The 60,948-nt window shown below is 45.0% G+C and overlaps 4 protein-coding genes across 8 annotated transcripts in view; 3 read left to right on the top strand and 1 right to left on the bottom strand.

The window, feature by feature from the left end:
• The first annotated feature begins 326 nt into the window (after positions 1-326).
• Positions 327-15,554, top strand: NLRX1 (NLR family member X1). 4 transcript variants are annotated; one of them, XM_080930754.1, is made up of 10 exons: positions 327-414; positions 2,336-2,457; positions 2,917-2,986; positions 3,352-3,440; positions 3,868-4,487; positions 5,174-5,995; positions 11,184-11,779; positions 12,552-12,638; positions 13,791-14,042; positions 14,502-15,553. In XM_080930754.1, the coding sequence occupies exons 2-10, from the start codon at positions 2,388-2,390 to the stop codon at positions 14,821-14,823; spliced, it is 2,928 nt and encodes a 975-aa protein (XP_080786880.1). In that variant the 5' UTR covers positions 327-414; positions 2,336-2,387; the 3' UTR covers positions 14,824-15,553. The 4 variants fall into 4 exon arrangements, with proteins under 4 accessions (XP_080786880.1, XP_080786883.1, XP_080786882.1 ...); XM_080930756.1 differs by having other exon boundaries at positions 339-414; positions 2,344-2,457; positions 14,502-15,554; XM_080930755.1 differs by lacking the exon at positions 327-414 and adding an exon at positions 1,733-1,839.
• Positions 15,555-16,515: 961 nt separating this feature from the next.
• On the top strand, positions 16,516-19,953 carry NHERF4 (NHERF family PDZ scaffold protein 4; the record flags this gene model as incomplete). Its single annotated transcript, XM_080930581.1, is given in 14 exon segments — positions 16,516-16,531; positions 16,903-16,930; positions 17,058-17,131; positions 17,464-17,516; positions 17,518-17,611; positions 17,614-17,642; positions 17,644-17,703; positions 17,935-18,124; positions 18,220-18,356; positions 18,511-18,715; positions 18,907-19,103; positions 19,190-19,396; positions 19,525-19,725; positions 19,924-19,953. Coding segments are annotated over 14 exon segments (1,521 nt in total).
• Positions 19,954-21,150: 1,197 nt separating this feature from the next.
• On the bottom strand, positions 21,151-26,822 carry DRC12 (dynein regulatory complex subunit 12 homolog; the record flags this gene model as incomplete). Of its 2 annotated transcripts, none has more annotated exons than XM_080930415.1 (6): positions 26,747-26,822; positions 25,985-26,050; positions 24,973-25,092; positions 24,445-24,537; positions 22,182-22,312; positions 21,151-21,300 (listed from the first exon to the last, which is right to left on the bottom strand). In XM_080930415.1, the coding sequence occupies exons 1-6, from the start codon at positions 26,814-26,816 to the stop codon at positions 21,151-21,153; spliced, it is 630 nt and encodes a 209-aa protein (XP_080786541.1). In that variant the 5' UTR covers positions 26,817-26,822. The 2 variants fall into 2 exon arrangements, with proteins under 2 accessions (XP_080786541.1, XP_080786542.1); XM_080930416.1 differs by having other exon boundaries at positions 21,151-21,279.
• A 7,021-nt stretch (positions 26,823-33,843) lies between these two features.
• CBL (Cbl proto-oncogene) overlaps positions 33,844-60,948 on the top strand; it is a gene marked incomplete at its 5' end in the record, with an annotated part of 71,541 nt that continues 44,436 nt past the window's right edge. Inside the window, 2 exons of the mRNA XM_080930746.1 lie at positions 33,844-34,038; positions 58,414-58,661. Coding sequence (XP_080786872.1) covers positions 33,844-34,038; positions 58,414-58,661 — 443 coding nt within the window. The remainder of the gene's footprint in view (positions 34,039-58,413; positions 58,662-60,948) is intronic.

Genomic DNA, 60,948 nt, shown 5'->3' with positions numbered 1-60,948 from the left:
CAGGGACGACCTGCGCGAGTCATTTACTCTTCCGCGCATCCGTGTCTTCGTCTGTAAAATGGGCTTTATCAACAAGTCCAGACTTGGAGGTGCATGAGGTCATCGGCTGGTCCTGACGCTTGGGAACCTGCAGGGGGCAGTACGGGAACTTGGGTCCTGGGAAGACCGGGTGGGGCCGGAATCCCCGCCCCGCGCCGGCTTCCTTGATCCCCCTACTGCAGGTCTCCGCTCAGTGCGCTCGGGTGTCCAGGCCGGGCGGGGTTCCAGAGTGGGCCGGACTGAGCGCTGGCTGGAGGGCGGAGACGGGCTAGACGCGCGGTGCCGAACGAGCCGGGGAAGCTGGGAGCCAGCGGGAGACGCCGGCCTCCTTCTCTCTGGGCCGCGGCGACGGGCACCAGGGCCTAGGCAACCTGGGTAAAGGCCTAACTGGGTCGATCGCCCCTCCGGCCCCTGGCTGGACGGCTGCGCTGGGCCCCGGAAGCAAGAGCCGGGCAGCTGGGTCGCGGGAGCGGGCAAGTGGCACTTGGAGTTTTGCTGGAGCTTGGGCGCTGAATACGGGCCTACTGGCAGCTTCACTTTGCTCCCCGAAGCCAAGTGGGAGTGGGAAAGCTGTTTGGGACCCAGTCTGGTGGGGGAGCTCCTCACCTTGTTGCACACTTCTTTGGATTAGTGCCATGACAACTGCTTGGTTAGAGAATTATCCTAGACCTTGCGGGTCTTATCTTGACTCAGTGAACCTGGAGCTGATTTATGTCAATCCTGGGATTTGCCAGGTGTCTAGGACCTTTCTCCAGCCCCCGAGACTCCTGTTTCTAGCCCACTCAACACCTCAGCCAGCTCCTGCCCTGGCTAGCTGTGGTAAAGCAGGTTGTTCAATGCAGGCTCTTCCCAAGTTTGCCCTCCCTTCAGCCCCAGCGTCAGTGAGGGAGGTCACGCCAGCATAGGGGCACATGCATGTCAGGGAACTCAGGGCGGGCAGAAGAGACTCCTTGGGAAAGAGTACCAAGAGCAGTACCTTCGAAGAGTATTAGTGTCTGAGATTCTGATAAAGGAGATGCTAACCAAAGTATAGGGACTAAGTTAGCAAGGTGGGAGTAAGAATCCAATAGTAGTCCTGGGGGACACGGCATGGGCGGGCGGGGGGGGGGCAAACCTGGAAAAATAGCTTGTGTAGGCCTGGGTTTCATAGCTGTCAAGTAGGAGTTGAGGTAGCTGGTTTCTGCAGGGCATGAGGGAGTGGAATAGGCCAACAGTGGAGGCACAGAGGAAATGAGGTTTTGTAAGGTTTGGAAGGATCTGTTAGATCTGAGATGATGGAATAAAGACACTGGCAAACCGCAGTAGGGAGAGATCTGTGGGACCACCACTGCTAGCTGTAGGGGAAGGATTTGAATAGAGAGCCAGGGCTTGGGGGAGCTCTGTGGCAAAATAACCAGAGGCGGGGAGCTGACAGGCCCGGTTGCCCCCCCTGATGTGAGGCAGAGGCAGCACATCCTTGTATCAAACAGGAAGCTCACTCACACCTTCATTTATTATTTATCCCAGCCTTGCATAAAAGTCAGAGGGACAATAAAGTGGTACGGTCATTAAAACTCAGCTAAGAGGATCTGATGGCTGTGTCGAAAAAGGGAGAAGGAAATGAGTAAGGATGAGTGTGGGGGGGGAACCCAGGCTCAGAAGAGGCCTGCCAGTGAGCACAGGGTTCCTCTCTGAGCTCGCTAGCAGCCAAGCAAAAAGAAAACCTAAAAGCAGACGACTGGGCTGGAACTCTGGGAAGAGGCAGCTGTGAAACTTCAGTGCCAGGCAGGAGCTGGTAGAAGATAAAACAGAATCACTCAGGTTAGGATTATCCTTGCTGAGGAGAGCTAGAAGCCAGGCCAGGGCTTCAAAGGCTTCTTTTATACAAAGGAGGAAGGGCCTCCCTTGGGAGATGGTCCGTTCTTAGATACGAGGGGTAACGGTTGGAGGAGGGGGAGGTATGTGTGAGTGCCTGCCATGTGTATGTGTGTGTCTGTATGTATGTGTGTGTGCACATGTGTGTATGTGTGTGTATGCACATGTGTGTGTGTATGTGTGTGTGATGTGGGAGGTTCGATGGCCATACATTCACAACACTTTTTTTTTAATTTACCTTATTTTTTAAAAATTTACCTTATTGGTGTTTTGTTTGTTCTTAAGTTTTTCTTTTATACATTTATGTATTTGTTTATGGTGGGTGTGGGAGCAGTTCTGTCCTGTAGGTTCCTGGAGTGGAAGTCAGGTCCTCAGGCTTGTTAGCTGGAGTTCTTGCCCCTTGAACCATTTGCCAGGCCCATTCACACTTCTCTTTTTGCAGGGCAACAGGAAAGAAAGTGGTTCTAAGTGTTCCAGGCTCCAGTTTTCCTAGGATGAGGTGGGGCTGCCATTTGCCCAGGACCTCTTGGGGCTCTGGCCTGGGAAGAACACCCCAGCTATCAGGTAAGCAGGAAGCTGAGGTTTCTGTTTTGACACACCAGGTTCACCAGTTCCAACTGTGTGGCACCGTAGCTGGTGTCCTTCTACATGTCCCTCACCTCCCAGAGTCTCTTTTTCCCATCTTAGACAAGCCAAGCTGGGCCCTTTCTAGCTGTTTCAATCTAATTTTTCATCCAAGACATTAGCTTCATGTTGGCTCTGTACCAGACTGTGGGTTAGGTTTTTGATATATAATTGTGAACAAAACCAGATGTGAGCCCTGCTCTCATGAAGGGGGAAATGGATGATAATCAAATAATCATATGGCTAAATAGAAGATTATATAATAATTGATATTTAGGAATAGCACATGCTACTACAAGAGCAAATAGGAGGGGGAGTTGATGTCAGTGTTGGGATGTGCACCAGAGGCGGGGAGATGTGGCTGGGTCTGCAGATGCTGCCTCTTCCTTCTCTCTGCAGATGAGCGTATCTCCTTTCTGATCCAATCGAGCTGGCCCTTTAAAGGAGTACATCCCGTTAGGCCTCCTAGGTGAGACCTGGGAGTGTGCCTCAGAACACAGCTAGACATAGCTCGGGAGATGGGAATGGTCAGGATCTCCTAGGAGAGAGGGTTGGGTTTCTTTGGGTGGGAAGGGTACAGGACAACTTTCAAGGATCTGGAAGAAGTTAGCTTAGAGCATGTAGGTACATAATAATGGGGAATGGGATAAATCTGGCAGAGGCCAGTCTGAGTCTCAAGCAGGCACAGTTAGGGGTGGAAGGGCCAGGTCTCAGTCCTTGGGAAGGGCAAGAGTCTGGGCCTCATCTTAGAAAATACAGACTGGACTGGACTGAGCCCATGCCAGGGTTCACGGCAGTTCCAAACCTCAGACCATCCCTTGTCTTTGCTCTCAGGGCCTTTATCCGTCACCATGGAAACTCAGCAGACAGTGCTCCCCAACCAGGGAGGCATGGGCAGCTGTTCAGGAGCGTCTCTGCTGCTGGTAAAGGATGGGTGTGGAGGGAAGAGGGGCCTAGGAAGATGAGGACAGGCACAGAGGATTCATCGCTGTCAGCGACTGGTGGCCTCTCACTCCTGTCCCCCAACCCTCTTGTCATCTGAGCATCCCTTATGCTGTGCACAGGGACCACATACAAAGCACCGTCAGAGACATTCTCTCCCTTCCTTGAGACAACTTTGGGTCCAGTAGCCAGGTGTCAGGAAGCCAGTCAGCCCAGGCTCAGCATAATTTGTTCAAAGAATCCATATTTTCTGTCATAGGGCTCTAAACCTTCTGAGCAATCTATTGGATGAAGGAGTTAGTTCTATGTGCTCATACCATAATGGGTTCCTGCAACTCTTAAGTTCTCTGTGTTGTCTCCCTACGCTGACCTTGCCTTGACCAAATGTCCTTCGATTTCTCATCCCAGAAGCTATCCAACGGCATCGCCGGAACCTCACTGAGTGGTTTAGCCGGCTGCCCAGAGAGGAGCGCCAGTTTGGACCAACCTTTGCTCTAGACACAGTTCACGTTGACCCTGTGATCCGAGAGAGCACCCCAGATGACCTGCTTCGTCCATCCACGGAGCTGGCCACGGGGCATCAGCGAACCCAGGCAGAGCTCCCTCCACTGGCCCTGTCTCAGCTCTTTGACCCAGATGCCTGTGGGCGCCGTGTGCAGACAGTGGTACTGTATGGGACTGTGGGTACTGGCAAGAGCACATTGGTACGCAAGATGGTTTTAGACTGGTGTTATGGGAGACTGCCTGCCTTTGAGCTGCTCATCCCCTTCTCCTGTGAGGACCTGTCATCCCTGGGCCCCACCCCAGCTTCCTTGTGCCAACTTGTGGCCCAGCGCTACACACCCCTGAAGGAGGTGTTGCCCCTGATGACTGCTGCCGGGTCCCGCCTGCTCTTTGTACTCCATGGCTTAGAGCGCCTCAACCTTGACTTCCGGCTAGCAGGCACAGGGCTTTGCAGTGACCCCGAGGAACCGGGGGCACCAGCTGCCATCATGGTCAACCTGCTGCGCAAATACATGCTTCCTGAGGTGGGTTGCCCCCTGCCACGCCCTGTCACTGCTGTCCCTTAACCTGCCCCGTAGGGAATTTTACATTCTTCTTTAAAATTTTTATTTTTTTAATGTATATGAGTCCACTGTAGCTGTCTTCAGACACACCAGAAGAGGACATCAGATTCCATTACAGATGGTTGTGAGCCGCCATGTGGTTGCTGGGATTTGAACTCAGGACCTCTGGAAGAGCAGTCAGTGCTCTTAACCACTGAACCATCTCTCCAGTCCGGAGTTTTCCCTTCTTAGCCTACATGGTTGCTCTGTAAGACAACACCGCCTGGGTTAGTTCACCTTGGTCCTTCCTAAATGCGAGACCCTGAGCAAGTCACTCTCCCACCCAAACTTGTGTGTTCTTCTATCCTCGTTCTATACAGGTTAAGTGAGATACCACATATCAAGTGCCCTGGGCCATAGTAGATAATCAGTAGTTGATATTGTTAAGTCCTTTGCACAGGTTCTCACTGTGTAACTCTGGCAGGCCTGGAGCTCACAGAGATCTACCTGTCTCTGCCTCTCAAGTACTGGGACTAAAGGCATGTGCCACTGTGCCCAGCACTGTTTGTCAAAATGTCAATAACTATGTTCCTCTTCATGCTTGGAGACAATCAGGTTTCTTGAGACACAGATGTTTCTTTCTTAACCTTTAATCATATCCTTCCCAGGCCAGCATTCTGGTAACCACCCGGCCCTCCGCCATTGGCCGTATCCCTAGCAAGTACGTGGGCCGCTATGGTGAAATCTGCGGCTTCTCTGATACCAACCTGCAGAAGCTCTACTTCCAGCTCCGCCTTAACCAGCCTGATTGTGGGTATGGTGCTGGGGGTGCAGGTGTCTCAGTCACACCAGCACAGCGGGACAATCTGATTCAAATGCTGTCCCGAAACCTGGAGGGACACCACCAGATTGCCGCTGCCTGCTTTCTACCCTCCTATTGCTGGCTTGTCTGTGCTACCTTGCACTTCCTGCATGCTCCCACACCTGCTGGTCAGACTCTCACAAGCATCTACACCAGCTTTCTACGTCTGAACTTCAATGGGGAAACACTGGACAGCACCCACCCCTCCAATTTATCCCTGATGTCCTATGCAGCCCGGACTATGGGCAAGTTGGCTTATGAGGGGGTATCATCCCGAAAGACCTACTTCTCCGAAGAGGATGTTCGTGGCTGCCTGGAAGCTGGCATCAAGACAGAGGAGGAGTTTCAACTGCTCCAGATCTTCCGCCGAGATGCCCTGAGGTTTTTCCTGGCCCCGTGTGTGGAACCAGGGCACCTGGGTACCTTCGTATTCACTGTGCCTGCCATGCAGGAATATCTGGCTGCCCTCTACATCGTGCTTGGCTTGCGCAAGACAGCTCTGCAGCGGGTGGGCAAAGACGTGTTTGAATTTGTGGGCCGTGTTGGGGAAGATGTCAGCCTGGTATTGAGCATTGTGGCTAAGCTGTTGCCCCTGCGGATTCTGCCTGTGCTATTCAACTTACTCAAGGTAATGATTCCTGCCATTGATACACACATAGGCTCACACACATGCACACACACACACACACACACACACCACATCAGCAGGCACATACATCTCCCAGATACACACACACCTAATACTACCCAACACTATCCAAGAAACACACACACACACACCCCTTGCTAGTCATCCTAAGATCTGATGATCCTGTATATATCCTTGCTCTTCTCCCAGTGGGTCAAGGCTATCTCTTGCATATATGGAAATCTGGGAATTTGGCTTTTAGTGGGATTGAGGCCTAAGGAATGGGAGAAAAGAAGCCACAGGAAGGCTTGGGGACTAAGAAGGGAATTGAGGTTACGAGGACTTTTGAAACAATTTCACAAAAATTCCTAACAAGGATTTTTTTTTTTAAATTTTCCCAACTTTTGCTATTGGTAGGCACAGGAATTCAGTACAGTCTCATTTGCAAGCCCAGAAACTCCCACGCACCCCTCTGCCCCTTTTGGTAGTGTTGAAGATTGAGCCCAGGGCCTTACACATCATAGGCAACTGTTCTAACCACTGAGCTACATGCCCAGTAACCCCATGCTCAGAAACTCACTTGTGCCTGCTCCTTCAGAAGCGAGCAGGGCTGAGGAGCAATGACTCATCCTAACTCAATAGCCGGAGACAGGGTTATAAAGCAGATATCATTTATTCATCTGTTCTGGGAGGATGAATGACATAGGTAATTGGTTTAGGATGGTCCATCCTGGGTGAAGGTCTACTCTAGAAACCAGCCAGCAGGACTGAGGGCGATGCTGTGAGCAGGGCGGATATGGGATGTTCCTGAGGGATGTGGGGGCTGCCAGGCTCCGCTGATGTCTACCAGATGCCTGAGATGCTTTGTCCTCTGTTTGCGAGTCAATTCTGGCAATCTGGAGATCCCTTTTATAACTTGAAGAAATGGGGTTGGAGAGATGGTGCCATTGCTAAAATCCTTGCATCACAAGTCTGAGTATTTCGGTGTGGATCTCCAGAACCCAGAGAAACTCACAGCTCCCCTAGAACAAGCCAGATAGCAAGCTCTTGTTCTGATTCAGGGACCCTGCCCCAAAGAATACAGTGAAAGAATGATTGAGGATGATTCCTGGGATCAATTTTGGGCACATGAGTTCACACGCACCCTCACACATATCCCCACACACCTGGGAACATGCATCTACACACACGGGAAAAAATAATGAGTTGAGAAAATTTAGGTACATGAACTTGTCTAATATGCCCATAGCAAGAAGAACAGCTGGGATTTGAACTCAGGGTTTGTGACTCTTCCCCAGTTAATCTTGGTATCAGGTCTTGAGAAGGCAGAACACTGGTTAGTGCTACAGAACTGACCTTTACCTTTTTTTGAGGCAACAAAGTATGAAGATTAAGAACAGAAATGCAGTGACCAAGAGATCTGAGTTCAAGTCCCAAGCTCTGCCACCTACTAGCTGTGTAACCTTGATTAAGTTACTTAAGCTCTGCCCTAGATGTCTATTAAATGGGGCAATAACAGAATTTATTCATTGACATCATTTAAAGCTCAAATGAATCCTTGGGGGGTCTGGCACGTAGTAAGTGCCATTTCATTGTTTGTAAAATGTAAAATAGGGACTAGCAAAATGTCTCAGTGAGTAAAGAGGCTTGCCTTTCAATCCTAGTGGCCTGGCTTTGACCCTCAGAATTCACGTAAAAGTAGAAGGAGGGGACCAAGTATAATGGCTCATACCTTTAATCCAGACCCTCAAGAGGCAGAGGCAGGCTGATCTCTGTGAATCTCAGACTAGTCTGGTCTATTTTACATAGTGAATTATAGGCCAGCCAGGGCTACATAGTGGGACTTTTCTCCCTAAAGTAAATTATTTTTGTTTTTCAATAAGAAACCAACTAACTTCTCAGAGTTGTCCTCTGACACACACACACACACACACACATATATATGTATGTGTGTATTCATGTACGTGTGTATGTGCACACACATGCACACACAGAGAGTAATAATCATAAAAAATAAAAGCAAACTTATGTGGCCTGACCCTCTCATGCCATCACCTCAGACAGAAAGGTCATGGCCACTGCTGAGGCCTGGAAACCTTTGAGAATGGAATCAGTGAAGACTCTGGTACCCTGTAGGATTGAGGGCCCTTTGTTATCCTGAAATCATGCCTCAAACCTTCGTAGGAGATAATCCTTGTAGAGTGTTAGGTTCATGAACCTAACTTTTCCTTCCTATTGGGCACCCTACATAAGCCAGGCCAATGCTTAACCACTGAGCAACACCCTCAGCCCTCTCCATGATGGTCCTAGTAACTCATTTTCACAAGGTGACAGTTTCTGGGCTTGTCCCTGAATCAGTGTTGAGTACTATGACTTCCAAGGCAAGAGCCTCACATTTGAAAACTGAACAATAACAGAGGTCAGAGGAGGTACCATCAAACACTGTTGTTTCTTTGTGAGGATGAGAGGGGACATAGCAAACCTCTGCAGTTGTAATTCATTTCTTTGTCAAATATCTCAGTCCCTGCTGTGTGTTGGGTGATGTGTTAGGTTTGTGGGGAAATCAAGTGATGTTTCTGAAGGTTCCTGACTTTTCTAACATGTGCATTCTTTTCTTTTTTAAAGATTTATTTATTTAGTTATTTTATGTGAGTACAATGTGGCTGTTTTCAGACAGACCAGAAGAGGGCTTCAGATCCCATTACAGATGGTTGTGAGCCACCATGTGGTTGCTGGGAATTGAACTCAAGACCTTGGAAAAAGCAGCTAGTGCTCTTAACCGATGAGCCATCTCTCCAGCTCCCAGTTCTTGACTTTTCTGATTTCACAGACCAAACACAAAAGTCAACGTGCCTATGCAATGAAAAATGATGAGTGCCTGTCAGAGAAGTTCTGTTGTTCTAAGAGAAATAGATAACTCTGGTTTGAGTGGTCAGGAAAGCCTTGTGGAAGAGCATTTAAACTTATTTTTTATAGGATTACCCAAGAGGAAAATTGGTGTGGCAGGCACTCTAGCAAGCAGCTCCTGAAGGCTCTGAAAGAGGGGGAAACCCCAGCACTGTGAGGAGGGCAAGGAAAATTGGGAGGAAGGGAACACAGGGAGCAGGGTGGAGCCTTAGCTGAGGACCATGAAGTGGCAGGAGCCACATCATCACGGTCACTTTGATGATCAGGATGTTGGAAGGGTTGATACATTTATAACATGGGGTCTGGTCTCCAACTGAGTGCCCAAGCCTTACATCTGTTGTTCTATCTCTGTGCATCTGTCACATGGCTGATTGCAAATATGTGAGCCGGATGTGGCAGTGTGGGTTTGCAATCCTAGCACTTGGGAGGCAGAGGCAGGAGGATGAGGAACTCAGTCATCTTCAGGTACAAAATGATCCTGGGTTATGCCTGGGACACAAGACCTCATCTTAAGAGAGGACAATAGGAGAAGGAGGAAGAGGAGGAGGAAGAAGAGAAGAACAGGAACAAGAAAATATTTGACTGTCAGGGCCTAGTGGTAACTGCCTGCAATACTAGTACTCTGGAGGTTAAACCAGGGGGACCTTGAGGTCAAGGCTAATGTGGACTCCAACAGTAGGAACCTGTCTTTTTTTTTTTTTTTAAGTTCTTTTTTTTTAGTTCTGACTGTTCTGGAACTTTCTCTGTAGTAGATCAGGTTGACCTTGATCTCAAAGATCTGCCTGAGATTAAAGGCATCCTTCTCCATCTTCTGACAAGAGCTGTTTTAATAATAATAAAAAAACAAAAACAAAAAACAAAACAAAACCAAAATCTCAATAGAGGAAAAGATTTGAAAGAAGATTTTTTTGGGAGCTAGAGAGATGGCTGAGGAGTTAAGAGTTCCCAGCACCAGTGTTAAGCGGCTCACAACCACCTGTAACTCCAGCCTTGGTGAGTCCTTTGGCCATCTCAGGTACCTGCACTCATGTGCAAATACCTACATACATACATTTAATTAAAATTTAAAAAATCTTTAAAAGATATGCAAGGAGCCAGGGAGATGGATGGCTCAGTGGTTAAGAGCACATACTCTTTCAGAGGACCTGGGCTCTATTCCCAGTACCCATGTGGTGGCTCACGACCATTTATAATTCTAGTCCCAGAGGATCCAATGTACCCTTCTGACCTCCACAGGCACCAGACACAGGTATAGTGCACATACATACATACCTACAGGCAAAACACTCATGCACATATTAAAAATAAAAATGAAATCATCAAAACAAAAGTGAATGTAAAGTGAGTGGGGTGTGGTTCTATGATTGAGCGTGTGCTTAACATTCGTGAAGCCTTGGGCTCAATCCTCAACACTCCCTCCGTCAAAAAGTACCTGTATTAAACAGGTATACACAGGTCCTCTTCAACACGATATGGTGCTGTTTATCCAGCATAAATAGCTACCACATAGCCATTCTACACTTAGCATTTACATTGTATTAAGCATTTCAAGTAGTCCAGAGATTATTTAATATATAGTAGGGTGTGCATAAACTATATGCACAAATACTGACTCGATTACATAAGGGACTTGGGCACCCAGACATATGTGATATCATTTTTAAAAATGATTTAGTTAGTTAGTTAGTTGATGTATATGGGTACACTGTAGCTGTCTTCAGTCACACCAGAAGAGGGCATGCATCAGATCCCATTACAGATGGTTATGAGCCACCATGTGTATGCTGGGAATTGAACTCACGACCTCTGGAGGAGAAACAATCAGTGCTCTTAACCACTAAGCCATCTCTCCAGTCCCACATATGTGATATTTATGAAGGATCCAGAACCAATTCTCTGTGGAAGGACAACTGTATTCATTCTTCCTCTCCACCTCCAGGACTGGGAAATGAACTGGTGCTTGGGCAAAAGGAAGAGATCCCTAACATCTGGAATGCATGAGACAAGTGTTTGAGAGATGACCCTAGAAAAGTCAGTTTTGGGCTAGATTATGAAATGTTTCATATTCCAGGCTAAATGTTTGGACTTTGCCTCACAGGTTGTAGGAAGCCATGGAGGGTGTCCCAGTGAGGGGACGTAGCCCAATCTGCAAGTGGTGTTGTGAGTTCAAGGGGAGACGCCAAGGTTAGAACAGTCGGAGGTTGTGTCAATCTTGAACTGAACCTTGGAGGCTTGATTGGATGTTTGGAAGGCCACACCCTCTCCCATGCTTCTTTTCCAGGTGGTTCCTCGAGTGTTCGGTCGCATGGTGAGTAAGAGTCGGGAGGCAGTGGCTCAGGCCATGGTGCTGGAGATGTTCCGAGAGGAAGACTACTACAATGATGATGTTCTGGATCAGATGGGTGCCAGCATCCTGGGTGTGGAGGGCCCCCGGCGCCACCCAGATGAACCCCCTGAGGATGAAGTCTTTGAGCTCTTCCCTATGTTCATGGGTGGACTTCTCTCTGCCCACAACCGGGCGGTGCTGGCTCAGCTTGGTTGTCCCATCAAGAACCTCGATGCCCTGGAGAATGCCCAGGCGATCAAGAAAAAACTGGGAAAGATGGGTCGGCAGGTGCTGCCCCCCTCGGAGCTTCTTGACCATCTCTTCTTTCACTATGAGTTCCAGAACCAGCGCTTCTCGGCTGAGGTGCTGGGCTCTCTACGCCAGCTCAATTTAGCAGGTGTGCGCATGACACCTCTCAAGTGCACCGTGGTAGCCTCTGTACTGGGAAGTGGAAGGCACCCCCTGGATGAGGTGAACTTGGCCTCCTGCCAGCTGGACCCCGCTGGGCTACACACTCTCATGCCTGTCCTCCTGCGTGCCCGGAAACTGGGGTGAGGACTAATCCTTATGCACAGGCAAGAGGGGAGGAAAGGGTTGGAGGGGCAGCAGGAGAGAGACGGTACTAGGGAGACCACAGGAATGAAGAAGAACCAGGGGGGGACACAGGTGAGATGGCTTTCTGTTGCTATAGCAACACCTAAGGCTAGCTATTTTCTAAAGAAAAGAGGTCTGTCAGGCAGAAGCAGTGCTGTGCGTTTGAGTCCAGCATGAGCTACACAGTGAATTCCGGGCCAGCCTGGGCTATATAAGGCCTTAACTCGAGAAAAAGAAAAGGAGAGAGGAGTTTACCATTTTGGAAGCTAAAAGGCTATGCATGGATTTGTCTTCTAGTAAAGCTCTCTCAGGCTGCATTGCAACACGGCAGAGGAGCAGAGAAGGACCCGGCTGTGTACAAAGAAGGCTCTGAAGGCACATAGAGAGGCTTTGCTTTAGACTGCCCACTGTGTTGGGCACCAAATCCCTCCAAGTCTAGTGAATGCTAAGTGCAGATTTCTACCCTGCCTGATCCTCAAACCAGGCTCCATCTCTCAAAGGCTCTCCCTTCCTGCAGTACAGCTACAAACCTCCAATCCATGTCCCTTGATATAAGCGACCACAGCAGGGCGGGATGGAGAAGACATGGGCAGAGGAGACTTTAGTAACAGGGGACACAGGATGTGTGGATGGCAGGAAGCAGGCTGGTGAGGAGGCATACTCCATGGAAAGGCCCCATGCTCACCCGATTTCTTGGTTTCTTGCCTCCCATCTCTGGCCACCTTCTAGGTTACAACTCAACAGTCTGGGCCCCGAGGCCTGTAGGGACCTCCGAGACCTGCTGTTACATGACCAATGCCAGATTACCACTCTCCGGTGAGTGTTCTATAGCAGAGGCCTGGTGGGAGACTCTGGCTCTTCCCATGGCCTCAGATATGGTGTGCATTGCAGCTGCCTTGGCATTAGGAAAGAGGTTATCTGGGCCCTGGCTGGCTCCCTGCCCAGGTCCACCACAAGCATCTGAAAGGAGCAAGGGGATGGCTCACAACCTTAACCCCAGCACTAGGGAGGCACAGAGATCTCTGAGTTCAAAGTCGGCCTGGTCTATAGAGCAACATTCAGTATAGCCAGGACTACACAAGAAACTCTGTCTCAAGCTAACAAACAAATAAATACAAAGGAACAAGAAAGATACCCATAGTGGGTGCTAAGAAAGCCTTTCTCCTGGCTAACAGCAGCCTGGGGGACAGGAAGGCTGCAGTAATTCCTGGGCTAGTTGCCTGGCAACAGAACCCCTGGTCGCTGCAGACTCACCATAATGCTGGGTACTCTCTAGTTGCTCCCAAGGTCTAGTTGGCTGATTTCCTAGGAACCAAGAAGCCTGGGAGCCCCAGTTTTTATGAGGACCCGGAGAGGTGAATGAAGAAGAAGAAAGGGGTTGAAGGGAGCCTCTGGTGAGATGGTTCAGGAGGTGAAAGTGTCTGGTGCCAAGCCTGAAAAAATTGAATTTAATCCCCAGAGCTCACATATTGGTTGGAAGGAAGAAAAGAACCAGTTCCCACAAGTGTCCTCTGACCTCTGCAGCCCCTCCCTTCCCCCACTTCACTCCCACAGGCACACATGCATAGAATAAGTAAATGTTTTGTTTTGTTTTGTTTTGTTTTTTTTAATGAAAAGGGGGTGGGGAGTGAGATGGTAGAAAGACCAGATAGGAGGGAGGAACAAAGGTTGGGGAGGCTGTCAGGGAAGGTATAATCGGACTAATAGAACCAAAGAGTGAGCTAGGTAGGAAGGAAGGTCAGGAGGCTGGAGAAATAGAGAGGGCAGGGGGAGGCTATTTGCTTTCCTTCACGCTTCCTCCTGGGCAGGAGCCACTCCTCATTTCACTGTCCCTTTGTCTGGGCTCCATTTCTGTGTTCAGACTGTTCTCCAACCCAGATGTGCCCCCTTTGGCTAAGGTCTTAACACCCAGTTTGGGTATCTACAATGCCCCATCCCCCCCAACCTTGCTTTGCCTGTGGCCTTTAGGCTGTCCAACAACCCACTGACAGCAGCAGGGGTGCGCTTGCTGATGGACGGTCTGGCAGGAAACACTTCAGTGACACACCTGTCCCTACTGCATACTGACCTTGGAGATGAGGGACTGGAGCTGCTGGCTGCTCAGCTGGACCGCAACAAACAACTACAGGAACTGAACGTGGCCTACAATGGTGCTGGTGACACAGTGGCTCTGGCCTTGGCTAAGGCTGCTCGGGAACACCCTTCCCTGGAGCTGCTGCAGTAAGTCCTGCTCATGTCCCCAGGCCTCAACCCTGCTTATGACCTTTCCTTATTATGTTCTTCCTACTTCAGGGGTTGCTGTGGACCTGAAACTATTCTCTTTATTCCCTTTGTGATCCTGGTTTGCTGAGTGCTGAGCTAACCCAAGTCCTCTGTGACTGTTCCTTACCCTACCGCCATTTCTCCCAGGGTCTCTGGTCACACTGAATGTTTCCATTGGCTTCTACCTCTGCCTCTGGCTTATTACAGATTCTTTTCGTGATGCTAGGGAGTGAACCCAGGGTTCTGTGCATGCTAAGCACTCTACCACACGAGCCTTATCTTCAGATTATTACACTTGTCCCCTCCCATTCAGCAGCCTGAAGGGAGTTATAAGGCTTCCTGCTTTCTGTCTCTCCACCTTGGGCCTTTCTTCTCAAAACCCTGATGAATGAATCTTCCCATCTCTTTCTCCTCCAGCCTGTACTTCAATGATCTGAGTTCAGAGGGCCGCCAGGTTCTTCGGGATTTGGGTGGCTCTGGCGAAGGTGGTGCCCGGGTTGTAGCCTCCCTGACAGAGGGGACAGCGGTGTCTGAGTACTGGTCAGTGATCCTTAGTGAAATCCAGCGCAACCTCAACAGCTGGGACCCGTTCCGGGTCCAGAGCCATCTCAAGCTGCTGCTCCGTGATCTGGAAGATAGCCGAAGTGCCACCCTTAATCCTTGGCGCAAAGCTCAGCTTCTTCGAGTGGAGAGCGAGGTCAAGACTCTTCTGGAGAAGCTGGGAAGCTCTGGACACTGAGACAGTGACAGCTGTGACAGCTATGGGACCACTGGCTCCCTCTGTGGCTTCCTAGCTTATACAGTTCCTTCCAGAAAGACCCCTTCAGTTCTGCAGCCCAAGCAATGGGTAAAACTGTGCTGCCCTCAGGCCCAACTAGTCCAGCCTAGAATTCTCAAGGTCAAATATGATGAATGGATGTTGGACTTGGATATGGAACATGTCACCTCTCCCTTTGCCTAGAAGGATGAAGGCTATGGCATGTCAGTGGCCAAATTGCCCTGTGACGCCACCACTAGTCTTTTCTCTTCCTCCTCTGATTGTTTGCCATGCTGGGGGTTCAACCATCCGGCAGATGTACTGGGTGGCTCCCCATCCTGCCTTACTCTCACCTCTGGCCACAAAATGTTCTCACACTGGTGCTTTTCCCAGCCTCATGTCTCTGAAATGCACAGGTATCAACGGCTCCAAGGCTACGAAGGACAAGTGTGCCCACCTTGCTGCTATTAAAAAGCTGCGTGTCTTCCACTCTCCGTGGTCTCCACTTCCTTGTCTGGTGCTTCCAAGAAAGGGTTAGTTTGGTTTACCTTCTACTGCAGTTGGCCCCTGGCCACCAGACTCAGAGGCAGAAGTGTGCCCGCATAGTGTTGCTGGAGTTCTTAGTGTCAATCAAGCTAAGCTCTGCCACTCATCCTGCTTAAGCCATTTAAAAAGAGGATAGTGAACAAGCAGAGAAGGGCTGGAGAGATGGCTCAGCAGGTTCAGATACTCCCCGATCTTCCAGAGGACAGTGACTGAATTCCCAGCAACCACATGACAGCGGGACGGGGTGGAGGGGGTGAGGGAAGCCAACAGCCACTCCAGCTCTGGGTGGGGGTGGGGGAGATCCAACACCCTCCTGGCTTCTATGAAACAACTGTACCTTCTGCATCTCTCTTTTTCTTCTCTTCTCATTCACATATGCGCACGCAAACACACACACACACACACAAATAAAAAAACAAAATTAAAGCTTATGAAAGCAGGAAGATTTGTTTGAGGTGGCCACCCTGGGAAGAGAAACAAATAAGTAGGTCTGGTGACCCCAAAGCTCATCTTCAGGGTCCACCCCTGGGATTTAGTGTACTGAGCAGTCCCGTCAGGACTCGGTGACTGTTCTACTTCATCCATCTTGGTGGTCTGACAAATCGAACTTCTTCATGAAACCTCCTTTTTGGGAGTCAGGTTCTGGCTGACGTCAGGGCTTCATCTTTTCTCTTCCTCGGTTTAAGATTCCCGGAGAAACTCCAATTCTTTGAGATCCATTGTTCGGAATAGTCTGATAGGCAGAGGGAGAGGCTCAAATATCTTTAGATAACTTTGTTGCTGGAAGGCCTGTGTGTGAGATCCTGACGTGAGGTTGTTCATGCTGGGCCTTTGAATTCCTATAACTCTTCTCATACTTACTGCCCCAGCTTGAGATGACAGTGATCTGCTTTGTGTTGTGCATAAGATCAACTGGGTCTTAAGAGAAAGAAAGGGCACAAGACTGGAGGCAGAAGGAACCCATACTTGTACTTTCCAGAGAATAAGTCCCATAGCTGTTAACCATTACCCCAATGCTTCCTTGCAGCGTCTTCAAGAAGGCGTGACTCGGGAGGGGGCAGGTGGGAGGGTCAGCTGGTTATAATGAACCTTGTCCCTACTCTTAAGTCCTGGGTCACTGATCCAACTATGGAGGCAACTGCAGGTAGGAAGTGGGGAGATGTCCTCGAAGGAGGACTTTGGGGTGGTGGCAGAGGGGGGCAGATTTGGAATCTCTGGGTCTAGAACATACTTGTTATCGGGGCTTGTAGCCCCGAGACAAATAGGAATGAGGTGGGCTTATAGATTTATCTTCCTGGTCCACACCCTCTGCTGATAGGCTCAGACTTATGTGCCACAGAACTGGGGGAGGAAAGTAAAGGGGAGTCAGCACCCCTGTGTGTGTGTGTGTGTATGAAGAAAGTGAAGCAGAATGGGAGGGGGTGGGGCTTCTCCTAAGCCCTTTTGGTTTTTTATCATGAAAGTCCTGTCTCTGTGGGGAGTGTGTCTCTTCTCTCACCCTCCTCTGTCTGGCAGATCTTCCGGACACGGCCTTGTTGACTCTGTAAGTAGTCTTCGGGTTGGAGAAGAAGAACTGAAGGTGGGGACTCTGGCATCAGCACCTAAAGTAGAACCTGGGACCCAAGTCCAGCTATGAGCGTCTCATGTTTGCCTCTCCTGCCTCCTTACAGGAAGTTTAAGTTTAATCCAAGGCTGGGCATTGACAATCCTGTCCTCTCCCTGGCTGAAGACCAGGACCAATCTGGTAACTCCTCACCCCTGGCAACTGTTGCCTTTCCCTAGAGACACTACAGAGCCACACAGCCTCCTATCTCCTTGGTAACTGCTAACTGCCCTGCCTCCCTCTGGTATCAGTAACTAAGCAGAAGTAGAGGGGGCAACCTTCCCTTTGCTTTAGCAGCCCAGCCCACACATTTATTCAGCTATAAAGCCCACCCTCTCACTGGTTGGAAGCTGACCAGTGCTCTGACAGGAAGCCAGGACAACCAGTCAGTCATTTGATGCTCCTGTGCCTGGGCTGTGTCCCCCCTCCTTTTTTTTTTTTTTTTTTTTTTTGCTACCTACCTCCTCCTCTAGATCCCTGGAACCTGCACCGCCCACGCTTCTGTCTGTTGAGCAAGGAGGAGGAGAAAGAGTTTTGGGTTCCATCTGCAGCAGCAGCTCGGCAAGGCTGACCATGTGGTGTGCAGGGTGGATCCAGGCACCTCTGCCCAGCGCCAGGGTCTCAGGAAGGAGATCGGATCCTAGCGGTGAACACATAAAATTGTGGCACATGAGGACTATGCCTGTGGTGAGGCTGGGCTGGGACTCCTTGTGGTACAAAAGAACATTCCATAGCCACCTCAGGGAGGAAACACAGCCTGATGATTACCTGGGCACTACATGGGCCTAGCCTCATCCTCTTCAGACCCCATCATTTGGAGGTACCAAGGTAGAAGGATTGGGTGAAGGCATCTACAGTCATGATTTTTACAGTGAAAACACATGTTCTAGGGGACCCTGGGATTTCAGAGGGCCAACCTTTCACACCTGTGTGTCCTTTTGTAGGTAGTACGCTACATCCGGGCCAGCGGTCCCCGGGTATTGCTGACAGTCTTGGCACAACATGTGTATGATGTGGCATGTGCTCAGCAGGAGAGTGATGCTTTCCTCTGTCCTACCCTAGCCTCGGGGGTCAGGCCCCGGCTGTGCCATGTAGTAAAAGACGAAGGTGGCTTTGGCTTCAGTGTCACCCATGGTGAGCTTAGGGCCTGATATGGGTAGACAGGGTTGGGAAGCTCAGCTTCTGTTCAGGCAGTGAGCTCGGACTTACTTTACTTTTTCTGTCTTTAGGAGCCCGAGGTCCTTTCTGGTTGGTGCTCAGTACAGGAGGGGCTGCTGAGAGGGCAGGAGTGCCCCCTGGGGCCAGGCTGCTAGAAGTGAATGGGGTCAGTGTGGAGAAGTTCACTTACAACCTGCTCAATAGGAAGGTAGGGCTTCCTGCAGTGACTTCCTACAAGAACTTCCCCTCCTGACCTGAGGGGTCAGTATGTGTCACCCACTCTGGGCCCAGGAGGAGAGGCTGACCTGCCTTTCTGTCACACACAGATGGCCCATGCTTACATTCTTGCTCTGTCCTCACAGCTTTGGCAGAGTGGAGATCAGGTGACTCTGCTGGTGGCAGGGCCAGAGGTAGAGGAACAGTGTCACCAACTGGGAATGCCTCTTGCTGCACCCCTGGCAGAGGGCTGGGCATTGCCTGCAAAGCCCCGGTGTCTAAACATAGAGAAAGGGCCTCAAGGCTTTGGGTTCCTGCTCCGGGAGGAGAAGGGCCCGGAGGGTCGACTTGGTGAGTGGCAGCTGGAGGTGGGCAGGAAACTGGATGTTAGGCTGGTGGTATACATTCAATTGTATGCTTCCCAGTGTTCATCAGAGATGCCCCACAGCCCCCAGGGGCATCCTCCCATGTACTACGCGGTTAGTTCCTGGGAGACCATATGTGTGAGTCCGGGGAGGGCAGTGAAGATGTCTATGTCCCAGGGCAGTTCTTGTGGGAGGTGGATCCAGGACTGCCGGCCGACAAGGCTGGGATGAAGGCTGGAGACCGCCTGGTGGCTGTGGCTGGGGAAAGTGTGGACGGAATGGGTCATGAGGAAACAGTGTCTAGGATCCGAGCACAGGGCTCTTGTGTCTCCCTCGTTGTTGTCGATCCTGAGGCCGACCGCTTCTTCAGCATGGTATGTGACTGGGTTGGGGAGAGGGCGGCTGGAATGGAGCATGGCTCAGGTGCCACAGTTTCTCTCCCCCTCCCCTCAACTCTCAGGTACGCCTGTCTCCCCTCCTCTTCTTGGAGAACACTGAGATTGCTACCCCTCCTCTGGCAGAAACCAAGGATCTTCCAGTTGAAGACACGGTTGAGCCTTCTGGCCTTGCTGGCTCTCGCCAATGCTTCTTGTATCCTGGGCCTGGGGGTGGCTATGGATTCAGACTCTGCTGTATGTCCAGCGGGCCTGGTCTTTTCATCTCCCAGGTGACTGGTGCACCATGTACCTTGGAATCTACCCATCACTCACCACCTACCTTCCTCTGCCCCCCAACCTGCCCAGCCTTAGAGCACCTGACCAACACTTTTTTTTGTGTATCCCCCTACATTGCTAGGTCACCCCAGGAGGATCAGCTGCACGGGCAGGGCTACAAATGGGAGATGCAGTTTTGGAGGTGAATGGACATCCTGTGGGTGGAGACAGTGACCTGGACAAGCTTCAGCAGCTGGCTGAGGCTGAGCCACCCCTCTGCCTGAAGCTGGCCGCTAGGAATCCGCAGGGCTTAGACGCCTGGATTTTCCCCGAGTCTGGAGAGGTGAAGTCGAAGAGACAAATGGCATTATGAGAAGGGCAGAGAGGAGGGCTAATGGGTAGAGCTGTGTGGGATGTGCAGGAGGGAACCGTTGGTCATAGGGGGATCTGTGGACATAGTCCTATTCCTCAGCAGAGCATGTTGGGGCTGGAAAGTAAACTCTTCTGGTCCCAGACTGACTCCCCTTCTCTGTGTGTGTAGGACTGGACTTTGGCTTCAGAGTTGCTATAGGACATCTCTGCTTGGCATCGACTTGCCTAGTGGTTCTCCTGACCATGCTCTGCATACCGAGGTGCAGGGAGCCAGCAATGGTCTCTCTAAGCTGGAAGCGGGAACCAGATTCGGACACTACTCATCACAGGACTGCCAGGGACCTTCTACTTTCTTGTGCGCCTACCTCCAGCAGAGAGGTGTGGACAGAGACCTCAGGCAAGCTCCCCGGGGGAGCCTGAGATTCCACAGGATGTTATGTGGAAGTTTTGGGAAGCTGTGCCCCAAAGATGAAGATCTGCTCAAGAAGGTGATGCTGTGGAGCCCTGTAGAACTGAAGCCATTGAGAACACAGGTTACATGTGACTGCTGTCATGTGGCAGAAGGACTGGAGCCGTATTTTCCTTCTACTGGATACCTTGAATCTTGGGAGCTGGTTCTTGGCTATTGTAATGTCCTGTTACAGCCTTTCCCAGTTGGCCAGTGAGATAGCTCAGTAGATAAAGGTGTTGGTTTCTAAGTTTCTGACAACCCAACTCCACTCACCAGAACCACACAGTAGGAGAGAACCAGCTCCTGAAGTTTGTCCTCTGACATCTATATGAGCACTTTAGTATAAGTACACTACTGTCCAAATAAATAAGTAAGTAAATGTATGTATATGTATACACACACACACACAAATCTGGATTTGTGTTTTATTGGTAAGGATAAACCAAGATAGTTTCATTTTTGTTTTCTTTTTTTAAGACAGGGGTTCTCTCTCTCTCTCTCTCTCTCTCTCTCTCTCTCTCTCTCTCTCTCTCCTGGAGCTGAGGACTGAACTCAGGGCCTTGTGCTTGCTAGGTGAGCACTCTAACACTGAGCCAAAATCCCCAACTGCTAACACAGGGTTTCTTTGTAAGATCTGGCTGTCCTGCAACTCAAAGTCAGAGATCCGCCTGCCTCTGTCTCCCAAGTGTGGGGATTAAAGTCATGCTCCACCAAGCCCATTTAAGCCAAGGTAGTTTAAAGGGACCAAACGTGCTCCAGGCTTAAGGGAATGGGATCTAGTTTCTGTAGAAAGGTGTTTAAAACATTGTCTATTTCTTACCTCTCAGGGTTTAGGATAATGGGACAATGTGTTAACCCAGAACATAGATGTCCTCCCTGCCAAAGGCCACAATCCAAGTTCTACTGAATTCTACATCAAGTTGCTTTATTGATAGGCCTTAAAGATTAGAGGTCCAGGGGGTTGAGACCAAATTGCCGTAGCTGTTCCTTGTGTCTGCTGTGGAGTCTCAGTACAGCTGCATCCCACTGTGGTTTGACAGCTCTCAGTTTGGCTAACAGACAATTCAGGTTGTCCTGTAAACACCAAGCTTTTAGGGAGGGAGGAAGGACGAACATCGCCTCAGGTTGCCTGGCTTGATTAGTAAGAGCTCTTCACTAATAGCTTCCCTGTCCTTCCTCCCTTCCTAGGTTCCTTTTCTTCCTTTCTTCCTTCCTTCCCTCCTTTTTGCTTTGTAGTCCAGGCTAGCTTTGAACTCAGAAATCTCCTGCCTCAGCTTCCCAAGTGCTAGATTTCAAAAGTGAACCATCATGCCTGGCTGCTGCCTGTTGTCCCTCACTCCCCAACACTCAGGATTGAACCTAAAGCTTCACACATGATAGACACATGTCCCTGAGCTGTGTATCTAGTTCTCTTTTTAATTTTTATTTTGAGATACAGTCACTTACTATACTGCCTATGATAGCCTTGAACTTTGTACCTAGGTTGGCCTTGAACCTAAGATTTGTCTGCCTCATTCTTCTGAGTAGCTGGGTTACAAGCCTGTGCCACTTCTTTTTTTCCTGCTCCTTCTTCCCACTCCTCTTCCTATCCCCCAGCCCACCTCTGTGCCTGGAATTGAACCCATGGCCTAGCATACAAGGCTAGAGCACTACCATTGCCCTATATCCTTATTTTGGTATATAGTGTCACTGTCCTGACACTATATAACAAAGTAATCCCCTGGTTATTTTGAGTCTAGATCTCACTGTGTAACAGGTGGGTAAAACATTGTAGCTCATCTTGGTCTTGAACTCAAATCTTCCTGCCTTAGCTACCCAAGTACTGGGATTACAAATCACTGGCTCTGTCAATGATTTTATCTTCGGTTAACACTCAGGACAAAGCATGGGTCACTTAGGTTATCACATTAGCTGGGGGCATAGGGATGGAAGGTTATGAGATAATTAGAAGATGGCCAACAGGTAGTGATGCTTACATGCAAGATTTCCTCATATTTGGCCTCCATGTCTGCCACGTGGGCACGAAGTTGAGCCAGGGTTCCATCTTGTTCTCTGAGGGCTTGCTCAGCCTCTTCCCTTGCTGTCTTAGCCTCCCTTTGGCATGTTTCTAGGGAACAGGGCAGAAAGATAAAGACAGGACAATGACACTATATACCAAGAACAGCAACCAAAGGTACCTAAAGTGGCAGCTTCACAGAGGCCATTACAGACTTCCAGGGTCTCTGTAGACTCACTGAGGTATGGCAGGGTGCAAGAAGGGCTTGAGACAGGAGATTCGTCCAGAGTCTGCTGCTTAGACAGTGTAGGACAAGTCTCTCTGAACCAGAGAAGGGGGTGGGGGAGAGCGAGAGGAAGAAGACATTTTAAATGTTTGGCTTGGTTTTATTTGTTTTAAGACAGGATCTTATGTAGCTTAGGCTGGCCTTAAAATCTCCATGTAGCCAAGGATAACCTTGAACTCCGCATTGTTTTGCCTCTCCTCCCTCTCAGGGTTGGTATTACAGACTTATACCACCTAGCATGGTTCAGTGTTCAGTTTATCTTTAAAAATTTACTTATTCTTAATTTTATAATCTCAGTTTTTAAAACGTCTTCCTCTCTCTCTCTCTCTCTCTCTCTCTCTCTCTCTCTCTAGGTGTGTGTGTGTGTGTGTGTGTGTGTGTCTGTGTGTCTGTGTGTCTGTGTGTCTGTGTGTCTGTGTGTCTGTGGAGTCCAGAAGAGAGCATTGAAATGGATCCCCTGAAACTAGAATTATAATGTTTTTGAGAGACCATGTGGGTCCTGGGATCAACACCAGGCCCTCAGGAAGAGCAGCAACATTCTTAATCATTGAGCCCTTTCTCCAGCCCCTTCTTTATCTTTAGAGGGAAAGTAACAGATGCTCTTTGTGTTTGCTGTGATGTTAAATGAGAAAATGGAAGACAAAAATACCATGTACAAAAGGGGCTCAGTAAATGTTGACTTTTAATTTGAAAGAAGGCCAAGGTTAGAGATGGTGTCTCTCGTCTGTATGAAGCTGACCATGAATATTTATATCTGAACCAAAGATATTTTAGGATAAGAAAACTTTGAATTATGATGTGATAGCTCACACCTAAAACCTGCAATTTAAGAGTTTGAGACTGGAGGATCACTGAGAGTTCAAGGCCACCTTCGGCTTTTGATGGATAAAAAAGACTCAAGAGGGGCCTGGAGCAATGGTTCAGCAGTTAAGAGCACTGGCTGCCTCTCTTGCTGAGGATCCAGGTTTGTTTTACACCACCCACGTGGTGGCTCCATGGGATCCGATGCTATGTTCTTATTAATTTATTTCTTTTAAAATTTTCTGTCATTATTATAGAAAGGGATATCTGGTTTATTTATTTTATGTATATAAGCATACTGTAGCTGTCTTCAGACACACCAGAAGAGGGCATTGGATCCCATTACAGAGGGTTGTGAGCCACCGTGTGGTTGCTGGGAATTGAACTCAGGACCTCTGGAAGAACAGTCAGTGCTCTAAACCTCTGAGCCATCTCTCCAGTCTATGATGCCATCTTCTGACCTCTGTTTTCTTATCTGACTGATTTATTCATTGATTTAATAAGTAGAAATTTAAGGCTTTCTACCAGGTGCTTTGCTTTGAGGATCCCGAAGTAAATTAAGTCTAAAATATTTTGCAGTTTGGCTGTAAAAGCTGGCTAAACTAATAAGGAATATGTTTTGCTTAGGACAGATAAAGCAGTGAAGGGGTTAACTGCTGGACTTGGGGAGATTAAACAAAGGGAGAAATGGGGTGACACCTTCTCTTTACCTCTGTCTCAGAGGCTTTTTAAAACATTTTTTTTAAAGATTTATTTATTATGTTATTTTGTGTGCATGAGTGTTTTGCTCATACGCATGTATGTGCACCATGTGCCTGTGGAGGTCAGAAGAGGACCTTAGATCCCCTCCGGCTGGAGTTACAAGATGGTTGTGAACCACCATGTGGATGCTGGGAATTGATTTCGGGTTCTCTGTAAGAACAAGTGCTATTAACCATTAAGTGCTGAGCCAGTTTTCAGAGAGGCCATCTCCAGCCCTAACAAAGAGGTTTGTGGCACTGAACGTTTTGTTCAGAGGAGAGCTAGGGTGATGGTGACTCTAGTTAAAACTCAGCTAACAGACTGTAGACATCTAGAGGAGAGCCTTCGAAGTCCACTCGTCCATGCTGGCCCTTGTTACAGAGCCTGGGAAAGAAAGGGTGAGGATGGGGGCTACCTAGCTGCTCCCGTAGACCTCTCACTTCCTCCTCCAGCTTCTTGCTTCGGGTCCCCAACTCCTCTTGTAGGGCTCGACGCTGGCGGTTCATCTCTGAGGTAGGAGCCATAGGCAGCAGGAACCAGGGTGGGGAATAAAATTCCATGTAAGGGAAAGTCTCAGCAGAGGAGCCGAAATGAGAAACTTGGGAGACCTTGAAAATTTGGGGGATAGGAAACAAGACCCTCTCCCCCATATCTGTTTAGGGGGGATCTGGCCTTTCCTCCAACTTACTCCCAAAGATGAAAAAGGGCTGTGCCTACATTTTGTATCATGCAAACACCAAGCATGGAGCATTAGACACTCTAGAATGTGGTAATCCACAGCCTACCAGGGATCTAACTTTGGTTCACAGGACCCTGCCTATGCAAAGAAGTTGGAGACTAGGTATAGCAGTTGGAATTCCTCTTCATTTTCCTTCCTTGAATTCCTTGACCCTCTTGGTTGTCTTCCTCCAGGCCCATCTCCTCCCTACTTGATCAAACATACCTGCATATACGGCCTTCCCTTCACTTTGGGTTCTTTCCAGTTCAGCTTCCACCCCTTGTAACCTCTGCTTCAGCCTGTCTTCGGAAGCCTTGGCTCGGCAAGCCTCTTCCCTCTGTAGAGCTGTGAATAGTCTCAGAGCCATGCTCAGGTCTGGCTGAAGATCCCATAGAATCAGTCACCGTAGCCTTGAACTATGCTTTCTCTGGAAACTTGGCAGGTGTCAACCTCGTATTCAGTGCCTCTCTCCCTCCACCCTCTTGAAACCCATAGAGTTTTCATTCCTACAGAGTCAGTAGTCTCTGCATGATCTGGTTACTGAAAAACAAGGGCTTCCACGAGCTTCAGGTTAGCTTCATGGTAGACTACTTACCTATCATGAATGGGGTTGTGATTACATTCCCAGAGTCAGGGGGGAAGAAACAGCTTCTTCATCAGTCTTCACTGCCTAGCTTTTCCTCACAATCTTTGTCAACAGAGAACAGCTAGCTTGGTTTAGCCCTGGACATAGTTCAAACTTCCAGTTCCCCAAGAACCCAGAAATGCCCCATATGCCATGGGCTGCGTGGGTAGTTCTATGTCAACTCAACACAAGCTAGAGTCATTAGAGAGGTAAGAGCCTCAACTGAGAATATGTCTCCATAAGATCTGGCTATAGGCAAGCCTGTAGGGCATTTTTAAAATTGGTAATTGATAGGGAGGGCCCAGCCCATTATGGATGGTGCTGCCCCTTGGCTGGTGGTCCTGGTTCTATAAGAGAGCAGGCTGAGCAAGCCATGAGGAGCAAGTCAATTAGCATCACCTCTCCATGGCCTCTGCATCAGCTCCTGTCTCCAGGCTCCTGCACTGAGCTCCTGTCCTGACTTCCTTCAATGATAAACAGTGCTTTGGAAGCACAAGGCAGATAAGCCATCTTCTCCCCAAGTTGCTTTGGTCCTGGTGTTTCTTCACAGCAGCAACGACCCTGACTAGGACATGCCATCGATGCTGTCTCTGGAGGCCCCACTCTTCTTACCTAAGCGGTCCCGAAGTAGCTCTGTCTCTAGCAGCAGCAGTCTGTGCTTGGCCTCAGCCTCCACACCTGTCATGGCAAGACCACAGAGTCTTAGTCTACCCTGATCTCTCACCTATCCCGTCTTCCTCCCACACTCCTTGTAGGATGGAGGAAGATCACTGAGTGAAGGATACCCAATGGCAAAATCTGACAAATCCACAGCCTCACTGCCTTGTACTTGGTGGGTGCTCAAAAGAAGGGTGAAAAATATGATGAAGGCAAATAGCTTGATGGGGCTTTGGGGGGAGAGAGGCATTTTCCGCTTCCCCAGCCTGGTGGAATCTGGACTCAAGGCTCTGAAGAGGAGGGCAAGAATTCAGGCTGGAGAGATGACTCAGTGGGTAAGAGCACTGACTGTTCTTCCAGAGGTCCTGAGTTCAAATCCCAGCTACCACATGGTAGCTTGCAACCATCTGTAATGGGATCTGAGGTCTTCTTCTGGTGTGTCTGAAGACAGATGCAGTGTACTCATACATTAAATTGTAAATAATCCTTTAAAAAGAAAGTGCCAGACATTGCAAGCACCAGGCAAGCCCAGCACTAGGAAGGTTCAGAGGCTAAGTTTGAGGCTTGCCTGGGTTTCATAGTGACCCTGTGTCAAAAGACAAAACCAAAACAAGCCCACTCCATCTTGTTGCCCAGGGGCTGGGTTCCCTCTGAGACCCTCGGTGTGGATAAGGACACACAGAGGCACTGCACTGCCTATCACCTCCTGTGACTCACCAGGATTCAAATTCTTTTTCTTCTTTCGTGCACCAGCTTTTCTCCCTTTTCCTTTGGTTTTAGGTGGCATCCCGCTATCCTGACGAAGGAAAAGACCGTCTGTAGGTCAGCATACAGAAATGCTTTCCTGACTCTTAGACTGAGTTGGGAGTCTCTGGAGTCTCCCCGTGTAGCTTACACTTTCTAGACGTTTTGCTTTTTGGTCTCCGGAGACCCTTAGGGAGGTCTGGGATCAGTGAAGGAGAATAATTCTATGTGCAGCAGTCAGTCTGGACCTGGTCCTGGTCCCTTTCCTCTCTCCAGCCTGTGAACTCTCCCCTTCCTTCCTACCGGCAAGGTTCTCTGTTGTGTGTGTGGTCTCTGTCTCCCTGGAGAATAGCAGGCAATGGGGAGAGTAAAGAGAGACTGGGCCTAGGGAGGAGCCTGGGTCCTGGGAGCCAATCCAGGGTGTAAAACTTCCTCAAGAGGCGGGACCAAGAACTGGGATGTTGGGTTTCTGGACACTGCATGTTGTCCAGGCAACTGGGGCATGCTCATACAAAGGGAAACAGCTTTTTCTTCTTTTTAAAGATTTATTTATTTTATGTTTATGAGTACACTGTAGCTGTCTTCAGACACACCAGAAGAGGGCACTGGATTTCATTACAGATGGTTGTGAGCCACCATGTGGTTGCTGGGAATTGAATTCGGGACCTCCGGAAGAAAAATCAGTGCTCTTAACCATTCAGCCACTCCAGCTTGGGGAAGATTTTTTTTTTTTTTAAACCATAATATTCTAGCCCTAAAGAGGAGGCTCTGGAGCTGAATCCCTATTATTCATGTCTCCACAGTCACTGCCTGTGGTCTGGAGCCTCTCCAGATTAGGAATCTAAAAATTTACATTCTGAGAGAACAGTGTTTTACAGACATAGAGGAAAGGCAGGGACAGTAGTCACCACAGCTACTTTATATTCTGAGGTCTCTCAAACACAATGACATTATCTACTTTACAAACTGAAGTTTGTTTCAAAAAGGCTACTGTGGTGTGTGAGGGAAACAGGTTCTGGCACAGAGTTGAACGTTTGGGAAACAGGTTCTGGCACGGAGAGTTGAACGTTTGCCACGGAAGAGGAGCGGTAGAGCCATGGACTTCAGGATGCTGAGCGAGAGAGAAGAGCTCGAGTTAGGCAGGAGTCATGAGTTCAGCTACTTAACTTTGCACAGCTTGAATTTCTTGGTGTATAAGTTTTGTAGCTTCTGAAATCCCATACTTCAGTGGTGAGTTTACAGGACCTTTTTTCTCTTCCAATCTTGCTTCTTCCCCCTATTTCTTTATGAGGTTTAATCTGTAGTCAGGTGTTAGCAGCAGCCCCGAGGCACCCTGCTGCATAAAGTTGGTTAGGGCTCCCTCTAGTGGACTTGCTTGTCCTCCTGCATCTCGTAAATTTTGCAGTTAGTAATTTCTTGGGCAATGTTGGGGGAGATCTCTTTTGGGAGGGGGGTGCTTTTTAGTATCTTATATATAATTAAAAATTGATTGTGGGCAGATCATATGCTGGGTAGCTTGCTACTGCCCTCCCTCTAGCTAGGAGAGCTCCATCTGGGACTGTGTTGTTGCTGGGCTCAATGTCATCATACTTAGAATTTAAACAAGCCTTCCTCCCTGTGGATTATGGAACCTATAGATCCTTTTTAGGCATGTCTGTCTAGTCTAGTCCCTGGAATTTTTGGTCAATTGTATATTACCAGAAGCAAATCTGCATAAACAGACACAAGACATGGGACTATAAAATCTCTTACCTGTACTGAGCAAGCAGGTTAATGCCTGTTTAATTAATCCTTTAGATATTGTAGAAAGATTTTAATTTTAATTATGGTATATATGTGTGGGTTTGTGAGTGCAGTGCAGAAACAGAGGGGGCTACAAGTAAGCATGGGGGCCCCTTGGAGTTGGAGTTATAGGTAGTTGTGAGCTGCCCATCACTGTGGCTCTGGGAATCAAACTCGAGTCCTCTGCATGAACAGCACTCACTTTTAGCTGCTGAGCCATGTCTCCAGCCCTCACTCTGCACATTTTATAGGACAGAGTCCTACTTGTCTTTGTGATGCTTACAGACCCTGTGACATAGGGCTGGTGACCCTGTGCACACTTCCCGGATGTGGAGAAATCTCATTGTTTTCACCATATTTCACTTTCTCTCCCTTTAGAATCTCCCTTCCCTTCCTTAGAATACTGTGGGAGTTCCTGCCCTTTCTTTCCCAGGGACTTCTTTCCCTGAATCGCTGTCACATCAATGCTTGGAAGGACACACGGTGACAGAACACAAGCTGTACCTCATGCTTTAGGAGACCGTGTATTTCACAAATGTGTTCAGTCAACTGACTCTCAGGTGCAGGATCAGGATGTGGTTTGAGATCAAGGTGAAGTGGAGTAAAAAAAAGAGGGGGGGGGGGTAGTGTCATGTGTCACGTGATGAACTGGTCCTAACGGAATCCAGAACTGGGATGGCATTTTGTTCAGCAATTCAGCCCCATCTTTAGAAAAGGAACCAAATAAAAACTGCGAGAAAAAGGTCAACCCTCCCTTCTCTTTTCATTGACTTCAGTTTAGAAGCGATGATAGGAAAGATCATTTCAGCAGACAGAGCTTTCTCTATTAAATTTTTTGGGGGCTAGCCTGAGAGATGGGTCAGTAGTTAAAGGCACATGCTGCTCTTCCAGAGGACCCATTCAAGTGTACACACACATTCAGATTGTAGAAATCATAAAATTTGTGTTATATTTAGTGTGTGTGCTCACAGGCGTGTGTGCATAGGCACAATCATAGAGCACGTCACAGGCCAGAGGACAACTTATGGGAGTCTGTTCTCTCCTTCTTCCATGTGGATCTCAGATTGAACCCATGTCATCAAGTTTGGTAGCGTGCACCTTTACCCACTAAGCCATCCATCTTGCTGTCTCCATCTTCCTTTGAATAAGATCTATCCAGGAGGATATCTGTTTGCTTGTCTTTTGAGAAAGGGTCTTACTGTGTAGCTCTCACTGACCTTGAACTCATAGATGGGGTCTCTAACTACCTCTGTTTCTTCAGGGCTGGAATTAAAAACCGTGCACCACATCCTGATCTAGGTAAGAGTATTGAAGAGATATATAGGAGGGACAATCAGTCACTTTTATTCAAAGATGAGATTGGCTATTTATATGTTAAAAGAGATGTGGCTGGATCACAGATAAAATGGCCTTGGCCTTCAGCACTGATTCTCAACCTTCCTAAAGCTGTGACTCAAACAGTTCCTTGTGACCCCCAACTGTAAAAATTATTTTAATGGTTGCTTTATAACTGTAATTTCGCTACTGTTATGAATTGTAATGTAAACATCTGAGTTTTCCAAAGGTCTTAGGTGCCCCTGTGGATACCTTAGGTGACCACTGGCCTACAGGAAATGTGAGCTGAGCACAGTGACATACTTGTATAGTCCCAGTTACTTGGGCTCTGGCAGGAGGACGCTTTGAGTCAGATATTTAAGATCGGCATGGGAAACACATTGAGACCTGTCTCCAGAAGCAAACAAGGGGTGATGATGAGGAAAGAAAGAGGAACACAACAGTTGCTTAGGATGATGAACATTTTTTTCTGGCTTTAGGTGCCTCTGACTGCACAGAAAGAATTATCATTAACTTACATGGGAGAAAGTCTGTTTCAATATGGCTCATGAGTCTTGTTTTGGCTTTTTATGATTAGTGTGGGTCCAGCAAATAAGTGTGAGATGCCAAGTCCTGGCCCTGACTCGAGGCTTTTTTATCAGTGTGTCCAGAAAGGGTCAAGTCTTCTAGGAGAAAATAGGTGGGCAAGAAAGGCTACTACAATTCAGGGCCAGGGAGCAACCACCAGGAAGTGGAGAGCCTGCCTGTTGCTGATGCCTGGAATGTTCAAGAAGGGTAAATGCTAAGCTTGAAGAGCTTGCTGGAAGGGAGGGAGTGGTCTGGTAAGGTTAGAGGAAGCAGGTAGGTGTGTGAGTGTGTGACCTTCAGGGCAGGAAACACAGCTTTGCAAAAGCCTAGAGGTGTGTGCATGGCTCAGATTTCTGGAATTAGAACTTTGCTCATTTTCTCTGGGCTGGATTCTGAGCTATTAAAAAAAAAAAAAAAAAAAAAAAAAAAAAAAATATATATATATATATATATATATATATATATAAAACATAGTGTGGTTTTCAGTTCCCCTTTTTGCTTCCCTCTGGGAAAAAGAGCTCCTGGGCCCTTGGCCACTTCTCTGATGGACAGATGGGAGGTTAGAGGTATGGAGAGGTCAGGGAATGGGGACTGCCCTCCGAAGATAAGGATGGCACTGTGACCCCTTCCTGGGGGATGGAATAGGCTTTAGGGATTGGGCCGATGACTTTCGTTCCTTGTGGTAGCTGTGTTTCTCCAAAGTCAAAGTATCCTGATGGGTTCAGGTTTCTGGCAAATCTTCTGCCTTTTTCTCATGGTCAGGAGGGAGTTGCAGTTTCCAGATGAGCAAGCAGTGAGGGTTCTGGGATAGAAGTGACATTGGGATTAGAGGCAACTCTTTGTGATACTGTGTATATAGTAAATTCTGATGAGTACTTAACAGCTACATTTATAGTTCAAATCAGAGTTTTGCTGGGATTTCAAATATCGCCTCCTCCTAAGGATTCAGTGCTGGTGTTCAGTGAACTCCTATGTTTCTGTAGGAAACACCCAAACAAATAAAAAAAGAAATATGGCCTGCTACAGCAGAAACAAAATGGGCACTGTATAATTCTACACTATATAAACATTATTGAAGATAACGCAGGTTGGAAATCTTTTTTATTTTAATTTTTAACTTTGAGACAAGGTCTCTCTGGAGCCCTGGCTCTCCTGGAATTTACTCTGTCGCCAGGCTGGCCTCAAACTCAAGAGATCTGACTGCCTCAGCCTCCTGAGTTCTGGAATTAAAGGCTGCCTGCCCTCCACTCCACTGCCCGGATAGCTCACTGATTTTTGAAGCGGATCTTTGAAACACACTCCAGGCAGAGGGAACACACTCACAACTCAAGAATGTTGCTCTTGTACTGTGTGACTTGGTAAGTTATCCAGCATAGGATTTATGTATCATGGAGTAGTATACGACTTTAAGTACGATTGTGACTGTTCATTTTATTACCGATGCAACAGTGGGGAGGGGTTACAAGTTTGGCTTGTGTGTGTGCGTGTGTGTGTGCGTGCGAGTGCGAGCACTTCTGTTGGGCTACACTTTAGGAATCTTATGGTGACATGATGCAGTGACAATGTCAACAAGGAGGCTTCGATATTCTAGGGAAGTCAGAAGGAAGGCCTGCAACTAGGGTGGGGCACAGGCCTAACAAAGATTTGATTGGAATTTTAGAGAGCTACCTAGATTTTTCTTTGAAAGATTCTTGTATATATATTTTTTTCGAGGTAGAAAATGATAAAAGGCTCAGCATAGTGGTGCATACCTATGATCCCAGCCTTCAGGAGGCAGAGGCAGGAGCATCTTTGTGAGTTTAAGGCCAGCCTGCTCTACATAAAGAGTTCCAGGACAGCCAGGACTACATAGAGAGATCCTGTCTCAAAACAACAACCCCAAACCCAACCAAACCCTACACCAGCAACAAAACCAAAACAAAGATTAAAAGGGCAGTCTATTGATATGAAAGGATAATAACGGCTCAAAATGTCTTAGGTAAAGATGATTGATTTGCAAACCAAAGTTGTGGGACTGAATAGCTCTGGAGTTAAGTAAGCTCAACAACCTACCAGCCGAGGGCTTGGTGGCAGGCAGAACTGAGTATTTAATGACACCAAGGAGCTTTGGGGCAAAAAAAAAAAAAAAAGTTAGCAAACCAAGGCAGGGTACTTTCTTCTTTGGAAAAGAAGTTCCTATTTTCAAAGTTCTTCTAATGAAGTCTGAAGATTAGGGAAGTGAAGGTGACCCGGGAGCTGAATTTCTGTTCCCTGCGTGCAAGTGGCCAGCCCTCACTGCTGTCTCACATCCTCTGTGGGCGGGGCTTCGTGCTGGCAGCGCATTCCGCTGAGCCATAGAATATCTTTAAAGTACATATTCAGTTCCCAGAAAAGGAATTACTCTTCAGAAAGAAAAAGATCAAAAGGAAGTTACTTGTTTTAAAAAGGTTAAAAGGTCCGGAAGCAGTGCTTGAGAAGCGAGTGTCCCTAACCTTAAACCTTTCTGGGACTTAATCAGTCTGCAAAAAGCTGCAGCACCTGAATCCCCGACCTTTGCCTTGTTATAAATACCAAGGAGATTTTTAATGCCTGCACTCGGTAGACGCATGTGAATCTCTGTGAGTTCAAAGCCACCCTGATCTACATAGCAATTTCCAGGGCAGCCAGGGCTACATGGCGAAACAAGATGGTGGAGTAGGGATATAGCTCAAGGTGGGGTGTTTGTCCAAGGATGTGTGAGGTCGTAGGTTCAATTCCAATCACCACAAAAATAAAAACACTAAGGAGTAGAAAACTAACTTTGGCTTTCTCCATCTTCCCACAATATGAGGCAGATAACCCGAAGTTCAACATTGACACTAGAAGACTCCTTCCAGCCCTACCTGTCGTAATCCGAGCACAGCCATGACTCACTCCCGGATGCAACAAGCCCAGGCCACAAAGAACATGGACGGCAAGGCTTCTCTTCTGCCTAGTGCGCAGGTTCTACCTTGGACCCCACCTCTTTCCTTCCATTCCTCGCTCCTCCAGCAGAGGGCGCAGACACTGAGTTTCCTTTGGGTTCCGCCCCGGGAGGCCACGCCCCGTCCCAGAGGGTCGGGGCGGGAGCAGTGGGCGCGGAAACTTGGTCGAGGCTTTCCGGGAGCCGCTGGGCACGCGGGTGCTCGCGAGCTCGTGCGCGAGGTGGGGGTCGCTGCGGCGTTCCGTGCTTGCCCGAGTCTCCGGCGCGCGCCCCCGCGCTGAGCCCGCCGCGTTCGCGCTCGCGCAGGGGCGCGCCTCAGGGCGGGCGCCTCCCTCTCACTCCCTCCGCTGCGAGCGCCGGCGGTGGCTGCCGGAGAGGCCCCTCCTTCTCGCCCCGCTCCATTCCCTCGCTCGCGGCCGAGCGGGCTCCCGACCCTCCGCTGGCCATGGCCGGCAACGTGAAGAAGAGCTCGGGCGCCGGCGGCGGCGGCTCTGGGGGCTCGGGAGCGGGCGGCCTGATCGGGCTCATGAAGGACGCCTTCCAGCCGCACCACCACCACCACCACCACCACCTCAGCCCGCACCCTCCCTGCCCGGTGGACAAGAAGATGGTGGAGAAGTGCTGGAAGCTCATGGACAAGGTGAGCGGGCCTGCGGGCGCGCGCGGCGCCGGGTGGGCGTGGGCGGTGGAGAGAGGGAGGGCTGCCGTTGGCAGTTGGGAACGTTGAGGTGTGGGGGAGCCAGACAAAGATGAGGTGGGGGCTGGGGGAGGGCTGGTCACCGCGCCACCCGGGCGGAAGTGCGATGGGGGAGCGGAGCTTGGGGATGTGGGTCGCCGAGTGGGCCCTGGGAGGTGGGCCTGAGGGTTGTGTGTTGGATCTGCCGGATAGGGCTCCGGGGTCGGAAGAGGAGTCGCCCTGGGTGAGGGACTTGGGGTCAGGAGGCAACCGGGCTGACTGCGGTCAGGGTGAGCTTATAGTTTTTCTTTTCATTAAGATGTAGCACACAGATCAAAGAAAAGAGGTGGGTTTATATGGGGGGCAGGGAAGGAACTTCCCTTCACCGCTAAGGATGGCTTTAAGTTTTTGTCTTGCATAGTGTTTGTTGGATGTAATCCATTGCTGGTGCTGAGGTAGGCACAAGTTCTGGTTAGAGCCATTATCTTAAGAAAGGTGGACTGACTGAGCGTGCTGAATTGCAGTCTGACTTCTACAGAACTTCCTCCTTGCACTCGGTGCTTTTCGCTGGGCTAGTGTTTGGTTTTTGTAACGGGCCTACCTGCTTATTATTTCAGGACCCCTTTGATAGCCATTATAAAATCAGGTGCCGGGGTGGGGTAGTTTATGGTTATCCCTTTACGTCTGTCGTTCAGGAGAATCTTGTTTCCTTACAGTTGTGCCTGTGTAATGTAGTCTTGTAGTTGGGTCCCAGTACTTAAAAGTGAACACACAATCTCTTAATATTTTGTTGGAAGTCAGCGCTGTTTCCTTGATTCTTACCATAGTTATTAATTTTTCAACATTTCTACTGCAGATAAATGTCATCAGGAGGCCTCATCATATAAGTGAATGGTGTTATTTCCTCTGGGGTAAATTTGGTTTTCTTAGGTTCCTCTCTGGGCCTAGGTTCCTCTTCTGTAAAGTTCTCTATGGGTTGTTTTGGACTAGAAACAGCCAATAAAATTATTATGAAGCACTTGGCCAATGTAACTGCCATATATATATGCTTAATAAGTCCTGAGTGAGAATTAACACTCTCGCACTGCATACCAGTGGTTTCAGAACCACTTTTCCAGGGCTGATTCCCACCCCCCTACATTACGTAGTTTGAATTGTTGGAGCCTCCCTCCCTGGTCCCAGTTGAGTTGATATATTGCAATTAATGGCATAGGTATGCTGATTATTTTGGTGTTATGGAACTGACTTTATTGGAATTTATAAAACCACCATAAATATGCTGATGTCTTGTTTGTTTTTCTTTTAAAAATTTTTATTTTGTTACTTGGGATATTTTGTGTGCATGTATGATGGCTGTGAACCACCATCTGGGTGCTGTGTCTTCTGCAGAAGTGCTCTTGACCACTGCACAATCTCTTCAGGCCCAGTATAACTGAGGCTGTAGGGAGGTGCCAGGGAATGAACCTTTGTTAGTTTTTCTTGGTTTTTTTGTTTGTTTGTTTTTTACATATTCACTTTACATCCCAAACACCACTGCCCTCTTCCTGGTCACCCTTCCCCCAATAGCCTCCTCCTTTTCTTCTCTGAGCTGTTGTTTGCCCCCCTAGGTATCACCCCCACTCTGGCATTTGAAGTCTCTACAAGGCTGTGCTTTACCTCCCACTGAGGCCAGACAAGGATGAAACCTGGGGATGCTGCCTCTTGTGAACAGGCAGGAACCCTGTGGAGTTATGGGGACACCAGCCCACCTTGAAAACTTTTGACCCAACATTCATCTGTGTTTGTCTCTTGAGACAAGCTTTCACTATGTATCTCAGGCCAGACTGGAACTCACAGCAGTCCTCCTGCCTCAGCCTGTCAAGTGCTGCCTAGATCCATGTGTTACCATTTTTACAGAAATATTGACTGTCTTTACAGTCTGAAGTTTGTAGGTTTACATTTTGGGAGCTTAACTGTTGGGGACTCCTGGTGGAGGAAAATAGTTTCATTTCTAGTTAGTTTCCCATATAGGATGTGTGAGTGGGTTCATTTGTATCAAAATGATCCTGATTGGTGACTTCAGTAAAATATTGAGCTTTAAAACGGTTTCTGCTAATGATAGATTAGAGCTCATCACATTCTACATGGCAGTCCAAATAAACCCGACTTTATTTGATCTTATGCTTTTAACACTTTAGTTTTTCTAGGGATGTTCAGTCACTATGTCTCCATGTCTTGATTGAAACTGTTTAGATTTTGGTCCTGTCAAGGACAGCAGGCTTCTAGCTTTACCATCTTCATCTAGGAAGACAGGATGTTTTCTTCTTAGAGCTTGTCTCTGAGGATGGTTTCGGCAGTGTGTCCTCTAACATTTGACTGTTGTGCCGAAATGAAAGCTTCAGCCTTTTTCAACTTAGGCCTGCAGGTTTGGGCCACTTTTCAGACTTCCAGATTTTCTTAATACTTCCGTATTGTTACTTAATACCTAGTACTGGCTAAGTTGCACCGTCTTCTTTGCCCTTGGAGTTTTGGGATTTCTTTTTACTTTATTTTTTAAGATCTTTAAGAAAATATACAGTATTTTGTGTGTATGTGTGTGGATGTTTTATGCACGTGATAGCCCATTGTGTGGCCATCAAAGGACAACTTGTGGGAGTTGGTTCACTACTTCCATCAAGTGAGTCCCAACATCCTGTCATCACTTACTGCCCCTCCCCCAGTCCTTAAATGGGGTCAGTATACCTTTTTGTTTTATATGTATGTTTTCCCTATGTGTATTATGTGTGTACATCTCATGTATGCCTGTTGTCTATGAGAGGCCAGAAGCAGGAGTCTGATTCCCCTGGAACTGAGTATTAGACTGCTGTGAACTTCCTATGCAGGTTCTGGGGTCTGAACCCAGTCTTAACTGCTGAGCTCCCTCTGTCTGGTGAGGAATTCTATAGTGAGTCCTGAGTCATCACTTCATCCCTGTTTTGTTCTGTGAAGGTTAGGTGTGTGTTATTCCAGCCTGCTGTTCATTCACCAAGCTAGCCTTGGGGACTGCAGGTCTGCTTCCTTCCCCCAGCTTGGATTTCTGCAGTTGATCTAAGCTGTGGGCTTTGCTCAATGTAGGTCCAGTTTGTTCAGCCAGGTGAGACTTAAACTTGTTGGGAAAATGCTTGTGTTGGAACACTCCCTAAACAAAAATAGATATGAGCATTTTTTTTGTTTGTTTGTTAGCCTCCCCTTGTTTACCAGGGCTACTGTAATAAACACTTGCAGAATCGTTTCTCTGTAAGAAATTGGCTAGTACTTAAAAGGCTGGGCAGAGAAGAGAGGGTGGAAAGACGTTTCAAACGGCCTTAACATGTGAATTCTAAATCACCGAGGTACTTAATGTAGAGAGATGTAAAATGCCATTGTAAAGTACAGCTTGGGTTGGCAGACATTTCCGGTAATTGGGAAAGATAGTAAATATTTTGGTCTTGCTGGTTAGCATGCTTAATCTCATATCATTTGTTGTTGTTTTGAGGTTTTAAAACTTAAAAACTATTCTGAGCTTGAAGATTTTTTGGAGAATATGTAGTCTTCAGGCCATAATTTTCTCCCTCTGAAGCGATAGGCTCTTAGGTATCACTGTGGCCCAGGCTGCCTTAGAACCAGTCTGATCTTGCTTCAACTAACAGCAGGCCTGCATTACAGGCAGACATCACCATGCGTAGCTTTCAGTTTTTGAGATTAAAAGAAGTATTTCCAAAAAAGAATATGGGGGCAGTGAGATGGCTTAGCAGGTAAAGAAAAGACCCTCACTGCCTGAGAAATTAGTCTGAGGACCTTAGTTTAAGCCTCAGGATGCACAAAGTGGAAGGAGACGCAAGTCCTGCATGTTGTCCTCTGACTATGGCACACACGTGGGCACATGCTAATAAAAATAAAGAAAAAGTGATTTCCTTATGTCATCTTTCCTCAGCCCTACCTGCTCCCCACTCCCAAAAGAACGCTGAGCAAATTAGTATATTTTGGAAGTAAAATGTCTTTAGTATTTATTTTCATTGGACCTGTTGCCATTCTCTCCTCTCTCTCAACTCCTTCCATCTGATTTGCCTGCTGAGTACCAGGCCGGTGCTGGGTGTTAGGTTCACAGGCTCCAGGAGATGGGAATGGAAGTGACTCCTGAAGTGGGTCTGTCCAGAGTGACCTGGGGTCTCTTAGGTTTAAACACAAGACTTGTTCTGAGTTTATCTTTATCTGATTTACCTCTGAGGCTTGGGTGTCCCTGCTGTTTTCTTTTTTAGATGAGGTCTTGGTCTCACTGACCTGGAACTCACATAAATCTGCCTGTCTCCGTTTGCCAAATGTTGGAATTAAATGCATACCACCACACCTGGCCTTTGGCTGTTGTTTTTCCTATGGATATTTTTGTTTGTATACTAGATTGGCCTCCAATTTTGTGTGATTCTCCTGCTTTGCCTCTTGACAGCCAGGATTATAGGCTGTACGTAGGCCACCATGCCAGGCAACCTCTAAAGCTTGTAAACTTCACAAGGAGAGCAGCTATAAGCTATGTAGCTAGTTGTCTGTTACACTGTTGCAGCCGGGATCTTTGCAGTAGTAGGTACTTTATAGGTTTTTGCTAAATTAAGTAACTTGTATGACCCAAAGGAATTCACTGAAAGAAAAAGGCTTGTGGGTGGGAATTAGTTAGCAGATTTACTTATTTTGTTTTGTTGTGGAAGAGTTTATTTTAGCCACAATAAGTTTATTTCTTGTCATAACTCTTTATTGGTATCATCTTTGTTTTATAGGTGAGGGTAGTTAGGGTCAGAGGTTAAATAATCTTCTGACTTGGAATCCAGGGTTAACCTACTTTCTAAGGCTTCATAAGTTCTTCTCTTCCCTTCCTTCTCAGGTATATAACACATTCTTAATCACAGAAGCCATTTACAGTGGTACTAGAATGGATATTTGTCAGTCACAGTCCACATAGATGATGTTGGTCTCACAAGATAGTCATAGAGCACTTAACTTCATAGGACAGCATGCTGCTGTCATATTGATGCTGAGACAAACCCCTCTGGGGCCAATCACGTAGAATTATGGCATACAATCACTACATTGCATAATACTTGGTAAAGATGACAAATGACTGTTGCTGGTTTATGTGTCACGTTTACTAACTAGACTTTGCTTTATTATTTTAGTGTCTGTTCCTTCTAGTGAAAGTTAAACTGTATGCAGTATTAAGCTGGAAGCACCCTTATAGATCCCATATTTACAGCAGCTCTTAATCAAGAGTGAGCATCATGACTAGCTCTATCTTATAGGTTTGTATAGGTACATGCTAAAGTTCAAACAGCAAAATAACCTAAAGATGTCTTTCTAGAAGAATTATGATTGTGTTTAGAGAGACCTCAGTAGGTTCTCAAAGAACAATTCTCAACCGGGCCCTCATTGGTTCGGTGTGAAGCGGTCATTCTCTCAGTGGGTACTAAGGTAATCTTTAATTAGTACTATTCAATGAAATAAATGTCAGCTACTTCTCTCCAGGACAGTATCATCCTGCAGCTTTAGCTGGTGTGGAACTCTGGAATTCTGTGGAGTTCAGGCTGGCCTTGAACTTACAGTCCCCTTGCCTGAGCCTCCCAAGTGCTGGAATTGCAGACATGTGCTGCTATGCCTGGCTTCTGTTAGCAATTTTTTAATTAGAACGGTTCTTCAAATTATGTATATTGGTTACTTTGTGTGGTGAACACGCATGAGTGTACACATTATTTTCCCATTCATGTTATCTGTGTTGGCATTTACCATTCCCAGGGTAAGGAGAAGAGATGAGACAGGGACTCCATGCTGCCATGTTGGTTTCGAAATTCAAGTGATCTTTTGCCTCAAACCACCTCCTGCCCCTCTCCAGGTACTAGGATTGTAGGTGTATACAACCCCACCCAGCACTTTTTACCATTTTTACTTTTACTCTGTAAAAAAATCAAAGGTCCACCTGCCTCTGCCTCCTGAGTTCTGGGATTAAAGGCATGTGCCACCGTTCCCAGCATGTCACTTGTACCTTTATTTATTTATTTATTTATTTATTTATTTATTTATTTATTTATTTATTTATTTATTTATTTATATTTTGGTTTTTGAGAGAGGCTTATATGTTATTTTAAAAGATTTTATTTATTTTATGTATGTGGGTACACTCGCTGTCTTCAGACACACCAGAAGAGAGCATCAGATCTCATTATAGATAGTTGTGAGCCATCATGTGGTTGCTGGGAATTGAACTCAGGACCTCTGGAAGAACAGTCAGTGCTCTTAACCATTGAGCCATCTCTCCAAGCATACATTTTGCTACTCAGCTTGGCCTCCAATCTTCTGGTCCTCATGTCTTTGTCTTTCAAGTGCTGGGTTTTAGGTGTTTGCCACCATGCCTGGAAAACGTGCTCTTTTGTATATGTTTAGCACTCCCCCAGAGGATATAAAAGTCTTCATTAACTCCATATATGTGAGATTTGAGGCAATTAATTATTTTGTGTGACTAGTTCAAGTTTGAAAGGTTAGAAACAGGATTAAGGGACTGAGGAGATTGCTTAGTGGTTGTTAAGAGCACTGGCTGCTCAGCCACAGGACAGGTTTGATTCTCATCACATACATGTCGTTAACTCCAGTTTCAGGGGTTCTGATGTCCTTTTCTGGTCACCATGGCACTAAGCACACACTCTGTACAGAGGTAAGCATTCAGGCAAACATTGTAAACACAAGTTAAAAAATATTTTAGAGTAGGATTAAATCAAGGCTAAATTTTTTGATGGCTCTTACTATAGAAAAAATTGCTCTTAATATGGGGTTAGCTGGTAGTGTACATATAATAAACTGATAAGTCATAATTACATTGGTCCCTGAGTCTGCCCCCTTAGATAGAATTCATGTAGTATTCAAACATAAACTGTGAAAAAAATTATTTCCTTAATGATTAACCTGGAACATTCAAAGGCAAGCAGGTTGAATTTTAGTTTGAAAACAGAGCCTAAATTTTAATCACAGTTTCTAAAGAAGTTAATTCTGATGTCCATTAGGTTGGTTAAGAGGGGGATTGTAACAAGCAAGTCATTGTGAAGTGTTTTCGTGATTAGCACATTTTGTGCTGGAAGGAAATAGGTGGGAGTAGTCAACTAGTAGCACTGGAAAGCAGCCTCGAGCTGTCCCCCACAATGTCCCTTCCCACAGCAGCTTCCAAAAAGGGGAAAGGGATCTAATAATGAATTTGTGTCATGTCTCTGGGGATGCAGGCACTGCAGAGAGCAGGGGTGGCACTACTTATACTTAGCCATCAGAGTCAACAGTGATGGACTGGGACAGCTCACTCAGCATGCGAAGTCTTGGGTCCACCAGAGATGGGGTGGGGTGGGGACAGCACTGGTAACACAAGGACTCAGTAGTGACTCTGGATCTTTGTTCTCTCTGTCTTTGGAATGGCTGGTGGGTGTTTAGATGAGTCTGATTCCAGGGGACCTTAACTTACTGCTGACTTGCTCCTTTTCCTCCAGCTTTGGTCTGCGTGGAGGGCAACTTTGAATATGGCTAATTCTCTGGTGTGGCATTGAATAGGATGGGGTCCGCATTTTTGTAGTTTTTTGTTTTTGTTTTGTTTTAGGGATAGGACCTTGCTATGTAGCTCAGGCTGGCCTCACACTTTGAGCAGTCCTCCTGTTTAGCCTCTCAAATGTTCGAGTTATAGGCAGCAAGGTACTATTCTCAGGACTCCTTCTTTAGATCTGGTTTGAACAGCTGTATGGAACTGTAGCACTTTTTTGAAAAAAAGAAAAATACAATTGATGAATCATAAAATGTATAGAACAAAATGTAGAAGTCCTCATTAATCTCATACTCCAAATGAATACTCTCTCTAGAAGTATCTAGAGTTCATTCCTCCACCTCCATATCCTGTTTCCCAAGTGGCTCTAAGACATTTTAATGGAGAGCATCATCTTCAAGCCATTTATTGCATTTGATTATAAACTGTAAAATTTTTAGCATTTGGTCCCTTTTACTTTTGTTCCCTTCTGGTACTGTGCTGAAACCCAACATTTTGAGAATACTGTATACATCCCGTCTAGCTGAATATTTACTCCAGACCAACCAACAGTGATACCATGGATGATCAGTAATTAGTCATTCTTTATATCTTCGAGCAGTTTTTAATTTCACATCTTTTTATAACGTAAGAATCTCAAAATACTGTACTGTGTCTAATAGCTTAATATATTAAAAAATTTTACAAGTCTCAGTTTGTAACCACATGCTTGTGCTTATATGTTTGCAGGCCAGAGGCCAGCCTAGGGGGTTATTTATTCCTCAGACACTTTCCATCTTTTCATTTGTTCTGGAACTAGCCTTGAAGGCTCTGCTAGCTGTTTTACACAATCCCAAACAGCCCTGGGCACTTGCCTGTTTCTGCCTCCCTATTGCTGGGATTACACTTGCTTTTGTTGTTGGTTGGTATTTTTAATGTGGATTTTGGTGGGTTGAATTAGGTCTTTATGCTTGCAAGGTAAACACTGTACCAACTGAGCTCTTCCTCCAGCTCCTTTCCTTCTTTCCAAGTGGCTCTTGAACTGGTTGGTGGGTTGGTGAACTAGTGATCCTCAGAGTTTAAACAGGCGTTTAGAGGGCTTGTTAAATGGAGAATCTGGTAGTCTGGGGTGGGGCCTGGGAGGGGGCTTGTTAAAATGGGAGAATCTGGTAGGTTTGGGGTGGGGCCTGGGAGGGGGGTTGTTAGATGGAGAATCTGATAGGTCTAGGGTGGGGTCTGGGAGGGGGGTTGTTAAAATGGGAGAATCTCGTAGGTCTAAGGTGGGGCCTGGGACTCTGCATTCCTGACCCTCATCCAGGACTAGTTGGTCTAAGGATCACACTTGATGTAGACAGACTCTTGGTACCACAGTTGCTTTTATTTAAAAAAGCTTGAATTTTTTTTGTTAAAAACATGGCAGTATGGTATCTTAAATTATGAAAGCAACACATACTTAAAATATACTTTTTCTTTTTTAAACAAACAGTGGGGTCCGCTCCCCTTCTCCACGCCCCCCCCATACAGAGTTTTTATGTAGTCCTGGCTGTCTTGAAACTCTTTTTGTAGACTGAGTTGTTCTCAAACTCAACAGAAATCTGCCTGACTCTGCCTCCCAAGTGCTGGGATCAAAGGTGTACACCACCATGCATGACAGAAATAGTGGGATTTTTATAGAATTTTTTCTTTTACAAATTTGATACATTTCTGAGATTTTCCTCCCCATGTTTCCATGTCCCTAAAAAAGCTTTCAAAGGACTGTAAAATTTTATGATATGGATAAGTTTGTTTAGTCTCTGCTTCCTGAGTTGTGGGATTAAAGATATGTATGACCACATCTGGTTATTTTTAGGTTTTAATATTAGAAAAAGTTTATTTTGTCTTGACATAGGGTTTCACATTTAGAAATAGCTTTAAGATACTGACTCTTTATTCCACTTCCTAGGTACTGGGATTAGAAGTGTAAGCTATCACTTCTGGCCTAGTTTCTAAGTCTTTTTTTTTCTTTTTAGCTTTAAAATTTTTTATGTGTTTATGTGTCAGTATGAGTACATGCTTGTATAAATACTCTCTCTCTCTCTCTCTCTCTCTCTCTCTCTCTCTCTCTCTCTCTCTCTCTCTCTCTCTCTCTCTCTTCCTTTAATCCCAGGGAGCAAAGGCAAGCAGATCTCTGTGAGTTCAGAGCCAGTCTGGTGTACATAGTGAATTCTAAGACAGTCAGTGCTATGTGGAAAGACTCTGTCCAAAAACAGGGCTGAAGATCAGGGGTTAAGCTCACTGGCTGCTCTTCCAGAGAACCTGGGTTCAATTCCCAGTAAACACCTACATGGTAGCTCACAACTGTCTGTAATTCCTGTTTCAGGGAATCTGACATTTTTACACAGACATACATGCAGTCAAAGAAAACATCAGTCTCTCTCTCTCTCTCTCTCTCTCTCTCTCTCTCTCTATATATATATATATATATATATATATATATAAACACACAACAGATTATTAATAAAGTATGCACATACACACATATTTCTATATGTATACATGTATGTTGACACCTCTTTACAGTCACAGTTTTATCAAATGGAAACCCATGCCCAAGTGCTGGAGAGTTAAGATAGTTCAGTATTAACATTTAACGATCCGAGATATGTTTAAGTAGAAAGTGATCTGGGTAATCTCTAGAGATCTTGAGCCAGACCATTGTTTAATTCCTGAGGAGACAAGAAGATTGGGAATGAAACTTCTTTAATGCTCAAATCTGAAGTTGCATTGTGATGGCATCCAAAAGTTTGCTAATGTTGCTTAATCTCTCCTTTGTGTTAGCATTTGGCTTGAAAGTTACACTGGTTAATTCTGCATAGTTATGTTTTTCTCTTTAAAAATAGAGTTTGTATAAAACATAACCATAAAGTATGGTTGAGCCTCATTTTGTATTGAGTGTATTTTTTCAGGTAATGTGGTAAAAGTGAGCTTTAAGTGGAGCTGTATAGTAACAGGCTGCTGGACAGCCCTGGACAAACACAGTTACAGTTCAAGAACCTGAGTGGAGTCTTGATAAATCAGCATTGCAGGATAGTAGTTAGAAGAATTTTCCTTTGGCCCCTAAATTATTTAGCAGTATTTAGTTTTTATGAAAAGTTTAGGTTGCAGATTTGTTTTTGGAAATGGTTGTCAGTTCTTTTTCCTTCCTTCCTTCCTTCCTTCCTTCCTTCCCTCCCTCCCTCCCTCCCTTCCTCCCTCCCCCCACATCCCTATGTATTTACATTTGTAAAACTGTTAGACCTCTGGTTCTTTGAAGGTAGGTTGGGTTTTTGAGACAGGTCATGCACATGGTAAGCCTCTTTGTACCTCCCTAGCACTGAGGTTACAGGTTGTGCTCCAGCATGCTCAGCTTGAACTTGTATCATTTGAAGTTTCTGTGGATTTTATTTTTGTAAAAAACACCTACTTATTATTACTTACATATATATACCTGTGTATGTGAGTGCACGAAACTCGGAGCCACAGACATGGGATTCCCCTGCAGTAGAGTTACAGGTAGTCGTGTGCTGGGAACTGAACTCTCCTCTACCAGAACAGTAAGCACTCTTTACCACGGAGCCATCTCCCTAGACCTTTTTTTCTTTTTGTTTTTGTATTTTTATTGAGACAGAGTCTCTTATAGTTGAGGTTGCCCTGAAATCTTTTTTTTTTAAAGATTTATTTATTTATTTAATATATATGAGTGCACTGTAGCTGTCTTCAGACACAACAGAGGAGGGCATCAGATCCCATTACAGGTAGTTATGAGCCACCATGTGGTTGCTGGGATTTGAACTCAGGACCTCTGGAAGAGCAGCCAGTGCTCTTAACCACTGAACCATCTCTCCAGCCCCCATGCCCTGAAATCTTGATCTTTCTGCCTTTACCTTCCCAAGTGCAGGAATTACAGTCCAAGTGTGTGCTAACCTTGAGCAACATAGCCAAGCCTGGCTAGACTTTAGAAATGACCCAATGCTTACATTTACAGACAAAAATTGAAGCTCAAAAAGATGAATATCTGCCATGTTAATGTATATGTATACTGTCTAAATCTACCAGCCTAGACCGCAGACCCTGGGACTCTGACCTTTCTTTCTGTGCCTCCTGTGCTTGTGAACAAGATTGTTTCAAAACTGTAGTCAAGTTTTACATTCTGTACTGTGTATAGCTCCATTTAAGAAACATTTGTTTTTGTAGTATAGCAATTTGTTCCTTTATAAATTGTGCATGTGCATGTGTTTGTGGGTGCATGTGGAGGTCAGGCCAGCTTTTGGGAGTTGGGTTTGGCTTTCCTCCCTGTTGAGGCAGTCTTGTTTCTCCTGTGATGTGAACACTAGGCCAGCTGGCCCGGGAGCTTGGGCAGTTCTCATCTCTTATCTCCCATCTTGCTGTTAAGAACACTAGGATTGCAGTATGCAGCACTGGATCCAGCTTTTCATGTGGGCTTCAGGCATGGAACTTGTGTGACTTAGCAGTTTTACCTGCTGAGCCATCTCTCTAGCCCCGAAAGTTTTTATTCCTTTTAAAGAAAAATTAGTAAATGAAAAATGTCTCATTGGGAACCGAGGAGGTGGTTCAGTGGTGAAGTGCTTTGCTCACAAATACGGGAACCAGAATCTGAGCTCAGTACCTATGGAAGGAGCCGGACCCTGTGGTGCTTGTAATTCCAGTGCTGGGGTAAAAATAGGAGGATCTCTGAAACTCACTGTTAATCAGCCCAGCCTACTTGTTGAGTGAGACCCAAACTGGTACAAGACTGTCTGAAAGAAGGATGACATCTAAGGCTGTCTTGACCTCCACATGTATATGTACACACATAATGCATACATTTAAAAATGCTGTTATGGGCAGGTTGAACTTTATGGAGAAAAAGACATTTATTTAAAAATTTAAGTATTGTAACACAATATTTTCAGAATATTTATTGAGTGCTACACATTTGTTTTGAGAACCAGAGACAAGTTAAGAAGACAACAAGTAAAAGCTCTTGCCCTTAGAAAACAGGCTTGGATATGCCTTTTCTGCTTAGTTGGAAATGCAAATTCCTGACTGGTGGAGAAACCCTGCATTTAGAACAAAAGTAGGCACTGTTCTCTGTGGTTTCTCCCTTTATAAAAATGCAGTGACTTTAAAAAACTTACTACATGTATGTGTGTGTGTGTGTTTGCGTGTGCACATGTGCTGTGGTATACATGTAGAGCTCAGGTGGCAGCTTCTCTTTTACCATGTAGGTTCCAGAACTTAACTAAGGTTGTCAGGCTTGTCAGCAAGTTTCTTTCTCATCTGAGCCATCTTGCTGCCCCCCAGATGTAGCAGTTTAAGTATGGTTTTACTTCCCTCTATTGTGATCATAGCAGTGTCCAGTGTTTTTGTCTATTGACTATTGAGCCTTGGCAGAAGCAGAGAGAAGTGACGCCATGAGGAGCTATTATGAATGGAGCATGTGGCAGCTGTACAGGGACATTGTTGGTTTTCTAGAGCTAAGCACGAGTTGTTGACATTGTTCTGAGGGATTCTAAATATATAGCTAGAAATTATAAAAGATAGCCACTTTTGAGGGAAATATAAAATTTGCCAAATAAAGGTAAGGCTAAGCAGCTTTTTTCTTAGTCTTTAGGGCTTTTTGTTTGTTTGTTTTTAAAAAGACAGTGTCTTGCTATATATATATATCCTTGGCTCGCTTAGTACTCGCTGTGAGCCCCAATTGGCCCTAAACTCATCAGAATTCTCTTGCCTCAGCCTCCCAAGTTCTGGGGTCTACAGGAATATGCCACTAAAACCCAGAGCTTTTAGGAAAATCAAAAATTTTCTTCTTTCAAAGTGTCTTGATGAATGATTGTTGTTGTTGTTTTGAGACAGGTTTTGAGAGATAGAACTCTCTATGTAGTTCTGACTATCCTGAAACTTTCTCTGTAGATCTGACTAGTGCTAAACTCACAGAGATCTGCCTGTCTCTGCCTGCTGTGATTAAAGGTGTGGGCTTCAAGTGAAAAATTCTCCAAATCATAAAGGCTTTGATGTGTGTTAACTGTTCACTTGAATTATTCACAGAGGCTTTTTTTGGAATTCCTTTTCAAAGGCTGCAAATGCTTAGGTCATTTTCTTTTCTTTAGGGAGTACATTAGCATTAAGAATACACCTACCTCTGTATTTTCTTTATGGTCAGTGTTAATGTTCCCTAGTGGAGGACTTAGAGTTTAGTGGAATGCTGATTTCCTTGCTGATGCAGTGATTCACCTTAAAAACATCTCGGGAAAAGCAGATGTTTGATCTTTAAACCTTTTTATAAGGTCCTATTTTAACAAAGTACAAATAACATTTGTGAGAAGTGCATTGTATGGGGTTGGAAAGATGGCTCATTGGTTAAAGCACTTGCTGTTTTTGTAGAACACTTGGGTTTGGTTCCCAGCACCCACATGGTGGCTCACAACAGTCTGTAACTCCACAGTCAGCACTTCCAACGCCCTTTGTAGCCCCCTAGGCAATGGATGTGTGTGTGGTACATGTACATTCATGCAAAAAAACATGCAACACAGAAAAGATTCTTTTGTTTTTTAAAGTGCATTATATGAGTTTAAAAATGCACATCGAGTATTTTGAAAGCCAAGTCTTGTAAATCTCTGTCTGAGGCAGGAGAATTGCTTCAAGTTTGAGGCCAATCTGGGCTACAGATTGAGACTAATTCAAAACAAAATAATAAAATGTAAACAAATAAAAAGCAAAGAATTTCATAGATTTTTGTACTGAGGTTTAAAAGCTCATTGTTAGTAAATACATTGTATATTGTAGGCTGGGCATTCTATGTAATGCCAGAAAAATTTTAGTTTAATTAAAATTCTTTTTTATCATTAAGGAACATACTATTATTTTAACTTCAACTTTATAAGAAATATGCCAATAAGTACTTTTTTGAAAGTTGGGGTGTGTGTGTGTGTGTGTGTGTGTCTGTGTGTCTGTGTGTTTGGAGTTTTGTTTTGAAACAGGATTTAGTCATACCCTAAGCTGGCTTTGGACTCCTGATCCTCTTAAGTCCAAGCTTCTCCAGATGTGCACACCTCATTTACCTGACTTGCTGTTACAACTTCTTGAGTCACTGCATCTGCAGGTTTATGCTGTTGCTCCTAGCTACCACTGTGTCTTCCTCTCAGCTCTGCAAGTTGTATGGAAATGGGAGGGGACCTATATACATCAGATGCTTACTTCATTGCTAGTTGGGAGGGCCCTTTACCCACATTTTATGAGACAGGTTTTATCTCTTTATAGGTAAGAGTATTGAGGCCCAGAGGTTTGAGTTTATTCAAGGTAAATGACTGACTGAGGCAGAATATTTTGGTATGGCTGGTTGATAGAATCTTACCAAATACTAAAAAGGAGTCCTTTAGTCCTCTTTTGAAAACCCAAGTTTAGCCTTTGTTTTATCTCCTAAGCAATTCCCCAAGCAAATCTATACATTTCTTAATTATACATAGTGCCTTGTTGGCGCACTTTAATCTAATCGACCTTTGTATCTTTCATAGTCCTCAGGTACGTCCCAACCCATTGGTATCTTAGGACTGTTGGGTAGGTGTCTCGTTTGCTGTTCTGCTGATTTTACAGACTGGACTTCCCTGTGATTTCAGCTGTCAGCATAAATATCACCTCATAGAAGAAAACCTATCTTCTATTTTAAAGTGCAGCCACCCAGCACTTTGTTATATTACCCTATTTAACTCTGCACAGAACCCTCCTCTCCATCCCCTTGCCTGATAACTTCTGTCAGATTCAGGGACCTTTTATTGCACTTCATTTCCCAGAGTGACATGTATATTGAAAAAAATTGAAACCATCAGGCTCAGTTTAACTGCCTCTATATCTGTCTACACATTTCTGCTGTCTAAACTCAGTTGGGTCCCTATCTTCGAGTTTTAAGAGGTGTCTGTTTAGATAGTGTGGTCCATCTGATCCCAGGTTTCATTCTATTGATTGATTGATTGATTGATTGATTGATTGATTGATTGTATATGACTACACTGTAGCTGTCTTCAGATACACCAGAAGAGGGCATCAGATCCCATTACAGATGGTTGTGAGCCACCATGTGGTTGCTGGGAATTGAACTCAGGACCTCTAGAAGAGCAGTCAGTGCTCTTAACCACTGAGCCATTTCTCCACATCCTCATTCCTATTGTTTTACCAGAAACTTATTGTTCTTTCTTTGTTCTCAATGTGAAACATGTTTAGCTTCCTCTGAAAATAAAAACCTGGTCTGGGGAAGGCTCAGTTGATAGTGCTTGTCTAGAGTCTGAAGATCCAGGTAATAGTCCCTAATACTACATAAGAAAGTGAAAAGGGAATGGTGTTGCATGCCTGTAAGAGTGGCCAGTCTGGGATGAGACCTCATTTTAATAAACACAAAATTTTCAGTCACAAAGCGTTTGTGGTCTTTGTTGAATCCTTTTTTTCAATTAGCACATAAAAATAGTACATTTTTGGCATATGCTAAGTTGTCGGTTGCTTAGTATCAGTTTCCTCTCTACCCAAGATGCACTATACTTTAGGGTGTTACCATCTAACAATTTTTATTATTATAAATTATATTCTGAGTTATAGCATCAAATTTACAATGAGGTTTTAGAATGTAACACAACTTGGGAATCATTTGTTAATATGAAATTTTAACAATTGAGCTTAGAATACAGTAGTGTTCTGAATGGAGCCTTTTTTTCTTGGCCAATTTGTTCCCTTTTAAAATACTCCATAGTGCGAGCAGCTTCCTGAAGTAGTGTTAAAATATTTATGCTTTGAGCCAGGAAGTGGTGGTGCCTGTCTTTAATCCCAGCACTTGAGAAGTAGAGGCTAGTGGATTTCCATGAGTTCAAGGACAGCCAAGGCTATACACAGAGAAACCCTGTTGGAAAAAACTAAAGAAAAATATTTATGCATCAAATGTTTTTGATGATTTAGCTTATCTTTATCTGCTAGCCTTATACGGTACCATTTCCCGAGAATATACCAGAAATGATCTGCTGCAATATTTTAATAACATTAAGATGATAGTTTTAAAGCTTATATATTGTGTTTTCACTTGAAGAGTCTGTGATGGTTGCCTATTAAATTGGAGGTTTGCAGTTTGTTTGTTTTTATGGAATCATTGTTTTTATGTAGCCCAGGTTGGCAGGGAACTACTTGCTTCTTTCTTTTGCCTCTTGAGTATTGGCATTATATTGGGAGTATTATAGGTGTGTGCTGTCACACCTAGCTGCTGAGATTTATTTTAAGGAAACATGTCTAAGCTTGTGTATCACCTTGGTACTTGTCATGAAGAGTTGAAAACAACATAATTTAAGTAAAGTGGATAGATAGCTAAGATACGTTTATTGAATGACTAGCTTAGATGTCACAAAAGAGTTTATTACATGCTGTGGGGACACAAGGGCTTCCTGCAAGTGCTCTGTCCGTAATCTTGAGCTCTGCCCTAGTCTAGAGCTTTTTCTTTCCTTCTTTCTTCACCCCTTATTCTCCTTCTTCAACTTTCTTTTTGTTTCTTGAGACAGTATTATGTATCCCAGACTGCCCTTGAACTTTTGATTCATCTACCTCTACTTCCTGAGTGCTGAGTTTATAGGAGTGCGCCACCACATCCAGATAGCAATTCAGATACTTAATTTATTTGACACTTTCTTTTTGCAGTTTTATAATTTCAACTCAGTGGTTAGTTCTCTCTACTGATTGTAGTTTTTGGGGGGGGGGTTTGTTTTGTTTTTTGTTGTTGTTATTGTTGTTTTAGTGGTAATAGGGATATAGGTTAACCATGTATATAGATCTTTTTGAGTGAATTGTCATCCTTACCATGTTTTCTGGACAACTACATTTGGCAGCAGTATGGGACATTGTCATTTCTTCTGGTTTATGGAGCCTGGTATCTTTGTGCATATCTGAAGGTCCCTGTCTTCCTCATTTCTGGAATTTTTTCCTTGTTTTAACTGCTTTTTATTCCAGGCAGGCCTTGAGTTTGAAGCAATCCTGTAACAGACTTCTGACCTCTGCCATTATAGACATAAGCCACTACTCTTAAACTAGTCTCTTTCTCACCATCACACAAGGAGCAGAGTTAAAAGGTACAGAGCTTTTATCAAGGCCAGTAGTTCTCAACCTGTGGGTTGTGACCCCTTTGGGGGCCACATACATACCTGACTATCAGTCAGGGATTTACATTATGGTTTACAACAGTATCAAAATTACAGTTATGAAATAGCAATGAAATACTTTTATGGTTGTAGGGGTCATCACAACATGAGGAACTTTAACTTTATTAAAGGGTCACAGCATTAGGAAGGTTGAGGACTAATGATTTAGGTAGTGAGAAAATGTAAGGTCAAGTTCTGAAAGATGAAGCAAGCCCTTAGAACTGAATCTCATATCGAGGAGGACAAAACATAGGAAAGGGCCTGGGAAACATTGGGTTGGCTCCCACAAGGTCGAATTAATGAACAAAAAAATAACTAGGTAGATGAGAAGATGTAACTGAAGACCAGTAGGAGAGATTGACTATAGAAACAGGACACAGAAATTGTCAAAAACTTAAAATATACTCATTATTCATGTTACAAAAATTAAAAACTAAGTTGCAAGTTGTGTGTGTGTGTGTGTGTGTGTGTGTGTGTATACCTAAACCTTGTACATATTTGACAGGTGTTTCACCACTGAACTATGTCCCCAGCACTACATTGATCTAAAAAAATTAAGAATCGTGAAATGAAACAGAATTCTAGAACTAAAGACACAGCAACTGATTGTTAACCTGTAGGTATTACTAGCTGTGGGTTGATACATGATTGGGCAGTGGAGAGGTAGGTGGGAAAAGACTAGAAAAAAAATGAAAGAGGGGAGAGGGATTCGAGGAGGAATCAAGATGGAGCTGGAGAAAGAGGATCTAGATCTAGGTGGACTTAATTGGTGATAGGTAGATATGAATATTTTTATGAGCTTCTATAGGTCTTTTTATCTCATATAGAAGAGCAGTTTGTATCTTCGTCCATTGGAGATAATCTTATTGTATAGAGAGTTTGTGGTTTGAGAATTTAATATATAAACCTGCTTGAAAAGCTGCTGGGCTTTAGAGTCACATTTGTGCCAGGCAATGGAGTAAAGGAACACGCCAGGGCGGCCATATCCACCTGGGACAGAAGCAACAGGGGTGGGTGGGGTGAACTGCACCTGAGTTTTTAAGAGGTGGCCTGGAGCGCCAAGTGGTGTGTGGGGACTGCATGTGTGTCCTCGACTCCGAATATGATGGAGAGACCCCAATCTTGAAAGTTGTTGTCTTTGACCTCCATAAACATGCTATGGCATGCATATGGCCCTCAAACACTAATATAATAGAACATTTTAAGTCAGTGGTGGATTTAGTAGCATAAATTAGGCTGAAGAAAGAAGTAGAACATAAGTCAAGAAAAATTCCACACTGCGGTGTTGAAACAAAAAGATGGGATGTTGTAAGTATACATAATTTAAGTCCAAAAAAGTTCTGAGAAAGAATAGGCAGAAAAATTTTAATAAGAAGTTGTCTGAGAATTCTCTAATACAAACCATGAAACTACAAATTAAGGAAGCTTTATCAGCATCAAGCAGAAAAATACAAAGCAAACACTAGCTATTACATGATAATGTAACACTGTTGAATGCTGTTGTGTGATGCTGTTTCATCCCTGGGGAAACATGCACAAGCATCTACTCATTCAAATGGGGAACATGGTAAAACAATGAGTTGGTGTATATTTAATTTTAATTTTATGTGCATGAGTGTTTTGCCTCTGTGTATATCTGTGCAGCACTTGTGACTTTGGTGCTCATGGAGGCTGAAGAGGGCACCCACTGGAACTGAAGTTACAGATTATTGTGGGCTGCTATGTGGGTCCTGGGAATCTAAAGAGAGATTCTCTAAAAGAGCAGCCAGTCCTCTTAACCATTGAGCCATCTTTTCAGCCCCAAACAAGTAAATTTTATTGGAGTCACAAGACTGTGGGCGAAGGGTTGCTTACAGAAGCAGAAATAACTCAAAGATAGAAATGACTCAAAGATAGCTATATCACCAAAGCCTACCCCAACGTGGGTGACAGCTTACAAAATCTGGAAACCTGCACACAGCTCAACAGATTGGAGAATGTTCTTTCTAGGTAGCTCAATTGCTTGGTCTCTGCCTCTTGTAGACATCTCTTGGCAGTTTATATATGCCAAGGAGGGAGGACCAGAAAATCTGATCAGTTTCAGAGACTTCCTGAAATCTTTGACCTTACTTCTTGTATTTAATAACTTTTTTGTTTTAGGGTTTTGTTTTTTTGTCTTTGCTTTGTTTTGATGTGCTAACTTAGAAAGACCTAACTTGAGATATTCCTGTCTTTGCTTTGGGGGTATTGAGATTGCAATGACATTCATTTTAAATGCCAATTTAAATAGTTTTAAAATTATTTATAAAGTCCTTAGGAGTTCTGGTTGGGATTTTACTTATTATTTAAAAAAAATAACAAAAACAGAAACACACAAAGTCAAGGTCTTTGACACAGAAATTTGCCTACCTTGCTAGGATTAAATATGTCCACCACTATGCCTAACTAAAATGTGGTGTTAATAAACTCATCTGTAATCTAGTTTACTGGATTAATATTATTTTTAATGCTGTTTATATAGCTAATATTATTAATGTTTTAAAATCAATTCTTGGCTTTCTTTTCATGGACAGTTACACATCCATAAAATACATCTTTGTTTGCTTTTGTTTTTTGAGACAGGTTTTACTGTGTCCTGGAACTTGCTCTGTAGTCCAGGTTGGCCTGCTTCTGTCTCTTGAGTGTTGGGATTAAAGTCACTTGCCACCACTGCCCAGCTTACATTTGTTCATTTTTATTTTTGAAAATTTAAAATTTGGGCTGGAGAGATGCTTCAGTTTTTAAGAACACTTGTTCTTACAGAGGACAGGGTTCAGTTCCCAGTGCTCACATAGTGGCTCACAATCATCTGGGCCTCCAGGTCCAGAGGATCTCACGTTCTCTTCTAAAGGACATATAGGCACAAACATATACATATGTAACTAAAATAAAAACATACATGGTACTTTTCTGTTGCTGTGATAAAACACCATGACTAAAGGCAACTTAAAGAAGAGAGGGTTTGTTTTTGCTTTTGTCCTAGAGGAATGAGAGTTGATCATGGTGGGGCAGAGGTATGGTATCAAGTTGCAGGTATGGCAGCAGAAACAGGGAAAGAGATGACAGTCAGCTGCAGATAGATGTAATGCAGAGAGACCAAGCTGGAAGTAGGGCACAGTGATAGACTCTCAGAGTGTACCCCAGTAATATATTTTTCTAGCAAGGGTGCACCTCTTAAATCTCCTCAGACACCACCACTGAGGACCCCAGGTATTCAAATACCTGGGCTTATGTAGGGGGCAGTTCTCATTCGAGCCACCATTAATCGTGTATAGGTGTGGGTATAAGCACTCACATGCCACACTGCCTTGTGTGAAGGTCAGCAGACAGCTTACAGGTTCTTCCATGTGTATTCTGGGAATGGAACTTAGGTTGTCAGGCTTGATGGCAAGAACTGTTACCTGCAGAGCAGTCTTGTAGGCTCTAGATGGCCATTCTTTGAATATTATAGTGCTTTTTTTGTTGTTTTTAGTTAGCAGGATGGGTTTCATTGTGACAGTCTCTGTAGGCACAAATTTTTTGCAACCTACTTCTAATAGGGTTCAACCTCTTCTCTAGCCCACCACCCAGTAAAGGTAGTGGAAGAGAAAAGTTACCAAGGTATGGGAGAAGTGGACCTGTTCAGCAATAGTTCTTTGGGTTGAGCTCGATCCTCTTTGTCAGCAATTCAGTAGCAAACACCAAATATGACTCAGCAGCTGTAGACCAGCCCTCTAGGCAGGCAGACACCACCCACGAACTAGCATCTGTAGTTCAGTTCTGAAGTAACTGAAAGGCTCACCAAACCACCTGAGGCGTGAAAGCAGCAAACTACCACAGGAACCTCGTGAGCAGTTCTTTGGGGGAGTTTCTCTCTCGCATCACCACTAGTGTAAGGGGAACCAAATACACATGCGTTGTTAGGGAAGAATAGCGAGGTGGAGCAAACCAACCCAGTGCTCAGCGCTTGTCTCCCATTGTCTGTGGGGTAATATTTATACTCCTTCATCAAGTGTCCTTTCACAAGGTTGCTATATCCAAATGTAATTTCACTGTGTCTGCTTCAGGAAAACATTCTTCCTGTGTCTGCCCCAGCAAAACATCATTTGACATAACTGACTTTCCAAACAAATTAGAAGTTTTCACTTCGTTTTTGTTGTGTGTTTTTCTTGTTTAGAATAATTTTTAGACAGGCATTCATGGTGCAGTTAGGATAATGCATTCTCAATTGTAGTAAATACACCACAATACATGTATGTATAATGCATGATGTGGTTATGAGGATGGCATCTATGCTCTATACTGATATATGGGTTATTCCAGCTTTTGTGATGGTTTCTCTGTGTAGCCCTGGTTGTTCTGGAACCCTCTCTGTAGACCAGGCAGGCCTTGAACTCACAGCTCCCAAGTGCTGGGATTAAAGGTGTGTGCCACTACTGCCCAGCATTCTGCACATTCTTGTATGTGTATCTCAGTGTACTTTGCTAGGCATGGGACTTTGTGCACATAGTGTATAATTTTTTTAAAGTTTATATAGTTTTAAATTATTTTTGTTTGTTTGTTTGAGACAGGTTCGGTCTCCCTCTCTTCCTCTTTCTCTCCCTTTCTCACTCTCTCCTTCTCCCCCTTTCTCCCTCTCTTTCTCTCTCTCTCCCTCTCCCCCTCTCTTTCTCCTTCTCTCCCTATCCCCCCCTCCCTCTGGCTGTCTGGAACTCACTGAAATGGGCCTGTGTCTGGGTGATGGGATTAAAGTATACCACCATATCCAGTTCATAATATAGAAAATTTTAATCTGATGCTATTGCTGAGCTGTTTCCAAGTTGGTTGTGTCAATTTAGGTTGTTCTAAGCAGTATTTGAATGTGCCTTTTGCTCTTGTCATTGGTTGGCTAGTTATTTGAATGTATTGTAGAGTTTTCTTTCTTTCTTTCTTTTTTTTTAGATTTTATTTATTTTATGTATGTGAGTATACTGTTGCTATCTTTAGACACACCAGAAGGCATCAGATCCCATTTTAGATGGGTGTGAGCCACCAGGGAATTGAACTTGGGACCTCTGGAAGAGCAGTTGGCACCCTTAACCTTTGGGCCATCTCTCCAGCTCCCTAGAGTTTTTAGTCTAGAGTGAGAAGTGAGGTTGGGCACCATCTTGTATCTTTTATTATTGATACCATCTCTTGTTAAGTCTTGATAGCTTGTATATTGGAGGATCTTTCTTAATGACTTGTAGGTATTGTTTATCATAGATTTGTTAGGATGTATACTCTGGGTATGTATACCCTGAGGTATCTTCTGGCTTGTTAATGATGTTAGTGTTTGTATGTTTTCTTTCATTTGTTTTTAAATTTTATTTTTTAGGTAGGGTCTTCTTATGGAGCCTGCTGGCTGCTCATGATCCTCCTATAGCATGCCCTAAGTGCTGGGATTTATAGATTTGCACCAACATGCCCAGCTGTTTTTAAATAGTCTTTTGTTAAGCAGAGTTCTTTTTTTTTTTCCCTGTCTCTCCATTTTTGAAGTAATAGAATTTAAATGCCTATTTTTCTTTATGATTTATCTTTTTTCTTTCTTTCTTTCTTTCTTTTTTATCATGCAGTCATGCAGCTAGTTTTCGTGTACTGTGAAGCTCTCTAGACTTGCCTTCCCCAGTCAGTATCCCATTATAGATACTCAGTTATTCTAACAATTTTTTTTAAAACAAATGAGACTTCCTTGATACAAATAGACAATCTGTGTCTGTATGGTCTCTTTCTGAACTTTTGTCTAGTATTGTCTTTTCCAGACTCAGGAAATACTGGTGTAAAAAACAGACTAGTCAGTAGGAACAAATAATCAGTTTTTGTAATTTCAGAGATAGAAGTAAAGACCAATATGTTGTATGTATACATAGATTTAATTGCTGAGTGTGTTGGCACTGAGGTAATCCTGGTACTTGAGAGATGAAGGCAAGGAGGATAGCCTGTGCTACAAGAGACCTTAAAACAGCAGAAGCAGGGGCTGGAGAGAGGGCTTAGTGGTTAGAAGCAGGGGCTGCTGCTCTATGGACCTGGGTCAGATTCCCAGCACCTACATGTTGACTGTAACACTAGTTCCAGTGGACCTGACTTCCTCTTCTGACCTCCATGGATACCAGTCATACACACTGTACACAGATACACATGTAGGCAAAACACCCATACAAATAACATAAAAATAAAGTGATTTAAAAAATCCTAAAACAATGAGCAAAATCTAGTTTTAAAATATATTATCTCAGGATATTTGAAAGTAAAAGATGGGAAAAAGAAGCAAGTTCTGAGAATTGTGGATTAAGTTTGGTCCAGCAAAATGGCTCGTAACTGGCTCTTCTCTAGTTCCTGGCTCTCTTCTGGATACTGTGGACCCTGTACTCACGTGCACATGTTTCAACACATGCACACACACACATGCAACTTAAGCAATTGAGGAAGCACCTATCTTTTAGGAGGACCTCTAATATAGAATATTGCCTATGACATTGGGTTACAGATCATTTCTTATTTTCATGTATTTTTCATATTTATGCAAACGGCACATATTTCATAGCTCATAACATAAAAAGGAAAGTTGTCCTTAAGGTCTTGAGTAAGTCTTTTTTTTCCCCTTTGTTGCAGGTGGTTCGGTTGTGTCAAAACCCAAAGCTGGCGCTCAAGAACAGCCCGCCATACATCTTAGACCTGCTGCCTGACACTTATCAGCATCTCCGCACTGTCTTGTCAAGATATGAGGGGAAGATGGAGACACTTGGAGAAAATGAGTATTTCAGGGTGTTTATGGAGAATTTGATGAAGAAAACTAAGCAGACCATCAGCCTCTTCAAGGAGGGAAAAGAAAGGATGTATGAGGAGAATTCCCAGCCTAGGTAATGAAGACATACTACACAAATATTAACTCAGGTCTGTGATTGTCAGAATGGGAATGCTAACAATAGTAGAGTGGCTTTGAATTTTATTTTAGTGGGAGTAAAAAGCTCACATTTGATAGAAAGGGTCTTCGTAGGCATTTGACCATCACTGGATCAGGTATATTTATCTGTGAAAGGAAGAGTGATTTACACTCTTGAGAAAGGTTACAGGCAGAAGATCTTGAAATCCCTAAAGATAACAGCCTGTTTGTGGGTAGATGCACATTTGAAAGAAGATGAGCTGAGGTTGAAGAGAAAAGATCAGATCTTTGCAGAAGCCTCAAGAGCTTGATAAATCACAAGTGTCAGATAAGGGTAAAAAAAGCTAGTGCTTGATTCCTTTTTGTTTTTAAGTGTGTGTGAGTTTGAGTTTGTGTGTGTACAATATATAGGTAAGAATTCTTTTTCTCTACCACGTGGGTTTTGGGTATTGAACTTAGATCATCTGGCTTGGCAGCAAACATCTTTACCTGCTGAACTATTCCTTAAATAAAGCAAATTGAACTGACTCTTTATGTGTAAGAATAACTTATAGCTAGAATAGAGGCATATGCACAATGCCTGCCCTCCCTTGGTGTTGGGGATGCACCCAGGCCTCACACATGTTCAGTAGCTGCCCTGTCATCAAATGCAGTTAGGTTACGTTGTATGTTACTAGCTTGTCTGTTGTAAACACCTACTGGAAAAGAATTAACTAGCTCACGTAACTAGCTCACGGGTTCTGTCCAGTTGAAATATGATGTAATATGTCAGTGATTTAATAGATATATGTAATGTAGTTGGCATCAGAGGTAAGACAGGATATGTTAATCTGAACTAGATTTTGAAGGATTAGTTGGAATAGTCTAGGCCAGTGGTTCTTAACCAGTGAGTCACTATTCCTTGGGGGCGTTGAACGACCCTTTCACAGGGGTTGCATATCAGATATTCTGAATATCAGATATTTACATTAGGATTCATAACAGGAAAAGTACAGTTACCAAATAGCAATGAAAATAATTTTATACTTGGGGTTCACCACAACAAGACAAACTGTATTAAAAGAACATTAGCAAGTTGAGAACCACTGGTCTAGGCAGAGAAGTCAGCCTTTAACACACTAGTAAGAAACTGCTGCCGACTGTATGTTCAAAGAATGTGGGAAGTCTGGTTTGGCTAGAATTATAGGAGTTAGATGAGGGGAAGTAGAAGAGAGTCAGATTCTAAGGATTGGTTTCAACTCTAGACTGTCTCTTACAGTTAATCAGTTGTCTGCAACAGTTTCTACCTTTTTTAAAAAAAAGAACACTAAATTATATATATATATATGGGCTGAGTTGGGCTCTTGTTGTATTGTTCTGTTTCCCATCCCCAAGAAACTGAAAATAAAAGCACGCCACTGTACCCATTCAAGTACATTTAAATTTTTTTGAATGCATTTATTTTTTTATGTGTACGTGCAGGTACACATGTATGTGTGGTGTAGCGTATGTCTGTGTGTAGACTGGAGAACATTTTGCTGGAGTTGTTTCTCTCCTTCCACCAGGTGGATTCCAGGGATTGAGCTCAGGTCATCAGGCTAGGCAGCAAGCCATGAAGCTTCGTGGCAAGTGTCTTTGGTTATCCACTGAGCCAACGTGTCAGCCTAAGAGCATTAGTTATGATGAAATGGAAGCTGCATTTTTCATCTTAGAGCATACTGAACAATGCTTGGTGTGCTTCCTTTAATAACTGCCTTAGCCTTTCATTGCTGTGCAGAGACACCATGATCACAGCAACTCTTAAAACTGGGACAGGCTTATAGTTACAGAGGTTTAGTCCATTACCATCGTGTTGGGAAGCATGGCAGCATGCAGGCAGACATAGTGCTACAGAAGGAACTGAGAGTTCTACATCTAGGTTGTCAGGCTGGGTATAAGTGCTGTACTGGCCTGGCTTGAGCATTTGAGAATTCCAAGTCCACCCCCCTAGTGACTCACTTCCTCCAACAAAGCTACACCCACTCCAACAAGGCCACACCTCTTAATAGTACCACTCCCTATGGGCTGATGGGGATCATTTTTTCTCAAATCACCACAATGACTGAGAGCCAGTATAGTACACTGGCTAAGTAGTTAAATTCTAAAGCCAACTTGTAGGTTTTAATCTTTTCTTAGCCACTTTTTTAAGCCATGTTATTTCTATTTCCTCATCCAGTGAATGAAATAATAATGCTTTCATTGTGGGTTGTTGAGAGTTCTTTCTTTTACATATTTGGAGAAGGGTC

This window comes from Micromys minutus (genome assembly GCF_963924665.1).
Source record: "Micromys minutus genome assembly, chromosome: 16".
NCBI lineage: Eukaryota > Metazoa > Chordata > Mammalia > Rodentia > Muridae > Micromys > Micromys minutus.
The sequence above is the reverse complement of the archived record's forward strand: the minus strand, read 5'-3'. Positions and strand labels throughout refer to the sequence as shown.

Bases quoted from the DNA above. Each gene is read 5' to 3' on its own strand.
- NLRX1 (XM_080930756.1), top strand. From the start codon at position 2,388: ATGAGGTGGGGCTGCCATTTGCCCAGGACCTCTTGGGGCTCTGGCCTG. The intron at 4,488-5,173 runs GTGGGTTGCCCC...TATCCTTCCCAG, and splicing joins GCAAATACATGCTTCCTGAG to GCCAGCATTCTGGTAACCAC. The intron at 11,780-12,551 runs GTGAGGACTAAT...GCCACCTTCTAG, and splicing joins CTGCGTGCCCGGAAACTGGG to GTTACAACTCAACAGTCTGG.